At 36.2% G+C, this 72,089-nt stretch overlaps 1 long non-coding RNA gene across 1 annotated transcript; it reads right to left on the bottom strand.

Moving 5' to 3' along the window:
- Positions 1-40,269: 40,269 nt before the first annotated feature.
- Positions 40,270-51,465, bottom strand: LOC110343461. The gene is made up of 4 exons (XR_002385741.1): positions 51,419-51,465; positions 45,852-45,942; positions 40,684-40,809; positions 40,270-40,569 (listed from the first exon to the last, which is right to left on the bottom strand). It is a non-coding gene; the product is annotated as an uncharacterized LOC110343461 (long non-coding RNA).
- Positions 51,466-72,089: the final 20,624 nt, after the last annotated feature.

Raw genomic sequence — 72,089 nt, 5'->3', positions numbered from 1 at the left:
GATAAACATATTCAGAGAATTTTGCAAAGTGCATTTACACACAACTTTCTTTGAAAAAATCTTAGAATTCTTACTGTTTTTTCTGGATATATTAATAGTGTTTAAGTTAATCATTTAAATCCATGAAATTGTTAAAGTTCAGGGGTAGGAACTGGAAACTTAGTCTGATTTTCATTCAGCGATATGTCCACTAAGAGTTATTACTTACTACATTTATATACTTATTTGAATAAAACTATTTTATTTCCTTGCAAGCCTTATTCCAATTGTTTAAGTTTTGAGTCAAATTACACGTGACAGCAATATTGAGTATATTTTGTAATAATATTTTCCAATTAAAATCACTTCATGACTATAGTATGTAACTATATAATGTATAATAATATCAATATAATAAAATTATAATGTATATCCACAAAGTATAATACATATTCTAAGTAAACTAAATATGTTATACTAGAGTGATTACATGCAGCATAAATGGGAGTACAATTACATTTTAATTCAATTAGAAGATCTACAGAGTAACCTTGAATATTACAAGATAGCTGTATTTATTTTCAGACCCTAATACGACACAAGCACAAGAGATACTCAGAGGAATAGGACTTCCATGTTAATTAGCATTGTTCAAAGGTTTTCAACCTTTTAAAGATTTTTGCTTGAATTATTGACAATAACCATAACTGTGTAGTAGTGAGACATCCGAAGGAGGGAAAGGGCAGATCTAATGTAAATACTTTTCTTATTTCATGCAACATTTCAAACTTAACTACTCACTATTTGATATTAACATTTTTCACCATAAAGTTAAACGTTATATTTGGAAGAAATTTCTTCCTCCAAGTTAAACATGAATTTAATGATCTTTCTACTGCTTTACTAGGCATTTATAAAAGTGACAAAATGGCCAGGTATGCTGTGCTCTGTGGGTTTCACCATTATGGCCTTAATCCCTTGACTCATTACAACTCCTCCCTCTCTGTCACTGGATTACAGGAAGTGACTTCAGTGTTTAGCTCTGGGTGTAAGCCATTGCTTCCATCAGTTACTGGATGAAGTTTCTAGAATGGCATATAAGGTAATGTTCAATTTCATTATCAGGGAGGTGCAATTAAGATAATCTCTACACTATTCCTTAGTTTGCCAGTTGGTGATATCCTTGTAGATCTCTGGGAATCCCACTAGTGTTAGCTTTCTCCTCAACCCTATAATGACTCCCTATACTATCGAATCTCTCATCCTGGTCTCCTTCAATGTTCCCCAGACTCAACCTTACTGCTCGCCCATATCTTCCTCTCTTTTCCTCTTCTCCCTGCAAATGTCAAGATTCCATTGTCTTTTTCTGCTGAGTAGTATTCCGTTGTGTAAATGTACCACATTTTCTCTATCCACTTGTCAGTTGAGGGGCATCTAGATTGCTTACAGGATCTGGCTATTACAAAACATGCTGCTATGAACAGACTTCCTTGTTGTGTAAATGGACATTTATCGGGTATATGCCTAAGAGTGGAATTGCTGGGTCTTGTGGTAGGCTGATTGCCATTTTCCTGAGGAATCTCCAAACTGATTTCCAAAGTGCTGTACAAGTTTTCACTCCCACCGGCAATGGTGTAGTATTCCCCTTTCTCCACATCCTATCCAGCAAAAGCTGTCATTGGTGTTTTTGATTTTAGCCATTCTGATGGGAGTGAGATGGTATCTCAGAGTTGTTTTCATTTGCATTTCTATTATGGCTACAGGTGTTGAGCACTTTCTCAAGTGTCTCTCAGCCATTTTAGACTCCTCTATTGAAAATTCTCTAATTAATTCTGTATCCTACTTTTTAATTGGATCCTTTGGTGTTTTGGAGACTTGCTTCTTGACTTCTTTGTAAATTTTGGATACCAGCCCTCTTTCAGATGTGGAGTCAGTGAATATCTTTTCCCATTCTGTGGGCTGCCTTTTTGTCTTGGTGACTCTATACTTTGCCTTACAAAATCTTCACTGCTTCAGGAGGTCCCATTTATTAATTGTTGGTCTCAGTTCTCTGCTACTGGTGTTATGTTCAGTAAGCGCTCTCCTGTACCAATACGTTCAAGAGTACTTCCCACTTTCTCTTGTAAGAGGTTCAGTGTGTCTGGATTTATGTTGAGGTCTTAAGTTATTTGCATGGCGATAGACATGGATCTATCTGTAGTCTTCTACATGCCAATATCCAGTTATAATATATGCTATTTTCAATGTTCAATAGGTACACGTGTCAACAGTTATATAGAAAAAAATTATGTGCAATTAATGGTATCCTCATCGGTTCATGTGATTTAGAATATCATTGCACAGGGATACACATGCATGTCTTGGTGTGTACATTTTTATACTTGTAGGTGTTTAACAATGTCTTAACACCTATAAGCATAAAAATGTACACACATGGAATATTATTTCACATATTACTATTTTCCAAGTAATTTATAATATCATGCTATACCTCTGTTTACACTATTAATGTGTACATAGTAGTTGAGAATGTAGTCATACAAAATCTAGACCATGTCATGTTCTGCCTATTTACTAAATTACAGAAAGAAGAGCTTATCATCATTTCATATCATTGTCCTTCTAACCTAAAATGGTAAACATATATCATAATTTATTAAACAACTTTACAAAAATTAACAATTTTAGTAGATTATATATGTTTATATTAAGACTGAAACAATATCCTAATCATATTCTTTGATTAATGAATGTGTCTAAATTCATAAATCTACAGGCAAATTACCTCAAGTCTCCATTCCTCCATTTTGTCATTAAAACAAAGACTATTAACAGTTATGCATGTCAAAGATTATGAACTATAATTAGTGTATAGTGCTATATTGTCATTATTATGGGCAAACATATTGTGTTCACAAATATTCACAACTAGCTTGACCCTGATTCTTCAGACATAATGAGATTCGACGGAATCTATTGAATCTAAAGAATCTCTGAAGTATCTATTGTTCTTTTCTGACTGAGTCATGTGATTTTATCAGGGCTCTCTTATTCCAAGCATAAAAATGAAATTGGATGTTGGTTCATTCCTTCTTCAGTTCATACTGGTGAAATGTGTGCTGTACTTGCCATTGGCTTAAAACAATGAAACATTTTTTTTCTCCTGATAGAAATATAAATGAAATTCTTAACTGGTTTAATTAATATAAACACACAGTCAGATATAGAGGAGAAACTAAGAGATCAGAGAGAAAAAGGAGCAAGTCACAGCAAGCCACAGCCACACCATACCTCCTTAGTGTCTCAGATAACAAGGGAGAAACAAGTTCTTGTTTCTGCCCCCTTATATCCTCTCTCCAACTAGCCATCTCCTTACTGTGTGTCTGTACAGACGTCTAATGTTAGTTAGTGGAAAGCTCCATTCTCTGACCTTTAGATAGTCTTTATATGTACAAACAAGATATTACCACAAAGAAATAAACTACAAAAACTATTACAACTGTTTATAAATAAGGATTTTTATGAAACAATCTATAAATAGGTTTCAAGTGCTAATAATTTCCTTCTACTAAACAATGAGTATCTTCAAATAAATATAAACTGATAACTGTACCTAGTTATAAAGTTGCTTTTTAAAATGTTTCCAGAGAGGAGTGATAGGCTATCAATCTCATGATCCAACTTGCTTTCAAAATAATATAATTTATGTTTCATGGATTTAGCATATTAATATGAATTATGCTCATATTAATAGGAATTTGGTGTGTGAGATGTCAGCTCTGTGTTGAAAAAATATTTGCATAAATAACACATTTTATCCACTGCAAAACACCTGCTTTACCTAATACAACTATTTTGTTTTGCCTTGTTCATCTTCTTTTTTCCCCCAGAAGATCAAACTATTGAACTGAGGTAGTTGGCATACTAGAGTTAAGGTCAGAAGAAAGTGGATTGCTTATTTTCAGAGGCTTTCTACAGTCTTTGTGAGATAAGGGAATAATGTCAAATAAAACTTCACAGTCCCATTTTACTTTCTTTATCTTCTCAGTAGAAAACCCTCTGTCAGCCTTTGATCCTGCTGCACTAACATTTCCAGTAATTCATCTGTCCCAGAATGAACTGTTCTACAGCATTTATGTAATTGGAAACCAGGTGGTTGAACTTCAAGAGACCAACAAAAAAAATGTTTAAAAGGTATTTCCAGTACTATTACTTGCTAAATTACTCTCCCTTCCCTCAATGTTTGAAGTATTTTGCACATAAACTATGCACAGGATTGCCTAATTAAAATGGAGAAGAAAAAAGTTTCCCTACAACTTACTTGTAAGTAAAAGCATATTTTTCTAATGACCCTGCAGCTTTATTTCTCTAGTGCTTTTCCTTGCAAAGCATGTGCTATATTCAATACTCTTTTCACCCATAGGTCTACAGAACACCACTAAGAGTAACTAGATCGTAGCTATTTGTAGAGAAACAGTCCAGTGAAAATCAGGTCAGGAAAGCTGTTTTTATTGGATGTATATCTACCCATAGAAAAGCACAAAAATGTGAGGCTTGCTCTCCTCAAAATACAATACAACTTCTAAATGTTATGTCTATATTTTATACACAAAAATATAATGCATTTTTAGTTTTTCACATTTATGGTAGATGACATTACATTTAAAAGGGAAATATTGCAGTGGCAAAGCTTGACTGTAAAAATGTGTATGGTACAGATATGTCATATTAAATTCTTTCTGTCACAACATTATTTCTATTTTAATTTATATTATCCAATCCATATTTTTGCTTCATTTTTTGGAAGTCTGGTTGGGATTTAAAGGCAGTTTTGAAAATGGTGTTGCTTTGGTATAAACAAATACCAAGCATGACTGATAAACTTTGTTGCTATATTCATATTTTTTTCTGAAGGTCTTTTAAATTTTTCAATTAGCTTGTAAACATTTAATATGCCACTGTGCAGTTAAATACATTGGTGGAAATTATAGGGCATAGAGAACAACCATTTTAGAATGGAAAAAATGTTTGAGTATGTTTTGTCATTTACACAAAGAGACATTATTTTTCTGATCTTTGTCTTAGTCAGAGCATAATAAATTGAACTTTGAGAATTCTTTTTTTAATTTTATTTGTATGGAAGTTTTGCCTGTATGTCTCTCTGCATACATGTGTGTTTACAGTAGTCAACAAAGCGAGAGAGGGGCATTGAATACATTGGCACTTTAGCTATAGACCATTGTTAACAACTTTGTGGTTTCTCGTAATTGAATCAAAGTGCTCCAGAAGAACAGCCAATGCCTTAACTAGTGTACAATCTCTCCATCCTCGTACATAAGCTTTCTATAATGAAAAAAGAAACACTTAAAAAATAAAGTTAGTTCTATTTAGTCCCTAGATATGTGTTGAACCTATTTTATAATAAATCATGAATCCAGACATTCTATGACTATTTAAACAGTTGATTAGGTTTAATATAATACACTAACAATTTGCTGAATTAATATAAAATGTGGGGCCTTATTAAATTGTTGGCTTTTCTCTAGAAAAGCTACTTCAACATAGGAGTTATTCATCTGAAATATCAAGAAAATGACATAAGCATCATGAGAGTATGAAGTATATCTAAAGATATACATACCTTAAACTTCTTAAGATTTATATATGTGGCATTTTTATACAGGATGTGCATATTCAAAAGAATATACTAATAGCATATTGAGATAGTACTCAGACTTCCTAATCCTGGGTCAAAGATGTATTGAAAATATTCCTTAAAAGATAGTCATGAAATGTCTTTGGAAATTTCAGCAAAAGGAATGCTATCAATTCTTCTTTAAAATGTATTTGTATGGGAGTAGAGGGCACATTGGGGAGTTAATGATGAACAACAAAGACTGAAGAGCTAATGTGACAGGAAAAGATGATATTATGATAGTAAGAAGGTAAATGTTGTAGAATATTATTTTATGGTATGTTACTTTTGTCAATGCTCTGGCACATTTCTTTAATTATGCTAAGATATGTTTGGTTAAATAGAATTCATCTGAAGTCAGGAGGCTGGGTCAGCAACTTGTTGACAGGAATTCATAGGGAGGAGCCTGGTGGAGGTTTTATTGAAATTAATTGTATTTTAATTAAAAACCATCATATTTTGTATACCAATCCCAGCTCCCTCTCCCTCCTGTCCTCCCATTCCCCCCACCAACCTCCAATCCCGCCCCCCATCCACTCCTCAGGGAGGGTGAGGCCTCCTATGATGGATCATCAGAGACTGTCACATCATTTGGGGCCAGAGCGAGGCCCTCCTCTGTTTATCTAGATTAAGAGAGTATATCTAGACTAAGAGAGTGTCCCTCCATATGGAATGGGCTCCCGAAGCCCATTCATGCACTAGGAATAAATATTAGTTCCACTGCCAGAGGCCCCATAGACTGCCCAGGGCCCTGAACTGACACCCGCATCCAGGGCCTATGCTGGTTCTCCAGCTGTCATATTGGGTCTGTAGGCTCCCACTTGCTCAGGTCAGCTGTTTCTCTGAGTTTCCCCAGCATGGCTGGAGAGATGATTCAGCCATTAAAGGCTAGGCTCATAACTGAAAATTTAAAAGGGTTTATAAGGAGGGTAAAGAAGGAGCAGCACACTTCTTGGGAGACTCAAATTGGTGAGATACTTCCTTTTTAGCCTCTCTGGGAACCAGGGTTCTACCTTAACCTTTGAATCTTGAGATACTCAGTGGGACAGATATTTAAATAAGTTTCATTAGTAGATTTGAAAGAGTTGGTGCTTGATGAAACAGAATTCCCTCAGGCTTCAGCTCTTCTGGCATAGCCCTGCTGGTAGTCTTGAAGTGACAGTTGCTGAAAAGGATAGCAGTAGCTTAAAAGGTAGCCATAATTAAAAAATAAAAATTAAATGTAAATGATAAGTTGATACAAAATCTACTATAGTTATAATGTAACCCACCATAACACATTATCACTGACATAATATTTTATACTATATACATTTCTAACTTAAATATGGCTTGACTCAACCTGGACACATGAGACAGGGCCTGGGCCCTGCCCTGGATGAAATGACAGACTTTGGACATCCCCCATGGATGGCCTCACCCTCCTTGGGGACCAGAGTGGGGATTTCATGGGGCACTGGGAGAAGAGATAAGGAAGAAGGAGCTGGGATTGACATGTGAAGTAAGCTTGTTTCTAATTTAAATTTAAAAAATTGGCTTGAGTAGAAGCCATTAAAATTTGGTGTGATGAAAGCTGTATAATTCACAAATTTGGATCAGCATGGTCACCTAATGTTTTATCAATGTGTTGTATCCAACTTTGTTACCAGGCACATATTTTCTTACAAAAAAATATATTGTAGTCACCTTTATCAAATCTGACCTTCCTTACTTTGTTCTTTCCTTCCTTTGTTCCTTCCATCCTTCGTTCCTTCCTTCCTTCCTTTCCTTCTTCCTTCCTCATCACTCTTCATTCTTTTGCTCTTTCTCCTTCTTTGTTGTCCTTCATCTCTTTCAGAATCAATCAGGGCAGCCACACTGGAAACACATCTTAACACAGTGGACAGAGTAGTATACATCTTAACAGAGTAGAACAGAATGAATGAGATGGAACACAATAACTCAAAAAACCCTTAACTAGTACAAAACCACACTAGTTATTACCACTGCTTTTGAATTAGACTTGCAAGCATAAATATGAACACATTTTGGCATACATAGCACAGCAACATAAACATGTATTACATAAATAGGAATATCATGCTATATATGTCTTTGTTATGCATTTCCTAGTGTGTTTGCAGTACCTGCTAAGAAAATCACACCACAGTAACCATGCAAATCTTCAGTCAACCACATTTTCTATTCTTTTTCAAGACAGTTTTTTACAATGTAGTTAAGAAGTGAAAAACTCATTAAACAGCCCAGAACTCATTCTTCTCCTCCTGCCTCAACCAACCAAGTCTTGGGATTACAAACCACTATGGCTGATTTTCATTCCCACATGTAGTGAGGTAGAATTCCTTGGAAGAGGAAGAGACTGTTCCTTAGGTAGAAAAATTAAATTGCAAATGAACCTGGATCATATTTTCCTTGAAAATAAACACATAAGCATGGCAAAGGTCTTAGAATCCAGCTAATCAAGTTTTACCTTTCTACACACTGGGCTTCAACAGTGACTCATATGGGGTTGGATTCAACCTTTTATAAGATACAACTCCATTTTTCAATTATGTATTATGTGAGTTACTGAATACTTTATTAAAGAACAGAGAAAATGAAAACTCTTGTACATAACTCCCAAAAACAGGAGGAATTCAAACTATAACAGAATTTCTGAGAGGCCCAAAAGTGAATGTCACATGGCATTTACATATGCCTACCTACCATTGAGAGCCCTGCAGTTTGATCCAGCAGTACTAGGTAACATGGAGAAGGAGTCCCCTTGCAACACAATAGTTGCCTTGAATTGGCTCAGGAGTGAAAGACAACTATTAAGATTTCTTTATGTACAGTAAACAAATTTCTTATTAGTTAAGTGTAGAATGTATCTTCCCAGGATGTAGCAATATGAACTGAATCACATGAGTTATTTAGAGTTACCTTCCCCTGAATGAAAAGTGTAGATCAACTAATAGGAGTGCTTTGGTGTTAGATAGTTTTTACTCTTTTTTAAATTAAAATCCTGTTACTAGTTCTGTATGTGTGTTTATATACATATGTGTGTGTGGATACTAAGTATTATATATGTAATTTGTATGCATAATTATATATAAATATATGCCTGCCATGTTGCTTTGTACAAAACTATATGTCATTCCTAGTCAATCGATTATAAATTTACTTTCATTTTGCTAAGATTCCATACCCAAATGGGGTAAGGTACATAATTAAGAGAATTTTATTCACTTGCTAGGAAGTTCACTGAACCTTGCAAATTTTAAATTTAAAAACACCATATTCTGCTTTATAAATTTCTCAAGTTATTTCCTTAGTTTTAAATATATCTTTCCATAGATAACACCCACACTCTCAGCAAGTGTGTGAATGCATGTGTGTGTCTATGCCTGCAGCAGTTTCAAGTTTAACCTTGAATCATTGGTGTCAAAGTGGAAATATATGACACCCTACTCTATATTTAGCAATAATCTAATATTGTGACAAGTTTATTTCGTTTGACAAAATACCTGTGCTACATGTCCTTTCTGTAATTGGAATGAATCTACAGCAGGGATCGTTTTTCATTCCCTGTGAGGAAGCAGTCCCAGGTGTTTGATGTCCTACACGATCAGTCACAGCTCCTGTGTCTGTGAACATCAGAAGCTTATATGATAGACAAGGGAGGCAGAAAACTTTTCATTAATTTGAGTGACCATACTAACACACTCAACACAGACTGTTGAGTACATGAATGGTAGAAAATCATAGAAAGCATCTATTGATACATTCCAGGAGATTTCATCAGTTTCACATTCTGATGCTCTCTCATGGCGATGTTTTGTAGAGAGGGGCTAGAGATGTTTGTTAAAATTTACACCGTGAAAATCAGACAAGGTTCAGTGTAGTTTCAAAACTTGGTGTTTGTCATATGAGCTGCTGTTAAATTAAATTTTAAATTAAATTTTATGATAAATATACCAAAACATATTTTATTAAATATCTTAAAATAACAAAAAGGTCATCATATATTCTGGACTAATTACCCTGTATTACTATCTGTCAAAAATTTTAAAGGCATAAATATATTAGGAATATATGTTGTTTGTTTTGAGAAAATAAATTTAAGTCAATTTTTAGTCATTATTAAGGGGTTTTAATTATGACTGGCCTGCAATCTGGAAGAAAACAAACTTGACTTTTAAGTGTTCTAAGCAATTTATCAAAATTCAAATGGACACTATAGGAACCTCATGGAGTTATTACTTGACAAAGAAAAATAGATATTCTTCCTAATTGACTAATAGATTGAAATGATTTCTATAATGTTTGAAATATAATCTACTAAGTTTCAAGTTCGTAGATCATTGTTATTAAAGCTTATAAGGTTCCATATAATCAAACAGGGTCTTCATAAATCATTGGTTAAAATTATTCAAATGACACTTCTGAAACTTTATTCATGCACTTCCCTTAATTAATCCATTAAAATGATTAAAAATAGAGTAGCATGTGGTTTTGTGAATTTAAATTGGAACACAATTATGTCCACACATAGAGGTGTATCTACTAAAACTCAAAGTCAAGGAATGTTTTTTCATGTGTCCCTTTCAATTGGTTTACAAAATAACTACATAATAAACTTTGGAATGTTTTGTAATAATGATTATTTCTATTGAGATAATGCAGGGTAATGAAAAACATACTCTTCATATCTAATCATTACAATATTATAAATATAACATTTGTTTGTATGTTTAATAACTTATAATACCAGGCAATTTCCAGAGGAATGATAAGTCAACAGTATAGAAAACAGTACCTGTGTTTGTTGATCAATGCTCAAATATTAGTAGAAATAATACACTACCAAAAGGCATTGCACTTAGTAAGAGTCCTCAATCCTATTATTATCAGGCAGATAATGTCAGGTGTTTTTAGCCTTAATGTTTATTGCACAGGAACATCGTTCTTAAAGATTTATTGATTTAGTATTAATTTATATATATAAATGTAAATTAACAATCAAATTAATGCACACATATGTGTGTGAGATGTTAAAAAACACACTTATAACTTCTTTATCTCATCTTGTCTAATCTTTATTTTAAAATCATTAATTGGTTAGCTAGAGACCTAGAGAAGATTTCAACTACCAGGATTAAGTGAATTAACACAGTGAATGTTAGTTAATATAACAAAGTCACTGTGTTACATCACAGAAATACATACATAAAACATGCTACCAACATTCACATATCCAATATGTCTCTTACAAGTTTTTCTCCTCTTTCTCATTATTTTCTGAATGATAGATGCATATCATTCAGAAATACTTTTTCTTTTTAAGTATTGATGAAGGTCTGAAATTTATTTTTCCAATTAGAAATTTTAAATATCCAGTGTATAATGCTATATCTTTGTTGTTTACTTAATAATGTTATATTAATTTTAAAATAACATTCAAGAAATTGTAATGAAGTTGACAAGATTCAAAAATATTTAAGGCAGATATTCTTTTGTTTTTATGAGTGGGTGTGTAGTCATGGAAATGAAAGAACTCAGAGTCTTGAATGAGCACAAGGCAAGTATTCTGTACTGAGTACTAAGTGACATCCCCTACTATCTATCTATCTATCTATCTATCTATCTATCTATCTATCTATCTATCTATCTATCCATCCATCTACTTTATTTTTTGAAACAATCTCTATATTTTATATACCAATCTCAGTTACCCCTTCCTCCCCTCCTCCAAATTTCCCCACCACATCCCCCATCCAGTCCTCAGAGAGGATGAGGCCTCCTATAGGGTGTCATCAGTGTCTGTCATATCACACTGAGGCAGGACCAAGACCTTTCCCCTTGTATCTTTGCTGAGCAACGTATCCTTGCATAGGGAATTGGGCATCAAAAAGCCAGTTCATTTACCAGGAAAAATCTTAGTCCTGCTGCTAGTGACCACATAAACTGCCCGGTAGGAACAATAGACCTTGGTGAGAGGCTCACTTCCCCATCAGCCTGGGAGCAGGCAGCTGTAAGACAATGTTTACTAAAAATACGGTGCCTGGAGCAATAAGTTCCTGATAAGGGCTCACCCACAGGAACACTCTGACCTTGACCTTTTCCAAAGACTAACCACCTTTTCCTGACCTACCCACAGCTGCTTCTCGTGTCAGGGCATATAATAACCAGCCAGAGTAAGACTGAAGTGAAGCCTTCTTGAGGAGCCTTCAGAAAAGAGTTCTTGAAGTTTTCTTTGCACCACCTACTGGTCTCTGTGTTATAAATCCTGACACCTTCAGCACATTCTCGGACAAAGTTTGCACAGCGGGCGTGGCACTGCCCAAGCTACAGAACTGTCACCTACATTCAGAGGGCCTACCTTGGTCCTTTACAGGTTCTCCAACTGTCAGTCTGGAGTCAGTGAACTCCCACACATCAAATGACGAAATGGAAGTTCTGAATACTTACAAAACTTCATCCATTTTCTAGTAAATCTCGATCAAATTCTTTGATAAAAGTATAGACAGAATATTATCAATCTTGACAGACATAAGAAATTATTGTCTGAAAGCAACTCAATGTTCAGCAATATTTCATGGAAACAGGTGGTGGTTAATTTGAATGGCATGCGATTTTCAGTGTCTTTTGAATGCTGGCAAAAGCAAACAGCTTGTCTCTTATCATCCTTAGTTATTCAACAAAATTAATTGCATTTCTGCATGACAGACTGTTGCATTCTCTCTGTTTATCTAAACATGAATTTGCCTTAGAATTAATTTGACTTTGAGAATGCTTTTGACACTTGAACCATGATTTTTTAGAAACATACTAGTACTTTGCTGTATCAGTCTCTGGGAAATAATGACAGCCATAATAGATAATTGAAGGGCTTAGGACCTCCTACAGTGGGTTTCTATATTTGTGTTAGTAGAAGAGGGTTTCTGATTTTTATACTGCCACAAATCTACAGTGAGAGAACAGGGAAGAAGGTTTGTAGAATAAAAGATAAATAATCCAAACTTCAAATGAGATTTCTTTACGTGTTTGATGAACACATGTTTAATTATATCATACCATTTGCCTTATTCTACTCCTTTGCATATATATGTGTAGAGTGATGTTAGTAGATATTATTATGCATATTTGAAATTAAAATTCATGGATTATTATGATAAATTAGTTATCTGAGTGATCACAATAATGAATGTGCCTTTTTAAATCTTATAGTCAAAAATTCATAAAATTACATGAAGTTACTACAAAATAATTGGTCAAGTCAGCATTTAACCCAAAAATATGCTGAGCTGGCAAACTAATCCAAAAGAAGAGTGCTTAAATGCAAAAGCTGAGCTCTAGAAAATATTCAATAGGTTTATGCATCAGGTGAGGATTGCAGAATTTCACACTTTTAATAGTATTTGGGTTTAATTTTCTCCAATTTCAGTTACTAGAAGCTCCAAATATTCAAAAAATTTTAAGATTCATGTAAAAGGTAAGTCTTTTCCACCTGTATTTACAGAATACTAAGAATCTCTGTATTTCTTCCAAAGTTTATATTTACATTGTTTTCAAAAATATCATTTTAAAAGGAACTCATAGAGAAGAAATTTGATGATAATTTTTTTCAGTTAATGGTATTTCATCCCCTTTAATACTGCAAAATGAAAACTTCACCTTAACATGTGTGTAGAAAAATTGTCTGTGAACTTTATTCCCTTAGAACACTTGGTGATTAATTGGTTAAGAACGCTTTGTTGCACCAGATAGAATACAAAATGCATTTGCAGTGCTGCATGCATTATATTTTGTAAGCAATTTACGTTTAAAGTGATAATAGTAATGACACCTTTAAAAATCACCGAGTGGGTGATATGCCATGGAATGTGTGCTAAGCACACTGCATGCTGTATGCCATTTAATTCTCTCTACTACCTTCGATGAAGTTGAAGTGTTTAGTAGTTAAGGAATTTAATGGAACCTTCTCAGCTAGAGATGGCTTAGTTGAAATGTGAAGATTTCTCTAAACTTGAAACATGTTTTTAGTTCTTTGATTGCCAGCTAGCATTGAATTCTAAATATTTGCAAAAAAAACAAATGTATCAAAATGTATTGAGGTAGCATTAAAAGAATGGGCATGATTCCAATCATGCATTGAAGAGATATTATTGCATGTCGTTTGCACAAGTTATTTATAAATGTGTAATTCTAGAAACTATAAGTTAACTTAAAATTAGGTGTTACACATTTTGTCACATAAATTTCAAATTGTGTGCATTTTTCAAGCATCATTAAATTCAGAAAATTCAAAACACAACTGCTCTGAGATTTCTTTTTACTCTAGCCAGAAAGTAAAATGTCAAGAAAATAGTTGTCATCAAATGATGGTGATAATACAGGATAAAGGGAATTCTAATTTAGTTCTTATGGGAAAAAAAACAGGTTCAATCATTCTAGAAAGCAGTAGGTGAGTTTTCAAAGTGCCAAATCTTTGGTATATGATATGTATGCCCAAACGACTTGATCTCATACTCCACAGGTACTTGTTCAATCATGGCCATTGATACTTGTTCACAATATCTAGAAATTGGAAATAATCTAAATGTATTTCAACTGAGGACTATATAATGAAAATGTAGTACACAAAAAAATGAGATTCTATTCTGGCACACATAGGTAAATATGCAATTTTTAGGTAAAGGTGAGGAATTAAAAAATACAAAACACCAAAGGATCCAATTAAAAGGTGGGGTACAGAACTAAACAGATAATTCTCAATACAGGAGGCTAAAATGGCCAAGAGATACTTAAGAAAGTGTTCAACATCCTTAGCCATCAGGGAAATGCAAATCAAAACAATGGATTTTAGACATGGATCAGGAGAGTACCAGTCTGCACTTCCAATGACAGAGAGTCTGGGAAACAGGAAAGAACATAAAAGATATGCATGGTACCCAAGAGAAGAGAAATGAGGCAAGATCCTCTGAACAGATAGGGAACATGGCAAGAGGTGGGGGGAGGGGGGAGCTGGGAAATAGAGAGGGGGAGAAGAGAAAGAGAGAGTAGGTCATGTGGGAACAGGAAGGTTGAAAGAGAGGTAGGATGGGGGGGAGAGGGAATCATAGGTTAGAAGACAGATCAGGAACCATTGTGACTTCTAGTGATCTAAAGGGATGACATCATTTGGCAAGCTAAGCAATAGTGTAGAGACCACCCCGAATGCCCATTCCTGATAGTGAACTTGATGTCTATAACCATCCTAGAGCCTTCATCCTGTGACTGATGGAAGCAGAGGCAAACACCCACAGTTAAACACTGAACAGAACCCAAGGAACCCAGCGACAGAGAGAGAGGAGCAATTAGCAAATTGGCAAAGAATGGGCTGGCAAAACCACCAGAGACAGCTGATCCGAACAGGAGAGAGCTCTTGGACCCCAGACCGACAGCTGAGAGGGAGGACAGCATGGGACTGATCCAGACCCCTTTAATGTGAGAGTCAGTGAGGAGGCCTGGGCAACCAATGGGGTCCTGAGCAATGGATCAGTGTTTATCCCTCGAATACTAACAGGCATCCTGTGTCCATAACACAAAGAGGGATGCTCTCTCAGCCTGGACTCTTAGGGGAGTGCCTGGACCCTACCTTGAGAGAAATGACAGACTCTAGATATCCCCTATGTGGAAGGAATTGGCAATAGGGTGGGAGGATGGGAGGGATGGTGGTGGGGTGCGGGAGGATGGGAGGGAGAGAGAACTGGGGTTGACATGTAAAACAAGCTATTTAAAATTAAAATAATATATATATATATGTTTATATATATATATAAAGAATGTGTTTTGTGTTTGTTGTATTGACACCCATGTGTTTTTCTTATATTCAGTTATCAATCAAATTCTTTTTTTTTTCTTTTTTTTTTGTTTTATGAGACAGGGTTTCTCTGTATTGTTTTGGAGGCTGTCGGTCCAACCTGGCCTCGAACTCACAGAGACCTGCCTGCCTCTGCCTCCCGAGTGCTGGGATTAAAGCCATGCGCCACCACTGCCCGGCTTATCAATCAAATTCTTATCAGAGTTTAAGCACTGCTAAATATTCATTATCAGATTTATAATATAGGAAATTAAGAGTGTGACTTCCTCTTTAATCCCAGGCAGAGGCAGGCGGATCTCTGTGACTTCGAGGCCGGGCGGGACCGACAGCCTCCAAAACAATACAGAGAAACCCTGTCTCGTAAAAAAAAAAAAAAAAAAGAGAGTGACTTCCTTTAAAGGACTTCACCACCTATTTTATAATGTGCTTTCAGTTGTGCAGGGATAGATATAGAATGTTAGATGGAACTATAGCCTATTATTATCTTGATTTTGAAAGTAAGTTGATTATGGAGCTGTGGATACATGCTAAATGACAGGATAAACTTATGTTGGTATTTATTAAATATTAAATTGACTAAATTTGTTATTCTACAATTCCCAGCTTACACACACACACACACACACACACACACACACACACTTGTAAATCTGGGTTCCAAATATTAGGGGGAAAATGTGATATTTCCTTTTCTGAATCTGGCTTATTTCCATTAATATAATGATTTTCAAGATCATCTGGTGAGGGAAGTATTCTGTATACATATGTTTATCTTATTGGTTTTTGAATAAAGCACTGTTTGGCCAATAGGAAAGCAAGATAGGTGGGACTAGGGGTCCAGGAGGATTCTGGGAACGTAGTAAAGGGAAGTCATACCATGTGATCTAGGCAGAAAGTGACATAGCAGGGCAGAATCAGTATATAAGCAAGGACAATCAGGAAATCAGTCTCTTCTCTACAGAGATGTTGAACAGATGTGATATAGACTCCAAGGGAATAAAAGGCCTGGACTTTTTCATTGGTAAAATAAGGCCACGAGGAAATGGATTAGCAGTTATGGGTTAAGAGTAAGAAGCCCAAGTTGCCAGCGAACAGCGTATAACTAACATAACATCTGTGTGTTTCTTTGGGGTAGAGAAGGGCAGTGAGACTTAGTAGGGCCAGAGAAAAATTCAAGTTACAATCATCCATTTTCTTGTAAATGTCACTGTTTCATTTTTCTTTATGCCCAAATAAAATTTCACTGTGCGTGTGTAACATGTTTTCTTTAACCTATTAACCTGTAACTGTTCATCAGGGCTAGTTCCACTTTTTAGTTGTTGTGAATATTATGGCAATAAAAACAACGTGCAAAAAAAATATAGTGAAACATAATACTCAAACTTAGCAATATAAATCATGTATATTCTCTCTCATTTGTTGTTGGATCAAATTTTTAGAGGTTATTTATTACCTGATATGTCTGGAAAAAACAATACAGTAGAATGGGTCCAAGACAAGACGGGGAGGAGGACAATGGGAGATTAGGACAAAGGTCCTATGATGGAAGGTATTTAAAAAAAATAATGCTTCTTTAACATAGGAGGATGAGAGAGGATGTTACGAAGGAAGAAGAAAATGGAGAAATAACATAACAGTGTTTGAAAAAGTGTACGGAAGCATTCTTATGAGCTTACATTAAATGTTGTATAGTAAGAAATCAACTCATAATAAATGATGCAAAGGATGTGGGGAAAGGAGGACAACTATTCACTGTATGGGGGAATGCAAACTAGTCCATACATGAAATCAATGTGGACGATCACCACAAAGATAGAATCAAATCTACCATGTGTCCTGTCTTCAGTACTCAATGGCATATTTCCAACAGACTCTACAACTCCATTATTATATTACATTAAATAACATATATCATATTATATATTATATCCATCATTGCACTATTCAAAACACTTAGGAAATGTAAACAATACAAATATTCTTCAACTATGAAATGGGTAATGAAAATGTGGTACATACCACAAGGAACACCATTCAACCGTAAAGAAAAAGGAAATAATGAGAAATTTGCAGGAAAATGAATGTCTATGATTTTGAGTGACTTAACCTAGATCCACTAAGACAAGGGTCAGATGTTCCTTCTCATTTGAAGGTTCTATCTCCAAATATTTAGATGTGATTATATAACCCGGTGCAACTAGAGGAACCAGGAAATTAAAAAGGGATTGTTTGGGGAGGGATGAGGAGAAAAAATTGGAGAGGGTAAAAGCATTATATAAGTAACCTTAATGGTGACATAGGACATAGGTGGGGGCAGAATGCTTTGACTAGGGAGGGACAAGGAGATTAATAGAGAATAAGGCAGGGAAAAGGTAAAATAACACACACACACACACACACACATACACACACACTTACTAAGTTATGCTGCTGGGATTGATAACCCTCCGCACTCTAGCCCAGAGCCATAGCTGTCTTAGAAAATCTTTTCAAGTTGTTGCTCAGGTGGTCCAAGAGATTTCCTAGACATATAGGATATTGGCATTGCCTTTGGTTCCCTATGAGAACCTTAAGGTAATGAACTGTTGCTGAAGACACCAGGTCGAACTAAGTCAGAAACCTCCTACCTGAGAAGTAGTTCTCATAGTATCAGAAAGTAGTATATAAGCTGCAAAGAGAAATCCTACCCAGGTATGCAAACACACAGCTGCATCAAGGCTATTGCTCTCCATTGATGTAATACTGGCATGCATATCTTGGGTATATCCAACAAATATCATTGATGTAATACTGGCATGCATATCTTGGGTGTATCCAATAAATATCTAAGTGGAAATAAGGAATGGTAAATAGGAGAGAATTCATGTCCACTACTATAATTCTAGCCCGCCTACCAGTGGTTGAAAATAGATCCTAGAACAGAAGCTTGCTGTGCCATTTTTTCCACTAACATAGATTCTTGTAACTATATTCTAAATCATTATGCCCTCAGACAAGTGTAGCTCTTACTCATCATCAAAGACTCTAATTTTGCAGCATAGATCAATGCTGACAGGGACAAATGTCTAAAATTCAGATATTAACTAAAAGCTGGCTGACTACCACCACTTTTGCATCTGTTATACAGAATCTGGGAACATCACAAAGGAGTGGGGAGAAAGTATACAACCCAGAAGACGAGGAAATTTGTATGAAGACAGTATTTTATATATGACAGACAAGAAAGCTCAACAACATATTTGGCTAAGTAATTCCTGCACAATGACCCCAGAAGCAGACATCCCAACATAGAAAGGAAGAAATCCACAAGCAATCACACACATATATTAAGAGCTACAGGTACTTCTCTCCCACCAATGAGAACAGGAAACCAGTGGATCCAGGGAGACCAGGGGAACAGCTGTTCCAGTGGGACCAGGTACAACAGGCCCTGCATCCAGGCCTGTGCTGCTGGGCCTGGGGATCTCCTGGAAACTGCACAGAGCTTCCAATCTTCATGGGAGCCAAGCACCCCAGATTCCAGGTCTTCTCTGCCACCAACGAGACCAGTAAACCAGTGGATACAGGGAGACCAGGGGACCAGCTGTTCCGGCAGGACCAGGTACAATAGGCCCTGTATCTGGGCCTGTGTTCCAGTGCCTGGGGATCACTTGGGAACTGCACAGAGTTTCCAATCCTGGCAGGAACCAAACACCCCAGACTGCAGGTCTTCTCTCCCACCAAGGAGACCAGAAAACCAGCAGATCCAGCAAAGGGACCAGGGGACCAGTTGGGAGGCAAAGCACCCCAAATTCCTGGTATTCTTCTCCACCCACAGAACCAGAATGAGGATAAGGAAGAGAACAACTACTAGATTATTGGACTTGCTAGCCCCCACAAAAAAGGGAACTCAGGTCCCCTAACCAACAGACCAGTAAGGGGCTCTTTCTGCACCCACTAGAAGAAGAGATAGGAAAGAGACAATACAAAACCTCATTCAGCAACAAAAAACCAAATATGACACCTCCAGATTCTAGAGACTCCACACTCCAATGCAAATGAAGCAGAAGAGAATGACCTTAAAACAACTATCATGAAAATGATAGAGGCCCTAAAAGAGGATATAGCAAAATCCCTCAAGGAAATGGAAGAAAAAAACAAACCAAAAAAATACAAGAAATAGAAGAAAAAACAAACCAAAAAATGCAAGAAATGGAAGAAAAAAAACAAAAAAGGCAGGAAACGGAAGAACAAAAAGTAAAAAATGCAAGAAATGGAAGAAAAAGCAAACCAAAAATGCAAGAAATGGAAGAAAAAACAAACCAAAAAAGACAGGAAATGGAAGAAAAAACAAAGCAAAAAATGCAAGAAATGGAAGAAAAAGCAAACCAAAAAATGCAAGAAATGGAAGAAAGAACAAACCAAAAAATTCATAAAAGGCAACAAATGGATGAAAACATAAAAAGAAAATTACAAGAAACAATGCAAACACTGCAAGAGTTGAAAACTGAAATAGAGATAATAAAAAAAAACACAATCTGAAGAAAGGCTGGGAAGTTAACTACAACCAGAAAAACATAGGCATTAGAGAATCCCTCTCTTCCAACAGCCAAAAGAACAAAGGGGTGAAATTCCACACATAATTCCACCACCAAAAAACATTCCAAATCAAAGAAGAATGAGCAATCAATGGTCATTAATATCCCTCAATATTAATGGCCTTAACTCACCCATAAAAAGACACAGGCTAGCAGAATGGATTCGAAGACAGAACACATCCTTCTGCTGCATACAAGATACACACCTCACCCTCAAAGACAGACATTACCTGAGAGTTAAAGGCTGGGAAAATTTTTTCCTATCAAATGGACGCAAGAAACAAGCAGGAGTAGAAAACCTAATATCTAAAATCAATCAAAAGAGATGAAGGAGTTCATTACATACTCATCACAGGTGAAATCCACCAAGATGAAGTGTCTATCCTGAACATCTATGCCCCAAATACAAAGGCATCCACATTTGTAAAAGAAACATTACTAAAACTTAAATCACATATAAAGCCCCACACATTTATAGTGGGAGATTTCAACAAACCACTCTCACCAATAGACAGGAATACCAGACAGAAAGTCAACAAAGAAGCAAAGTGTCTAATAGAAGTAAACTCCCTCAGGAGGAGTAGAAGCCAGGAAATAATCAAATTGAGGGCTGGAATCAATAAAGTAGAAAGCAGGAAAACAATACAAAGAATCAATGCAATGAAGTATTGGTTCTTTGAGAAAATCAACAAGATAGACAAACCTTTGTCCAAACTTACCAAACAGCAGAGAGGGAACTTGCAAATTACCAAAATCAGAAATGAAAAGGGGGACTTAACAACGGACCTTGAGGAAATGTAGAGAATCATCAGGTCATACTTTGAAAACCTATACTCCACAAAATTTGAATATTTAAAGGAAATGGATGACTTCATGAATAGCTATCACTTGCCAAAATTAAATCAAGAACAGATAAGCAATTTAAATAGACCTATAACCCCTATGGAAATAGAAGCAGTCATCAAAAGTCTCCCAACCAAAAAAAGCCCAGGTCCAGATGGCGTCAGTACAGAATTCTACCAGAAATGCAAAGAACAGCTTATAGCAATTCTTCTCAAAGTATTCCATGCAATAGAAGCTGAAGGATCTTTGCCAAACTCTTTCTACGAGGCTTCAATTACCTTGATCCCCAAGACACACAAAGACACAACTAAGAAAGAAAATTTCAGAACAATATCCCTCATGAACACTGATGCAAAAATACTCAATAAAATACTGGCAAATCGGATCCAAGAACACATCAAAACAATCATTCACCATGATCAAGTAGTTTTCATCCCAGGGATGCAGGGATGCTTCATCATATGAAAATCCATCAATGTAATCCACTATATAAACAAGCTGAAAAACAAAAATCACATGATCATCTCACTAGAAGCTGAAAAAGCCTTTGATAAAATCCAACATGCCTTCATAATAAAGGTCTTGGAGTAATCAGGGATAACAGGAACATACTTAAACATAATAAAAGCTACATACAGTAAACCAACAGCCAACATCAAACTAAATGGACAGAAACTCAACGCAATTCCTCTAAAATCAGGAACAAGACAAGGATGTCCACTCTCTCCATACATTTTCAACATTGTACTTAAAGTTCTAGCCAGAGCCATACAACAGCAAAAGGAGGTCAAGGGGATACAAATTGGGAAGGAAGAGGTCAAATTTTCAATATTTGCAGGTGATATGATAGTTTACATAAATGACCCAAAGATCTCTACCAGGGAACTCTTACAGTTGATTAACACCTTCAGCAAAGTGGCAGGCTACAAGATCAACTCAAGAAAATCAGTAGCCCTACTATATACAGATTATAAAAGGGCAGAGAAAGAAATCAGAGAAACATCACCGTTTACAATTGCCACAAACAACATAAAATATCTTGGGGTAATGCTAACCAAACAAGTGAAAGACCTGTATCGCAAGAACTGTGAATCTTTAAAGAAAGAAATTAGAGAAGCCCTCAGAAAATGGAAAGATCTCCCATGCTCTTGGATAGGTAGGATCAATGTAGTAAAAATGGCAATCCTGCCAAAAGCAATCTACAGATTCAATGCAATCCCCATTAAAATCCCAGCACAACTCTTCACAGACCTTGAAAGAACAATAATCAATTTTGTATGGAAAAACAAAAGACCCAGGATAGCCAAAACAACCCTTTTCAACAAGGCAACGTCCAGAGGCATCACCATCCCTGACTTCAAGCTCTATTATAGAGCTATAGTCCTGAAAACAGCTTGGTATTGGCACAAAAATAGAAAGGTAGACCAATGGAATCGAATTGAAAACATTGGTATTAACCCACACACGTATGAACATCTGATATTTGTCAAAGCTAAAAATATACAATGGAATAAAGAAAGCATCTTCAATAAATGGTGCTGGCATAACTGGATGCTGACATGTAGAAGAATGCGGATCAATCCATGTTTATTGCCATGCACAAAACTTAAGTCCAAATCGATCAAAGACCTCAACATAAATCCAGTCACACTGAACCTCTTAGAAGAGAAAGTGGGAGGTACCCTTGAATGAATTGGTACAGGAGACAGCTTCCTGAACATAACACCAGTAGCACAGACAGTTAGGTTAACAATTAATACATGGGACCTCCTGAAACTGAGAAGCTTCTGTAAGGCAAAGGACACAGTAAGCAAGACAAAAAGGCAGCCCGCAGAATGGGAAAAAATATTCACTAAGCCCACATCTGACAGAGGGCTGATTTCCAAAATTTACAAAAACTCAAGAAGCAAGTCTCCAAAACACAAAAGATCCAATTAAAAAATGGGCTGAAGAACTTAATAGAGAATTTACAATAGAGGAGTCTAAAACGGCTGAGAGGCACTTGAGAAAGTGGTCAACATCCTTAGCCATCCGGGAAATGCAAATCAAAACAACTCTGAGATACCATCTCACTCCTGTCAGAATGGCTAAAATCAAAAATACCAAAGACAATTTATGCTAGAGAGGATGTGGTAAAAGGGGAACACTCCTCCATTGCTAGTGCGAGTGCCAACTTGTTCAGCCACTTTGGAAATCAGTATGGAGATTCCACAGAAAAATGGGAATAAACCTACCACAAGACCCAGCAACTCTACTCTTAGGCATATATCCAAAATATCCCCATTCATACAACAAGGATGTCTGTCTGTTCCTCTATGTTCATAGCAGCATTATTTGTACTAGCCAGAACTTGGAAGCAACCTAGATGTCCCTCAACCAAAGAGTAGATAGAGAAAATGTGGTACATTTGCAAAATGGAGTACTATTCAGCAGAAAAAAACACTGGAATCCTGAGATTTGCAGGCAAATGGATGACACTAGAAGAAACCATCCTGAGTGAGGTAAGGCAGTCACAAAAAGAGAAACATGGCATGTCCTCTCCCATATATGGATTTTAGACATAGATCTGGGGAGTGCCAGCCTACAATGCCATGGCCAGAGAGTCTGGGAAACAGAACCTTCATTCAGTGGTTCATGGAAGAAGAGGCAGACTCCCACGGCTAAGCACTGAGCTGAACTCAAGAAAGCCAGTAACCGAGAGGGAGGCTGGATGACCGAAGGGATTAAGACTGGGCTGGTTTAACCCCCAGAAACAGCTGACCTGACAAGGGTTAACTTTTGAACCCTAGGCTGATTCCTGGGAATCCAGCATGGGACTGATCAAGACCCCCTGAATGGGGCTGTCAGTGATGAAGCCTAGGTAATCTATTGAGCCTTGGGCAGTAGATCAGTATTTATCCTGGGTATACAAATGGACTTTGGACTCCCATCCAACAATGTGAGATGCACTCTCACCCTGAATTCTTGGGGAAGGGACTAGGCCCTGCCCTGGATGAAATAATAGACTATGGACACCCCCAAGGAGGGCCTCACCCTCCCTGGGGAAATGAGAGGATATTGGTGGTGGGCTGGGGGAGGGCACGGGAGGAGCGGAGGGAAACCGAGAGGGACCTGAAACTGACTTGTGAAGCAACCTTGTTTCTAATCTAAATTCAAACTTAAAAATAAAAAAATAATAAAAATTATTTTAAAAAAGGAAAACATAAAGCCAACAATGATGCCATTCCATGATGATGACTGTGTAGAAGGAACTATAACCTGTTAAGGCAAACTTCACTAATTTTTTAAAGGATTCTTCTTTATATCTATATGTGCGTGTGACTGTGTTGTATTATGTGCATCTGTGCAGTGCCTTTGGTGGTCAGAAGGCAGTTCAGATGCCCTGGAGCTAGAGTTACAGGTGATTATCCAGCTGGATGATTGTGAGGCACAAACTCGAGTGCTAGGAACCAATTCCAGTAGTAAAATCTCTCAACTGTTGAAGTATCTCTTCAGTTGATTATTAGCATACAAAGAAACAAGTTTAATTATGACATTTTCAAATCGGTGTTCTTTTTTTAATTGATTTTTATTTAAATTAAAGACAATATTATTTTACATACCAATCCCAGTTCCCTTTCCTCCCAACCTCCCATTTCCTGCAAGGACCCAACATCCCACTCAGTATTTCACTCTTCAGGGAGGTGTGAGGCCTCCCAATGGGTCATCATCAAAATAAAAACAAAAGAGCTATAGGTAATTGATGGCTGTTTAAAACAGAGAAAAATTGGCTTCTTAAAGATGTGCCTTTTATAAGTTATTTAAACCCAAGTGGTCAAATATTTACACATATGTATGAGAGTAATACATAGACTGACCATGTTTTATGTACATTTATACAGATGGAGATACATATATGAAAAGAAGTTACAGGAGATTATGGGACTGTGGTAGTGGAGACCAGAAGAGTACTGAAGAAGTAACAATAATTAGATAGAATAAAAAACTCTTCAGATTGAATTTGGCATCACTTTGAGTATGAAGGATATCAAGGATTATTCTTTGACATGATCTTAGTAATAGAAATCATCACATTTATTTATTTTTAATAATTTGTTTTGTATTAAAATTATTCTCATTGGTTAGAAATTCTACTTAAATAATTTATTCCTGAGAAACTGGATAGTTCAATTTATCTGAAATATTATTAAAGGAAAAACTTTTACATATTAGAAAATGGTGGTTTATCATAACATTATAATTGAACATAAATATTTTATTTGAGAGAAATTTGAATTTTTTTCTAGAATTAAAATAACACAAACTTGTATCCTCAAAACTTGAATTTACTGAAGGGTTTCTAAATGTCTAGATAAAAGCTAACAGTTTTAAGCAATTTTGTTAAGTTTGGTTTATGATACTAAGGGAGATGACATTCAATAAGAAAAGTAAAAGTAATTTTTATTTCATATTTGATTGTTGTGAATAATTCAATCTAATCCTAGGAGAAGCTCACAATTAATTTTCTGTTCATCATATCACAAATGTTGTTATAAATATAGAAGCCAGAGAGGGCGCAAAAGCTGTTCTGCAAATGTAGGAAAGGTTCATTCAGAAATACAAATTATCTTCTCTGTAATAATCACATATCCCTTACACAGGAGGTGTGTTGTGTATCACAATATGAAGTGAGTTTTGAGAATGATGACAGGTCCTGCTCCATCACAGAGAAACCCACAGAGATGGAGATTAGGTCAGTCATCAGTGCCAGGGTGAGCTACCCAGGAAGAAATTATATTTTTCAAGATAACTAGATACAAGCAGGCAAATTATACATTGAGATGGTGAATTCAATTTAATTTTTAATTATCAATTGTCAGGAAATGGACTGAGATTTGTTATATCGTTTTTCTTACCTTCAGGATAGAATTCAAATTTTAGTCATACATAGATCCTAAGAGAATTTATGCCATTTAAAAACAAGTCATACATTACTTAATTATTTATAAATTCAGAGTGTATTTAAGGTCTTGAAAATGTTGTTTGCTAAAAGAAAGTCATAAACTGTAATCATATGCTCAGAGTAGGTACCCTCTGGTTTCAGAAAGGTCCTCTCTAGTCAAATTCTGCAAGGCTGTGCTTATCTATTGATAGATCACTCCTTATCACTATCTATGACATTTAAACAATCCTCCAGTATGTTCTATGGCTAACAAGGGACTAATACAATTGTTCATTCTTTCATGACTCATTTCAACTAATCGTAAATGTTATTGAAAACCTTACCTGATTTATTATCCATTGACCAAGGCTGACCACATTTAAGTCCATACATTCATTTAAAAATATTTCCTATGTGGTGTTGCTAGAGATATTAAAGTAATCAATGTGTATGGGCTGCTCTTAAAAGAATGATAATATAAAGTTATCAAACCAATTTTATATTCTTGTCATGAGTCTTATTTTGGAAAGTAAGTCAGACACAGTTATAAAGATGTGGATGGTGGTAGATTGAATCTTAATTCTTTAATGAACTTGATCGAATCTCATTTCCACCATGTAAACAGCAGGACCATTTAAACACTTCCCGCTTCAACATTAAAAAATGTTTCAAGCCAGATGGTGGTAGCACATGCCTTTAATCCAAGCACTTGGGAGGCAGACAGGCATCTCTGTGTGTCTGAGGCCATCTTGGTCTCCAAAGTGAGTTCCAAGAGAGTCAGGACAGTTACACAGTGAACATAAGCAAACAGGTATATATGTAGTATCCATGCACAAAATAAAGTTTTGCTTATCATGTGACTTTTTCTAAGGCTAGGTATACAGTGAATTCCCTGCAGACCGAACCCTGATTTATAATAAAAATACAACTACTCTTGCATCAAGCTTGGTGAAACAATGAGTGTTTTGGGATTACTTATAGAACAAGAGTAACTCAAAGGCAAGCATAGTAGTCAAAAGGCTACTTTTAGCAGGTGTGATAACTTACAATAGTGGCCTACCTGGAGTTCACTGCCTACCAAGGAGACAGCTCCCTCTGAACCTTTCATTGCCTTTGCCTATAAAGTGTTTTCTTGTTGGGGAGGAACAATGAATTTTGTATTTTTCAAGCTTTATTATTTTAATTATGCTGTTTTATTTTTTGTGATAAAATTGCAACAAGCCCCCTTTTATGTCTTCCTTCCAAAGTCTTCTGTATACCTTCTTGATCTGCCATTCATGAACTGATTTTTTTCTTTAATCATTTTTAAAGATCATGTGTGTGTGTGTTGCCTAATCTGCATAATGTTACTTATGTGTATGCATATTCAGGACTGATCATTTAGTGTTGAAGAACTAATCATTGTGTTTTGCTCTTAGGAAGACTATTTTTGCCATACTTATCATTTAGGTGTTTATAGCTCTTAGTGTAGAGTTGAGGTATCTTAAACTTCACCCTGTCCCCTGCCAACCCGAAGCCACATTAGCACCTCTTTATATGTCATCCTTGATGAGGTTCAAATGTGGGTGAGCACTCAATTCCATTAGACTTGTAAATCTTTTGAACCTCCATCCTCCCTCCATATGGGAATGCCATAATCCAAAGAAAGAGTTATACTGCATAGTATATTTTATTATAGTTATAGACTTTGGGAATAACTTGATCATTCTTCACTTTAGATCATTTTAAATGTACAGAAATAGTCAGAACGCACTTAACTAAGTATGTGGTAGCACTTAATAAGGAACTTTGAAAATATCATGCATTTCAAATGAAAACAAATTTTCCTTGATCCTGCTAATTTAAAAATAATAACAAAATTATGTGAGATTTCACTTATAAAAAAGTCTGAACATTTTTAATTCACAAAAAATTAGAATTTGTCAAACTTCTACATTTCCTTTCACATTTTATTAGTTAGTATATTTAGTATTACATTTATAGAGAAATAACAATATAAAACTATATGTGCATATATTATTTTTTCAACAATCATCCTATGAAGACATTTTAGAAACATTTCAAAGCTGTAAATATGTTATTGTAAAAAGAGAAAAAGGATAAATAATAACTAATAGATGTGGATCCAATTGTAAAGTTATTTAAAACTATAATCATCTTTATATTGTATAATTGAGTTAGTATAAGTGTGTTTTTAACTAGGTAGTCAGATAATTTGTATTTTAAACTACTTATAATATCAAGATTAGTAACACAATAAAATTAGTATTAAACTGGTGCTAATTTACACAATTGGTACATAGAAATATTTCTATATATATAAATTTTCTTAGATTCATAGACCAAATATTACTACTAATCTAGGAAATGACACTACGGAATATTTTAGCTTATAAATTACAAATGGAAGATTATTTTTTACATACTTAAATTTCTCAGCCCACCACATGCAAATGAATGCTATATGTTGTTCTATGTGTACTCATTGTGCAATTGATTTGTATTAAGTAATGTCATGTTATTCATGGAGAAACTGAAGAGGAAACAGTGTAGAATGCTGAGATATCACTTTTAGGGGTGAAGTAATAAAAGACAAGAAGCAGAGTCTATTGAAGTCAATGGACCTTTGTTATTAGAAAAGCAAAACAAAAAATATAGGAGGTGATATTGTTAGTATTTCACAGAAATGACAGGGTTCAGGAAGCATGATATTGTGATGTGCATTTAGACACAATCACAGAGGGCAACATGAGAAAGAGGGTCCTCAAGAACAAAAACATGATGAGGAGTGTTTTCTATTAATTTTTATATTTAAATTAAAAATCATCCCAATCCCAGTTTCCTCTCCCTCCTGTCCTCCCATTCCCCACACCATCTCCCTATCCCACACCTCATCAACACCTCATGGAAGGTGAGACCTCCCATGGAGGATCATCAGAGTCTGTCACATCATTTGGGGCAGGACTGATGCCCTACCCCCTGTATCTAGGCTGAGAGAGTATCCCTTCATAGGGAATGGACTCCAAAAGTTCATTCATGCACTAGGGATAAATGCTGTTTCCACTTCCAGTAACTCCACAGACTGCCCAAGTCCCCCAACTCACACACATGTTCACGGGGTCTGGTTCTGTCTTAGCCAGGTACCCTAACTGTCAGTATGAAGTCTCTGAACACCCACTTGCTTAGGCAAGCTTTTTCTGTGGGTTTCTACAGCATGGTCTTCACCCTTTTGTTAATCACTCCTTCCACTCTACAACTGGATTCCAGGAGTACAGCTCAGTGCTTAGCTGTGAATTTTCTGCTTCTACTTCCATCAGCTACTAGATGACGGTTCTATGATGGCATTTAAGGTAGTTATAAATCTCATCATAGGGGAAGAGCATTTAAGGTAGTCTCTTCATTATTGCTTAAATTCTTACCTGGAGTCATCCTTGTGGATTCCTGGAAATTTCCCTAGTGCCAGGTTTCTTATTGTGCCCATAATAGCTTGTCTATCAAGGTGTTCTTTCCTTGCACTCCTTCTCTGTTATTCTGCCAACTTGACCTACCTGATCCCTCATGTGCTTCTCACCTGCTCTTCTCCCCTCTGCTTTCTCCTACCACCCTCTCCTCCCCACCATGCTCTCAATTCACTAAGGAGATCTTGTTCATTTCCCCTTCTCAGGGGTCCATGTATGTCTCCTTGTTTCCTAGGTTATCTGGGGTTGTGGATTGTAGGCTGGTTATCCCTTGCTCTATATATAATATCCACTTACAAGTGAGGGCATACCATGTTTTTTCTTTCTGTGTCTGGGCTACTCAGTCAGAACGGTTTCTTCCAGTTCCATCCATTTGCCTGCGGATTTCAAGATGTCATTGTTTTTTTTTAATCTCTGAATACAACTCCATGTGTAAATGTATCACATTTTCTTTATCTATTCTTCAGATGAGGGACATCTAGATTGCTTTCAGGTTCTGGCTATTAAAAATAATCCTGATATGAAGATAATTGAACAGATGTCCTTGTGGTATGAATGTGCATGCCTAAGAGTGTAATTTCTAGGTCTTGAGGTAGACTGGTTAAAATTTTCCTGATTTCCAAAGTGGATGTACAAGTTTGCACTTCCACTATCAATGATGGAGGGTTTCTCTTTCTCCATATCTTCTCCAGCATAAGCTGTCATTGTTGTTTTTTTATCTTTGCCATTCTGGCAGATGTAAGATGGTATCTCAGAGTTGTTTTAAAAGGAGCTTTGATTGTTTGGTTGGTATAAAGGCAATACATATTAAGTTGTAAAGTTTGGAAAAAATATTCATATATTATCTTGAAATGAACAGGAAAAAGTGCAGTTATGCAAGAATCTTAAGCTGGAGATTATGAGAGTTTTACTTTGTCACATATTTTGTTTTAATGAGTAGAAGATGGTGCATTATCATTATAATGATAGAATGTTACAAAACAAATAGACAGTATAAAATAAAGCAGAGAAAACTAACAAAGCAGTCTTCAAGAAGGCACAAATGTAAATATTAGGTTTTTCATGAAGAGAATAAGTTTCCATGAATTAAGAAAGGCAATTAGGAGGTCAGGCACTTTCAGAAGAAAATGTGCTGAGAATGAGACCATGAGAATCTTACTCCTTAAGTGGGGTGTCTTCATCAAATCGTTCCCCTCAGGGATCAGCGAAGAAGAGACCCAAAGATTTTTAGGAGTCAGTGGGAGTGGAAAAATAGCAGGGAAACAATGTCTTCCAGGAACAACAGGACTGACATATGCATGACTCACAGAGACTATGGCTGCAAGCCAGGGTATGTACACATCCAAAACAAGTGTGGTACCAACATTGAGTGGGAACACTGGAAAAGGGTCAGTCCCCCACCCACTCACGAATTTTCCTCCAATGGAGTCTCTCTGAGTATTCAAATTACATATAAGAACAGGTCCCATGACCAGAAGTAGATGGCCAAAAAAGAACAGAGTCAGTGGTATTTTTGGAGACATTTTGTCTCATAATCCTTTATTTGGGCATTTTTTCCTTTATTGGTCTTTTGTTTGTATGTTATTTTTTATGATTTAGTATTTTGATAGGTTTCATGTGGTTACGGGTGAATATGATTCAGTATACTTTTCATTTTTTATGGTTACTATTCTAGTTCTTTTTTTTTTTTTTTGTTTACCTGCTTCTTGTCTGAAGAAAGAGGGAAGGAACTTATGGAGTTGAAAGTGAAAGTATCTTAGAACAGATGAAGCAGGGAAAAGATCAGAATATCCTGTATAAAAATCTTTTAAAAAAAGAATGAGGCAATTTAAAAAAAGAGCAAGAAGAAAGGAAGGAGAAAGCGACTTGTCTACTTAATTTCGTTGAGTCTGTTTAATGCTAATTGTGTGTGTGTGTGTGTGTGTGTGTGTGTGATTTATTTGTGTGTGTGCCTTCTGCTTGTAGATTTCATGCAAGTTCTTGACTATTGCTCTAGTGCTGTGTCTGCCTGCCTTCAGTGATGCTCATCAAGATGATCCCCTTGGACTGATCCTCTGAAACCATAAAAGCTACCAATAAACTATTTCTTTTATAAGTTGCTTGGCCATGGTATTTCTTCGCAGCAATAAACAGCAACTAAGGAAACAGTGTGACTAATGAATGAACCTGAGATTTTTACCTCTAAATAACTATTAGGCAAAGGGAATGGGGGTATGTGCCACCGTAAATAATGTTTTTCTTTAAGGATTTATAATCCACTATTTTAAAGTATGTATGTGCATGTATGTATTTGTGTTTAGGGAGAAGACATGTGCACATGATTGCAGAGGGCAATGTCATGGGATTTCCTGCAACTAGAGTTAATATCCTGTTGGGAATCATGAGTCTAGTCATTTCCATAGTCCACGGCTGAGATTTTTTTGCACTGTTCTGAGCATCAGCTTCAGGTGTTCAGACTTGTAGAACTAGCCCTTTACTGACTTTATCAGAAATGCTCTTGAAAAAAAATTAAATAAGGAGTTGATAAAAATTGAAAACAGCTAACAAACACAATATAAGTGTCTTAAGTAGCAAGGCAGTTTAAAAAATACATGAAAACTAGAATCTACTTTAAAATGATTATCAGGGACTCCACTTTGAATTAGGTGATTGTGCATTTCTACCAAAAGTGGTCACTTCTGTGTTGTGTAGTTTTATAAATGCCAAAACAATCTGGCACTGGTTGAAAGATGCAGGAAGAAAAAGAAAGATGAGTTGACAAATTAAAATCTAGAATTAAAGAAGCATATATGTACTAAATAGGTCTAAGCATGTGCAACAGGCAGGAATTCAGTGGTTCTTGTGGATATACTGACATAGTACCTACATTTATGAATGGTCTTTGTTAAATATGTGGGGAAAGAGTCCTAGGTGATCGAAGTGTGGCTGCTCTACATGTAATATATTTTTTTTTTTGGTTTTTACAAGACAGGGTTTCTCTGTATTGTTTTGGAGGCTATCGGTCCAGCAGAGCTTCAAACTCACAGAGATCCTCCTGACTCTGCCTCCTGAGTGCTGGGATTAAAGGCGTGCACTACCACCGCCCGGCTACATGTAATATTTTATGGTCAAGATCCTGGTTAAGAAAATGTTCAGGTTCCTCTCACAGGAACATGGATATCTGCAGAATAAATTTAGAGACATGGTTTATTGATATACTTCAATGTAAAAAGGTAATTCCCTTTCAAATTCAGTGATTTGAAGAAAAGTTGGTTATTATATTCAGCTTTTTGTAATCTGTATCACATGACAACATACTTGCTTTCTTCCTGTATTTTTGTAATAGGATGATTTATTGCTTCAGATTATACATTATCAAATTATTTGTGTTGGGTGTGGTCCTGGATTCCTTTAATCCAGCACTAGTAAAGGAGAGGCAACTGTATAGCTGTGAGTTTGAGGCCAGCATATCTACATAGTGAGGTTTAGGACAGTCAGAGATATAAACTAGAGAGATCTTGTCTCAACACCATCATCTCCCCCAACCCATTCCACCTCCTAACCCCCACTTGGCTAATTCATATACCTCTTCCCTGAGTAGAATTAACTTTGACTTTGGAGCTGATCACCTGACTGCTGTTGCTAGTAGAATATTAATCTGTGATAACCAATACAGGGTTAAATAACCATGCACTTTTGGTTTCCCTTCTGACACTGATTTACTACAGAAAGATGCATACTCAGAAAAGCCTGTCATATAGGACCATGATAGAAACTGAAAAGGATAAGAGTCCCTCAGCTAGTTAGAGTCAATCCCATCTGTTTAGTCTGGTAGACTCAATTCTATCTCCAATTCCACAAAAAGAAAAGCCTGTAAACGTTTACCATTTAATTCTTATGCCCTCCCTCTCCTCTCCTGTCTTCTTCTGTCCTGTCCTGTGTTCTCTCCTCTCCTCTCCTCAGTAATCTTGGAACAGGCATATGCCCAAAATTCCTGGACCAGGGGTCTCATGATCCTTCGTAAGTCATCCAAATAGCACTCGTCTCTCCCATGTTAGCATATCAAGGCCTTTCCTGCATATATTCCAATCCTTCAAACATTGGCTTCTTCCATATATTCATCTTGATTTGCTCTATCCAGGTTTTATTCTACTGCAACACTCTGCTAAATACTGTCTTCCCAGGAAAAATTTGGGGATCTGAAGCTTGAAGAATAGTCTTTTAAAACTTCTTCAATTCTAGTCGGAGTATTGGCCCAGATAAGACTACAATACATCTCCCAATGCCCTCATTCTCTCTCCCCTATTGTATGCAAAGGTAATTTTGGGCTTTCTGGAATAAGAGTTGGCTGTGACCCTTGAATTATTAGAAGTCTAATTTGAAATATGGTTTAGTTTCTTTTAAATACTGAAGTTAGATTTTGAGGCTTTCCATTTTGTATAAAACTATGAGACAATGTTTCCTGTGTTAAAACTCAGATTATGGAAGTGATTAACAGTCATGTGCTACTTACAAAGTATTATTCACATATATGTTGTGTGTGTGTCATGGTTTGTTACATATACTGTATTTCTATGTTTAATCTAATGAATAATAATAAATGTTACATACATTTTCAACATTTCACATCCTGGGTTACATTACAGTTCATTTATCATAATATATTTTTAATTCTAATGCAATAAATTAACCCTTGAATGATAAAATATTTAGAAATAATTTCTGCTAGAAAAATATTAGAATCATTGATACTGATTTTTATCTTTCTTGTAGTAACACTGGTGTGATTTCTCATTTCCCAATTCTCAAATTCTTCAACATATCCTAAAACCTATCAAAAACTAGAAGCAACTAAGGAATGAGAAGAGTAATGGAAATAGTATTCCTCAGGGACGAGTACATCAATTGGTTATCCAATATCAAATGGGCAGCCCAGAAAATATACATACAAGTAATGCCATTTGACTCAGCAGGTTATATTTAGAAACATACATACATTCATACATACATACATACATACACACAGACACATACACACCTGCTACCACATGTATGTCTATAACAATAATTAGTGAAAACAGAGGTCATGCATTTGAAAGAGAATAATGAGAGCTACATGTAATTGTATAGAGGTAAGAGAGAAATTATCCAATTATAATCTCAAAAATAAAAGAAAAACAAGATTAGTATTCCTTTACTTCAGCTGCTAAATATATACTGAAAATGACCATTGGTATTCAATTGGTGGTGGAATTTGCCTTTAATCCCAGCACTTTGGAAGCAGAGGCATATGGATTTACTTGAGTATGAGGCTAGTCTGGACTCCAACAAGATTTCTGAAACAGCAAGGGCCACACAGAAAATACATGTCTTGAAAAAGTATTTTTAAAAAGTACAGTTTCACTTTTACTGTGAATATGAAAAAAATGCCAGCTGTTTTTATAAGAATACCCATTGGAGAATTAAAACAAATGATGATTTTATGCCATTTAGAGGATAATCAGGATCAAGTACAACATGGCTCAAAAAGGAGAAACTGAAATTTCAGGAAGCAATTAATCTAAGGGAAACATTATGTGCATTTAATTGATGACAATGAGAATCCATAGCTTAGAGAGTGAATGTTGGAGTTTCAGCTCCCTGTTCAAAAGATGGCTCTGCCTTTAACCTGAAGAGTTATCTACAACTACTCTGTGCCTCGGTTTCCTCACTGTGAAATACTGGTGGTAGTATGATCCTCAATAATTTATCAAATAAAATTACATAGAAATCATAATATCTGAAGTGAAAGATAAAAGTTTCATAAAACTCGTATCTTTTTAAAGAAAATTAATATAATTAAATAACCAAGAAACTCCTGGACATTTATCAATGAAATACATAGAGCTTCTAGTTGAATTAAAATTTTCTTTTTATATCTAACCTCCATGGAAGAAGTCCGTGTACACATGGGGTGTGTATTGCCAACAAAATATGAACTGTTATCAATCTAGGAGGAAGATTACATTAGCCAAATATGTCAAAATGAGTAAGAATATTTGTGTGCAACTCATACTTTGGTGTTCAGCATCTCTATGATTGATTCTATGGTCCATGCAACTGAACAAAGCAGAAGTATGCGAGTCGCTTTGGGATTTTGGTCTCCTACAGAATATTGGTCAATTAATTATCTAAAATACCTACATCGATATACTTTAAAATGCAGAATTGCCTAAATTCTCTTTGTCCCACTTCCATCTTTTATAATTACAGATTTTGTTTTTCTCATTGGAACTTTAACAATGTTATCCTGGAGTTAATCTATGTTCCTAGTTTTAGGTTTTGTAGCCAAATCTCTGTCATGATAGATTTCACATCACAAAAGACCATCTAATGACAACTAACTGATTATTAAATAATTAAATGCCCACTATCACTAAGTAATATTTTGAGAAAAAGGAAACAAGATTTTTTCCTATGATTTATTTTGTAACTTAATTTTAACTTCTGAAATTATTCTGATATTGGCAATGATGTCCAATGTTCACATTAAACTTCCCTGGACATCTTTCTCTTCTGTTACTACAGCCTTAACTAAGAGTATCCTTAAGGAGAATGTCTCTCTAATGCATCTTTTCTCATAGTAATCTCTTACCACGTTTCTTGTGCTCAGTATATGTTCTATATTACCTAAAGCATGTGTTTGTTTGATTTTAATTCACAATTGACCAAGTTATTCCTTTGTATAAGAATTAATGGTGATCAGGATAGTCACTTCCACTAACAGAGAGTCTGCGAAACAGGAAAGAACCTAAGAGAGACATGCATGGTACCCCAGAGAAGAGGAATGAGGCAAGATCTTCTGAACAGATTGGGAACATGGTGAGGGGTGGCAGGGGAGTGGGATCTGGGAAGAAGAAGAGAAGGAGAAGAGGAAGAGAGAGTAGGTCATGGGGGAACAGGAAGGTTGAGTAGGAGGTAGAATAGGGGGAAGAGGGAATCATAGGTTAGAAGACAGATCTGGTACCAGTGAGACCTCTAGTGATCTAAAGGGATGACACCAACTGGCAAGCTAAACAACAGTGGAGAGACCACCTTGAATGCTGATTCCTGATAATGAACTTAATGTCTATAACCATTCTGGAGCCTTCATCCAGTGACTGATGGAAGCAGAGGCAAACACCCACAGTTAAAACTGAACTGAACCCATAGAACCCAGTTACAGAGAGAATTGGCAAAGAATGGGCTGGCAAAACCAGCAGAGACAGCTGATCTGAACAGGGGAGAGCTCTTGGACCCCAGACCGACAGCTGGGAGGCCAGCACAAGACTGATCCAGACCCCCTGAATGTGAAAGTCAGTGAGGAAGCCTGGGCAACCTATGGGGCCCTGGGCAGTGGATCAGAGTTTATCTCTGGCATACAAACGGACTCGTGTGTCCATAACACAAAGAGGGAATCTCTCTCAGCCTGGACTCTTAGGGGAGTGCCTGGACCCTGCCCTAAGTGAAATGACAGACTCTAGATATCCCCTATGTGGAAGGAAGTGGCAATAGTGTAGGAGGCTGAGGGGGGATGGTGGGGAGTGCGGGAGGAGGAGAGGGAGAGGGAACTGGGATTGACATGTGAATCAAGCTATTTAAAATTAAAATAATAGGCTGGAGAGATGGCTCAGAGGTTAAGAGCACTGATTGGTCTTCCAGAGTTCCTGAGTTCAATTCCCAGCAACCACATGGTGGATTACAGCCATCTACAATTCAATTTGATGCCCTCTTCTGGCAGAACACTGTGTATGTAATAAATCTTTAAAAATATTAAAATAATAAAAAAAGAAAAAACAAGAATTAATGGTAACTGTTTTCCTGCACTATGAGAATTTTTACATATGGTTCATCATTACCTATACCTTGATACCTGTTACTTGTTGGATTTTATCTCTCAATGATTCTTTACCATAATATTTTTTTAAATTTATCAGTAAATCAGTGATCCTTGAAGCCTTGGAATTTTCTCCTGTCTCTTAACTGCTTGGATATGTCAGATCCCATTTCCTTGTAGAAGCATCTCCTAAAACAATGATAATGAAAAATAATGAGCATTAACCCATGAACATTTGCATGGCTGCTTTTATATACACACACATACATATGTGTGTGTGTATATACCTGCATATATATATATATATATATGTATATAGTTGATTGCTTATACTAACTCTACATAATACAAGGACAATATGGCATAGAGGAGCAAATCATTGTAGCAAATATATAGTTTCTTGCCAAAATAACTAATACAAAATGAAGCTTAATTTGGGAGCAGGAAAACTAGCTCCAGAGTTTTTCTTCCATATGGGCATTTGCTAACAAGTCTTTTCCTTCAGTGTGTGAGTATAACTTGTAATAGCCTCTGCAATGTGTGAAAGGACAAGCTGGGAAACTTTCTCAATAGCAAAGAAGTTCAAAATAGGCAGGAAAATGAGCCTTCCTTGACTAACCCAGGCCTCTCTTATGTTCTTCGGTTTTGCATCTTGCTCCTGATGCCAACTCTTATATAGAAAAATGAAAGAGGACAAAGCCAGAAACCAAAATTAGGTTTCTATAAAATTGGAAGGCAGAAGCTCTCAGACACTGCACTGGAACAATGACAGTAGAGCCCTCACAGCTGGAGGTAATGAGGGTCACATTCAAGTACCAGCTACTTATTCACAAAAAAAGTTCATGATAAATCAGATTGTGAAACTGGAACTCGTTATCACTCCCCTAAATGAAATGAAAGTGCAGCTAAGTGTACAAAGGTAGCTATATTCTATGCTACATTATAATGGGGTAATAATTGACACACCAGGACCATACCTGAGATTTTTGCAATGCAGAATGTCATATAATGGGATTTTAAGAATTAACTTCTTATCACAAAACTCCACCAGAATTCCTGGTCTCAGGAAAAGGCATGGGTTTCCAGAGAAAAATGTATTGTCTTTCCATAGTTATGATCAAAGCGAATAGCCATCCGAGATTTCTCTCTACTTTGAATGCAGGGTCTGTGCTCTAGACCTACATTTAACACAAGCCTAATGTCTTTTAGTGATTTACAGTTAAAAACTCTTACCAATTTTTGCATTATTGATATTATCAATTAATATAAATTGGTACAAATATATTGTCAATATTTTCTTTCAATAATATATATTTGAGTTTTTAACCTAAAGGATACAAGTTATGCAAAATATGCCAAAAGTTATTTTAAAATTCTGTCATTCAAAACACTAGGTACTTATCAATTTTAACAAAGAAATTAAAAAGCTACAGGTCTGAAATGCTAATAATAGTAACAAAAGAATTCAAAATCTTTTTCAAATAGATTGTTTTAGGAATAGACCAGAGACAATTTACAAAAGAAACAACTAAAGCATTATTTATGTTGATGTCCATTCAATGTAAATCATTTACCCTGTCATGAATTATTATAATTAAATTTGATCACTGTCAGTAAACGTGTGCATTTAATACATTTTCATATAACTATAGTCTCTGTGTGCTACTGTGAATTATAATCATAAATTTGTTGTACATTTATTAGTAACAGCACATTATTAGTAACATTTAGGAGAAACATGGATTGTCCCCTGGCACAATCATAGATAGGCCTGTCTAATGATGAAGTTTGGGTGTGAGATGAAAGCTATAGGGCATTAAATTTGGTATATATGTTCATAAAATACAGGAATGAGTGCATTCAATAATTTGTAGAATACATATGGGATAAATAAATAAATAAATAATAAAAAATGGCTTACTACAAATTGCTTTTATGTTCTAACAATTATGATAAATACACAAATGTAGGAAACAAACTGTCATTAGAATAACTCAAAACATTCCCAATAATTTAAGACATGTCCTTCTAATATGTATACATTTATAAAACTCTAAATTTCTACTAATATATATTAACCAAGTATAAATAGACTTACACATATTTCTTTATTACATTACTTGTTAAATAATTGAATGTTTCTTAGTCACACATCAGCCTAACCTTATGAGTCATTGTTGAAAATTGGATTCAATTAAGTAACCAATGTACTTGTTATCCATTCAAGAAAACAGAGAACAATATTAATGATAGAGTGTGGCTCTGTTATTCACAGTATGTATCATAATCTTGGTCCTCAGCTGTTACTTCCCTGACACTTAAGACAGGGACAGAAACCACTGTAGAGAAAAAAGACAGTAAAGATGATGATGGTGAGGATGATGATAAATGTTGGTCCGTTAGAATTGGTCAAAGTAAGACAAAACAAACACAAAAAAAAAAAAAACAGAGAAAAAGCACAGGAAATAAAGTCAGATGCAAAGATGCACACTTTTATACACACATAGTCTGGTTTTCTTTTATCTTATTTTATTATTTTCCAGACACCCGTCTGAGAGTGAGAACAAAAGCCTGTTTATTTGGCTTGAAGGGGAGGTGAGGAAGAACTGAGAGGAATTGGGGGAAGGGAAATCATAATGAGAATAGATTGTATTATTGCAAGATTTGAGAAACTATTCAGAAAAGACTCACATACACAATTTAGAATTAGAATTAACCAAATTTATTTAGACCTATAGTAAGGCCACAATCTCTTGCTCAAATCAACAGACATACCATGCCTTATAAAGGTAAAACCCATAAGAGCTGTTCTGTTCTGTTCTGCCAAGGTTAGATGGCCAAGGTGGCTTCAATAGTCTTTGGATGTATGCATAACCAAGTTACAGAACCCGAATCATCAGTTAGTCATATCTGTTGTAATTTAAGAAAAGCCAATCTGGAGAGAAAGATGGCATGGGACAGGATTCAACTGAGGGGTTTTTAATGGGAAAAGGGATCATAAAAAGGGGAAAGGGAAGAGAGTGAGACTAGCCTCTGGAGACAGGAACAGCTGGAGGAGAGATGAAAGATGAAAGAAGGGGAAACAGAGGAAAGAAGAGGGTGAGAGAGGAAAGAGGAGAAGACAAAGACAGAGAGGGAGACTGCAGGAAACATACAGAGAGAGGGAGAGAAAGAGAGAGGAGGAGTAGAGGTGGGCAGGACCTTTTTAATGGGAACATAGTGAATATGCACAGGTGGTTCTCTTATTGGCAGGAACTGAGAGTGTATGCTGTCAGAATCCAAAGGATAGGAGAGTACAGATCCATGATATTAACAATATCACACAGATGGTCACAGCTGTACATTTCTGGTGGGAGGGGGTCTCAAGCAGTCAGGGTTGCAGAGCTTAATTTCACGAACTCGAATCAGTGACAAACAGCTATTAGGTACAAAGAGAGACATCCAGAACAAAATAGAGTTTCTTTAGTTATTACAGTATGAAATAATTGTATTTTAAATTAATATAAGTATGTATGTATGTATTTATATTTACATTTAGATTATAGCAGCCCCCAACACTAGCAGCCATTCTCTGGGAATATTTTGTCAAATCAGCCAGGAAAGCAGAACAATTTGTTGTCTTGCTCATCCTTCATCAGAGTCGTTTGCCTCCTGAAACCTGGGAGAATGAATACCCACAGCCAGACAAAGTTTACAGTCTTAAAGACATTTGAATACTAAGCCCTGAACCAGATGTCTGCATCAAATCTCTCCCCTGAGATCTCAACCCTGTGGAAGCCTAGGTAGAAAGAGTACAAGAGCCAAAAGTGATAGGGGACACCATGAAAACAAGGCCACCTGAAACAATTCTGCAAAGCTTGCATGAATGTAGAGACTGGCATGGCATCTACAGGGCCTCCATGGGTCAGTACCAGTTTGAGTCCTGGAGCTGAGGGATGTGGACACATGTCCCCTAATCCAGAAGCTACCTCTGATTGAAAACCCCAGGCAAATAAAAATATATTTATCTCCTAAGTATTCTTGATGGGAAAAAAGCTTCTCTTTTGAGTAGTATGCGTGTCCAGCAGCAGATGACCTACAGAAAACCAACTCAAGATTATTTTTGACCTTTCCTTTTTTCATAATGTTATATCAGGTTCTACTTTTCTTTATTTTTTATTCTCTTTTATTTTATTCATGTATTTATTTTTAATTTTTAAAAAAATTATTTGTTTCTCATATAGTATATCCTAACTGCAGTTCCTCTCCCCTCAACTCCTCCCACTCTCCCCACAAACTTCCATCTCCACAGATACCTTCAGAAAAGAGCAGGCCTCCCAGGGATATCAACAAAATGTTGCAAAACTAGCTCAAATGAGACTACGTGCTTACCTTCATATCATAGCCGGATGAGCCGACCCAGAAGAAAGAAATAAGACCCAAGAGCAGGCAAGAGTCAGACAGACCTCTCCTCCCACTGCTAGCTGTCCCACAAGAACCTTGAGCTGCAAAGCAACAAACTATATGCAAAGGACCTAACACAGACTCACACATGCTCTCTAGTTTACACTTCAGTTTCAGAGCAACCCTATCAGCCCTGCGTAGTTGACTCTATGGGCTGTGATCATTTGTCCTTTTCCTATGTATAGTAGAGTGCAGTATAGTATAGTACAATGTGGTATAGTATAGAACACATTATCCTGTTTGTTTCCTAATGAAACGAAGATTGAATTCAGATGGGGAGGGAGGTGGGGAGGAACTGGGAGGAGTAGAGGGAGGCAAAAACATAATCAGTCCATAATACTAAAGGGAAAAAGCTATGTTAATGACAGGAAAATATGTATCCATTTTAAATTAATTATATGGTTGTAGTAGAAAATGGTCAAACACCCAGCGTAGTGAAGAATTTCCAATGTAGTGATGTGATGCCTGCCTGGTGGATCAGCAATTTAATGTCATTCTTACATACGTGTCAAGATGAAGACTACCCTGAACTACTTGAGACAATGTTAGAAACAACAACAACACCAAGAATCATTGTGACACAAAATAGAGATACCACACTCTTGTGGTATCCAGATTTGCTTACATGCCTAATGGTTTCTATCTTTATCTCAGGAGAGACATCAAACTTTGTTATGTTCTACTGAATCTTGTTCAACACAGTAATATCTGTGACTCATACTAATGAGAGTGGCTTCCTTTTAAATCAGCCCATGCCTGTTTATACCATGAAAAATCAAGAAAAGTTCCAGTTATGCTTAATGGACAACAATAAAAGCTGAACTGGACATCTCATGTGCTCAGATTGGTGACTACCCCAATTGTCCTGTGAGACCTTTCATCCAATAACTGATGAAAATAGATACAGGCACCCATAGCCAAACATTAAAACATTAGAGTAAACTGAAGAGAGGAAAAATTGTACCAGCCAGTGGTTGTTAAGACCATCACACACACACACACACACACACACACACACACACACACACACACACACACACGCAAAATCATACAAATAAACAAAACAGAAATATCAACCCAGGCTCATAGAAACTCCAAGTATGAATTGACAAACATGGAACCAATCTAGGTCCTCTACACATATGTAACAGTGGTTTACTTTGGTCTGTATGTGAGACCTGTAAAAATGGGAACAGAGAATGTCCTAAAGCTTTGGCTGGATCGTGGAAACCTATTCCTCATACTGGACTAATTTACTCAGCTTTAGTGCAAGGGGAAGTGCTTCATCCTACTGTAACTTTGAATGTTATTCTTTGCTGATGGCCATGGGAGATCTGCACCTTTCTGAATGGAAACAGAACAGGAGGAAGAGAGGTGAAGTGTGGGAATGGGAGGAGAGGAAAGAAAAGAAGAGAAAACGGTGGTTGGGGTGTGAAATAAATTAAGTTAAAAAATTCCATTGAAAATATTTGTAGGACTCCTTTACTATTTGCTCTCAAAATTTTCTTGGACCCAATGTTTAAAAACTCTTTATTTCAAGATTATTACATTTTAAGCAAGGGACACAGTCAACAAGACAAAAAGGCAGTCCACAGAATGGGAAAAGATATTCACTAACCCCACATCTGACAGAGGGCTAATCTCCAAAATTTACAAAGAACTCAAGAAGCAAGTCTCCAAAACACCAAAGGATCCAATTAAAAGGTGGGGTACAGAACTAAATAGAGAATTCTCAAAAGAGGAGGCTAAAATGGCAAAGACACTTAAGAAAGTGCTCAACATTGTTAGCCATCAGGGAAATGCAAATCAAAACAACTCTGATATACCATCTTACTCCTGTCAGAATGGCTAAAATCAAAAACACCGAAGACAATTTATGTGGAGAGAGAGGAGCACTCCTCCACTGCTGGTGGGAGTGCCAACTCTGTACACCCACTTTGGAAATCAGTATGGAGATTCCTCAGGAAAATGGGAATCAGTCTACCACAAGACCCACTCTTAGGCATATATCCAAAAGAGGAAAATTCATACAACAAGGGCATCTGCTCCACTATGTTCATAGCAGCATTATTTGTAATAGCCAGAATCTGGAAGCAACCTAGATGCCCCTCAACTGAAGAGTAGATAGAGAAAATGTGGTACACTTGCACAACAAACTACTATTCAGCAGAAAAAAAAACAATGGAATCTTGAAATTCGCAGGTAAATGGATGGCACTGGAAGAAACCATCCTGAGTGAGGTAACCCAGTCACAAAAAAATACATGGTATGTATTCACTCATATATGGATTTTAGACATGGATCAGGATAGTGCCATAGTGCCAGTCTGCACTACCACTGACAGAGAGTCTGGGAAACAGGAAATTACCTAAGAGATATGCATGCTACCCAAGAGAAGAGGAATGAGGCAAGATCCTCTGAACAGATGGGGAACACGGCAAGGGGTGGGGGGCCCTGGGAAATAGAGAGGGGGAGAAGTGGAAGAGATAGTAGGTCATGGTGGAACAGGAAGGTTGACTGGGGGGATAGATTAGAGAAAAGAGGGAATCACAGGTTAGAAGACAGATCAGGCACCAGTGTGACCTCTAGTGATCTAAAGGGATGACACCAGTTGGCAAGCTAAGCAAGAGTGGAGAGACCACCTTGAATGCCCATTCTTGATAATGAACTTGATGTCTATAACCATCCGGGAGCCTTCATGCACTGACTGAAGGAAGCAGAGGCAAACACCCACAGTTAAACACTAAACTGAACCCAAGGAACCCAGTGACAGAGAGAGGAGCAATGAGCAAATTGGCAAAGAATGTGCTGGCAAAACCAGCAGTAACAATATTATGAAATAAGTATGCAGCAAAAGAACTTATTTCCATTTAAACACATACACACCCCCACCTACCACCCGCCCCCCACACACAATGGGGCAATATGTACAAATACATTTAACTATATACAAAGGGGCAAAACATTGCAATTAAATAAGTTTAAGATCATTTGCTCAACATGGTAGTTATAGTCAATAATTAATAACTACGTTTTATTTTGTTTAGCTTTGGCTGTTTGAATAATAGTGTCTATGTGAAGGCTTTTCTACCTGGAAATCATTATGTAGGCCAGGCTTGCCTCACACTCTTGATAATCACCTCAAAGCTGAGATTGCGATCATTTACTACTCTGCTATGGCCAACAGAGTGTATTGCTCACTTAAAAATAAACAAAAAAGATAAATGAGGTAATAGCTAATATAGCAAAATAATTAATAAACCTGATGAAATTATGCCATATGTCATACATATTCCTCGAGGTCACAGAGTTCCTCATTAATGTATATAAGCATGCTTCCTTAAATAAATATCAGTAAACTTATTATCTGGTCATTTTTATTTTTCCACTCATTATCACATATGTTTTTGCGAAGCACATCCTCATATTGTGTAAGAGTAAAACAAAAAAGGAGAAGGAAAAAAAATAACCCTTGTTTATTTATCTGCTGTCACAAACCAAGGTTTACTTTGTAGTACTGTATTACTTCATGTTATTGCCAAAATAGATCTGTGTAAGTGAATTAAAGTCCATCATTTCATAATTACCGTTCTCCATAGTTGCCAGCTGGTTTCATAGTTTCACTTCAAATAAATATGGCATGGTATTTGTGACCATTCATTTGAAACATACACCAAATAAACTGCTGGCAACACTATAAAAAGATACTGCTCTGTAAATATCTCAATAGCTTCACAATTCCACACTTAATAAATGTTGCCACTGAAAAGTCTTTGAATGAAGGGCTCAGGAGTCCATTCATATGGAAATGTTAGTTTTACAATAAAAGTGAAAAGTGGAATATTTTTAGAAACACAGGAAACCATTAGCTATAGAAAGAACATGAACCTTTACCTTTACAAGTAAAAGTTAATCACCTTGGTTGTATAAAATTGCAGGGACTATTTAGCAACTTCAGAGTCATTTCTGGTTTTTTCCCCCCTGTGGGTGACTTTTCACAAATTTTTTAATTTAAAAAAAGGAAAACAAGTTCATCTGAGTTGACTTATTTTTGTAGGTAAAACACTGTAAAAATTTTCAATATGCTACATTTTATTTGATTCTTGGCTGTAAATATTGGTCATTTGATAGTGGCCTAACTGGATTGAAAGCTCAACCTTCTATGTGTTGTTGGTATTAACAATATTGAGAATAAAAGTATTAGTATCTGAAGCAAGCCTAAATTACAATCATCAGGTTACATAAGGAAAATCTCACCTCCACAGATGCTTATCTTAAGGAAAGCACAATCCTCATCATGTGTGTTTTCAGGGATTTCTGCTGTTGATGCTTTCTCAGTTTCTGGAGCCTTTTGGACAGGAGTAAAGGGATGTCATTGTCACACATGCTTCTCTCAATAGGTGGCACCAGTCATTGGGTTTTCAGTTTATATTTATTAAAGCCTAAAGTCATTCACTGTTATGACAAAGTTAAAATAAGTTCGATACAGAGTTAGTAACAGCATAACATAATTATATACTTTTTTTAAAGTAGGGTACATTTTTATATACAAGCAAAAACTTTTTTTGAGTTAAACCTTCCTTGCCTCTTCTACGCTGCAGTTAAAGAGATGTCGTGGTTTTCACACAGCAGTCAAATAGTTTGCTTCTATTCCTATGCAGGGAATTTAGTCTCTGCTTCATATACATGACAAGACATTGTTTACAATAAAGTTGAACATGATGGGGCAGCCTGATTTCAAAGGTCTGGTGAGGCGAAGATAGAGGGCTCAGAAACCCAAGGCTATGCAGCCAATTAAGGCCATCTTGGAATATTGTACTCATTATGTCAAAAATTTAAATTAGAAGAAGAAAATATCTCTCTCAATTTTTAATGTCAGTGTTTGAAATTACTACCCACTTATTGATCAGGAAATCACACAGAAAGGTTAGCAACCTCTAACATAAAGATAATAGTTCCACGTTTGTATTTCTCATTAAATTGAGTGCTATAATATTAAAGAAATAAAATATGATTAACATTTTTAGCTTCATATTGTTGCATTCTAATTTAGAATTTCACAAACTCACTTCAAAAAACATTATTTTGATTTTAATGAATTCTTACATGAACATTAGTATCATAGCAGCAAGGCAGATTAAGATTATTGGTGTACACAAATTTCTGGAGTTTTGCGTTCATGTAGTACTAAAAACTGACCTAAAAATACTTATCACATCTATTTAAAAATGTTTCCTGAAAATAAACATACAATCAATCCTTACAATGTCAGTCTTAAAAGTTGTGTTAACAGCCTTAAAAATGTAATAATTAATTAAATTAAGATTCTGGAATTTTATTGTCTTTTTAAATTTATTTATTTAATGTAGAAACATTCTTCTTTTACATGTCAATCACAGTTCTGTCTCCCTCCCAACCTCCCATGCCCCCTACTGACCCTAGATTAGACACCCCATCCACTCACCAAGGAGGATGAAGTATTTTTTTATATGCTTCATTTTCCGGTATCATCACAAGTCTATTATGTGGTTCTATTTTCCTACTTTATGAAGTAAAAAGCAGAAATAAATGTAGACTATAGATTTCATCCAATATTTCTTAATTATTAAGTGCCATGGTGCAGAATTTAAAAATGGATTTTAATGGTTTGGGAATTACTTTTACTTCTCTCCACTACTGAGATTTCAATGTTTTGTTTTTCTAATTTTGGTTTGCTTTTAACTGGACTCTCTCATATAAAGGTGGGGAAAGTGTGCTTATTTTCATAATTTTATTTTATTCTTTGGGAGATACACTAATTTTTCACTTTGATATAACAGAATCTTGATTTATACCCACTCATTGACTTGGTTTAGAAAATATTATCCCTTCTGAAAGAAATATAACTTACTCTCAATAACTTTATCATTGTGCTAAAACATCAAAGCATCATATTTGAAGAGGAATTTTGGCACTTTCATGCTAAAATTAAATTATTGTTGTAATAGTTTTCAGAGTTATTTAAGCCAGATCTCTTGAACATTTCCCTCTCCAATCCCTGTTTTCTCAGATATTTCTGCATGATCCCTGAAATATAAGCAATGAAAATTAAGTCTTGACTGGAGATTTGGGACTAGAGTATGTAGAGTATGCTCAATATTTCTCAGAGTATTTGCTATATTCATTATATTTTCTATTACTTTTAGAATGACAGAAGTTTAATATTTAAACAACTAGCACTATTTACATGTGTCGAGGTTGATAATATATTCAGCAATCTTATTCCTTATTAAATACTGACACAATCTCACAACAGGAAAGTCTTCTTTACTGGTAAACCCTCTAATAACCAGGTTCTCTGCATAATCAATGTGTAACTTGTTATTGTGTATGTTCATATCTATTTCTTAGTCTCAGATTTGTAGGGAGAAGGGATACAGTGACCCCCAGATAGCAATGTAATTGGCAGAAGCAGTGACCAGTATCTCAACACATCCAAAGCCTCAGAAAAAAAGAGAAGACATACATTGTGATTAAGTTTGAACCACAAATTACTGAGTTCTTTCTTAAGTCCTGCCTTTTCTGTGTTCTGTCTGTACTACTGATGACTGTAGGACAGGCTTCATTCACATTAAATCACAGATAAGTGATAGTGACACAATGACATGACAATAGCTCAGTGACATCACCTGTGTCTTACATCAGCTATGTGTAGATCATTTCCCAGGCAACTTGTGTTGGTTTCCTTTTGTTATTTCCACTACAGTTATGACACAGGATCTTGGTATATCCACTTGCATCAGCCTGTGCTCACTGACATCTAGATTTCACTGTTGCTTACTTATTTCTTAGGAAGCTGTTGTAATAAGTAGGCTCAGAGCCCAGCGGTGCTGGGCATCCTCTCTGCAATCACAAGGAAATGAAGAACATGGGGGAAGGATCTAGAGGCAAGAACCTTTAGATGTGTCCCATAGCAGACACTTCATAATGTGTATCACATGAATGTTCAAACACAAAGACAAAGTGTGGATACACATTCAAAGATACTGGCAACAGCCAACATGCTGAGCTGAAGTTTCTCAGCTGCCACAGATTCCAACCTTACTCTCTAGAAGAGATGCTAAATTTCCTCTTGTCTGCTTAGCTTTAGGTCATCGTATGTGGACTCACTTAGGTTATCACCTTTGAGCTGAAAATAACAAGAGATATCTATTTTTACAGACACCTAAAACTTAATGCATTAACCCAAGAACTTCCCTACCCCCATCTACAATCATTTTTCTTATCTTGGGCACATTGTATGCCCAGCCATTCAACATGAAAATTATAGCTAGGATCACATTGCTGAGGCCCTACTTCCTACTAGCAGTATCTCCGTTTTATTCTTCTTACTATACACCCAGTAAAACTGATTGCTTCTGTCCATCCCCATGGCCATCTCCAGAGTTAAATGTTTCTCTCAGTTCTCTGGGAATTTTGTACAATGTATTTTTATAATCTGTACTCTCTTCCCCAAATCACTCAAAATGGAGGCTGTTTGCCAAGCCACCAACTTTCTGTCCTCATTTTTAAAAGTTCTTCAAGTCCAATTTGTGCTGTCACATATTCTTGGGTGTTTGCCCATCCCTTGGTTCTTTCTCTACTAAAAAGGGGCTACACTCTTACAGAGAACTTGTTCTTCCTTTCCTTGCAACTATTAATTGCAAATATCTCCAAAACTAGGGAAAGAACTTTATGCCTGCATCTCTTCCTCCATGCACCATTTTTTTGGATTGGGTGCCTGAAATATTTCACATCTGCTGTAAGAAATATGTAACATCTCTTTAATGAGATCAAAGCACAATTCTTTTGTAGTTATTCACTTCTTCCAGATCCTTGAATCTTTCTAGCTCTCTCTTCTACAATGATATATAAGTCCTTGTGAAAGGGGTGGTGTGATATTGATGTCCCTACTAGGGCTGACAATTTAAGTGAAGGGAAATAGAACACAGTGTTATAAGGGGTTTAAGAAAAACAATGGATGAGGAAGAATTAAACATGGTCAAAAGGTGAAGATAAATAACAGTAAAAGCCTTCTGAAGCAGTCATAAGAAAATCTATTGTAAATGTTTCCTAAAATACACATAAATAAAAGTAGTTTAAAAAGGGGTGATAATGCCCCTTGTAGGTATCACAGGCTAACACAAGTCCAGTGCTAGGAATTGGTTACTGCTGGTGTTTGTATTTAAGGTCACATAGACCCCACATATTTATAGCCTTTTCCAGATGCTCTTCATTCCCTTAATATGTGTTGGTAAAATTTAATCTTGAAGACACCACATGACTGCATGTCAAAACATAAAGGAATTGAGGTGGTACAGACATATATGCTTCATCTCTATTGGCTAGATTTCATAGTGCTGGAAGAGCTATGGATTCTACCTGAAGAAAAAATTAACCAGCAGTTTACCCACCTGGAAATTGTGAGATCTACAATAACAAATGGTCTATAAAGACACACCCACTGATGAAAAAGTATCTGATTAGATTTAAAGCCCATTACATTAGATGAAACCCAAACCTGTCACTAGTGTCAGAGTCAACTACTTGTATCTTAACAGGATATAGGCTCCAAGGAAGATCCCACCACAATTATTTTGCTCAATGGAAAGGGTATTAAACATATTCCAAATGAATTATTGCTATACTTACAGATTAGTGCATCTCTCAACTCTCATCAGACTAACTTATTTTTATAGTAGATAACTAACAGTTGGTCAACGTGCAGAGAATGAGATATTTTTGTTCTATAAACATTAGTGGAACTGACCCTTCACATAAGTACATATTACAAAGTGGCAGAAGCATCACTGTAGTCACATAAGAAATTGTAGGAAATATGTTTAGTTCAAAGTCAACTTTTTAATATCTAACATTTTATCACACTACAATCTAAAGATATAATGATGCGATACTTGAACACCAAGGAATGATGTTAAGAAAATATTGAAAACCTTTGTCTTTCAATATTAAATCCTCATGCAGAAAGAGCAGAAAGCATTTAGTACGCAGTAAAAACACTGCAACTCATAATATGCAGTCAGCTTGAGTCTGAGCAGAGGTATTTCAGACATTTGATTCTGACATTTTCTGATAGCATCTATAGTACAAAGTGTGAATTCTTTGAGTTAAGAACCAACACTGCAGGGAGAGTTATGAGATGTTGCATGGAACAGCAGGAAAAAAATCTCACTAATTAATTTAATTGTGAATTAGCTTTTCATACTATGAAACACCCTAATTTTATGACTATATTTCATAAGTACCGACATTTATGTATTCTAGACATTGTAGGATCCTATACACAATTTACAAAGCTTGATATGTGCAATGTGTTTGTTTTCCTTGTGCTTCAATATGTGTCATCCCTGTTTTATCCAGTGCTTACACACAGGCCAACACACCACAGTGCGCACTATACATTAAAAGCAAGATATTTGTATGATATACCCTGAAGGAGTGTATTTGGGGGCTTATGGATTTGAAATTATTTGTGTTACAGAACAACAAAATACACTAAAATTCTGAGGATGGCATTTTTCAACATAGCAATAGATTTTTAAACTGTAGTTATTTGATTGGATGAAAAGCTAAATATTGTATTTTATACAACATATTTGCTTGTCATGAGTCAGTAAATTCAGATATTTTAATTTTTTTTCAAATATATTCTAAGGAATCAGTATAATAATTTTACTGAGTGTTATCCTCTTTTCTCTTTCTGTAAGCTTCAATGGACGCTGTAACGATAAGCGACATACAATTACTGAAAGTAAAGCTAAGTATTTAATGTAGAAATTACTCACAAGATACCAAACCCAGAGGAGCCAAGCAGTTTTCAGCTGCCGAACCGGAAGCCGAACTCCAGGAAAAGAGACCGAGACTTCCTGTGTGCTGTCGTTTATACCTTCCCCCGTAACGCCCCCTAGCCATGCCCAAAAGTGGGCCTGGCTAGTGACGTAGTTCGGCCTACGTACGTATACGTCTTTACGTCCAGCCGTATATGTCTTTAGTCCTGCCTAAAGTGGGTGTGGTTAGCGGTGTGGTAATCCGCCCTTTTATTACCTCATCTGTATGCGCCTCTAGTAAGTCACATGTTTAATGGCGGCATGCAGACTTCCTCCGACAATTCCCCTTTTAGTCTAAAAAAAGGACAACTAACTTGTGTCCATGAATAAAATGTATCAAACATCTATTCTATCTAAACCTAAATTTATCTGAAAGAAACACCCAAATATGAACATCTCCTTCCAATCCCAACTCTAAAATAATTGAAAACTAACACTAACAGGTGTAAACTATCTTATAATATCAATAGTAGGGAGAGGGGGCGTGGAATTCCCAAACTACTTCCTGCTGAGATGGGACGATGATAATCTCATGGGGACCTGTGAAAAGAAAATGTTAGTATAACAAAATCTCCATAGATCAGACAGTCTCTGTATGTCAGGAGATGCTTGATTGAAGTTCCTGACTGGGGTTCTAGTGTTGATTGAAGCTCTCATTTGAAGCTCTGGCCAGATTGTAGAAGATGTGCTGTTTTAGTTTCTCGATCCGGAGTTGTGTAGAGTGATGTAATTTCAAGCCAGTTTCAGGATACTGCTTGTCAGGTGGAGTCAATGATGTGGGGCAGTTCAGATGCCTCCAGTCGAATCAGGTGAAGTCAAGGAAGTGGATCCTCATTCTCTTTTGGAAGCAGTTGAAGATTGCTGTCAGGAAATCCCTTGTTCTCTGGAAAACTCAAACATTAATGTTAACAAAGAAATATTTTAACTTTCATATGTATGCATACAGAAGAGGTGACAATAGGGAAGATGGAAAACCTGGAGGAAATTGGACTGTTCAGAAAAAGAAATCCACAGATAACAGTCCCTCATTTTATTTCTTCTGTCTTATATCAATGGCTCTTTGATATAATACAGAAATTCTGAATCGTATTTAAATAATATGCTTGAGTTTAGAGTAGGAGAGCCAATCCAACTCCAAAGCCAGCTTCAGTTAAATGAATGGGGACTGAGGTATGTGAAGAAATAAAGGTAAAAGGGTACTATGAAAAAACAATATAGAGTGATTTAGACTTTGATACCACACAGTGAGTTACTGTTTGTTTGATGGTCCCCAGGGTAGCTATTCATTCTTCCACAGGAATCCATATGTCCAGTATTCTTTGCTGAGTTTACCTGTGAATACAAAAAACAAAACACTTCTCTTTCCTTTTAGGAAGTCACTTTACCCATGGTGGACTATGAATTTGTAGATGGGCTGTTATCTTCCTCCTCCTGAGATGTTTTCTGTTCTGATCGGTTTTTAATTAATTTTGATGGAACCCAAACCTTTTCTTCTCCTGTGGAAACAAAAGCATAACCCCTTCCCCAATGTAACACATATCCTGGTTTCCAGACTGAGGTCAAAACAACCTTAAAATACACTGGTTGGTTCAGTTCAGAAGTATTCTCTGTAGTCCAGTGTCTTTCTGCTGCAGTTTGTCCTTTTTCATCAGCATTAAGAAAATTCAACGTTAGTAAAGCATTGTGTAACCTGTGTTTAGGTGTCTTTGTTTTCCCTGACTGTTTATGAAGCATGTCTTTTGAGGTTCGATTAGATCGTTCAATTATTGCTTGTCCTGTGGGATTGTAAGGTATACCAGTTACATGTTTTATATTATAATATTTGAAGAATTGTTCCAATTTACTGGAGACATATGCTGGAGCATTGTCAGTTTTTATTGTTTTAGGTATACCCATAACAGCCATCACCTCTAAGAGGTGTGTAATAACAGAGTCAGCTTTTTCAGAGCTGAGGGCAGTAGCCCATTAGAAGCCTGAGAACGTGTCTATAGTATGGTGTACATATTTCAAACTGCCAAATTCTGGGAAGTGAAATACATCCATTTGCAAAAGTTCATTTCTGTGAACACCTTTAGGATTACAACCTGCTGCTAATGGAGTTTGATTGTACAATGAGCAACTGGGACAACTTCTTACTATTTCTTCGGCTTGTTGCCAGGTGATAGAAAAATCCTTCTTTAAACCTTTGCTGTTAACATGGTGTTTCTTATGAAATTCTGAAGCTTCCAACACATTACCTACTAATAAACGATCAATTTCATCATTGCCTTGTGCCAGAGGACCTGGCAGACCTGTATGGGATCTGATGTGTGTTATATATATAGGATGAGTCCTGTTTCTGATGATTTCCTGCAATTGTAAAAACAATGAGGTTAATTCTGTATTATCAGGAACAAATTCTGCAGTCTCAATGTGCAAGACAACTCTTTCTGCAGAGAATCTGTGACTATATTGAGAGGCTCTGAAAAGTCTTTAAGTACCATGAGAATGGCATATAACTCTACCTTTTGTACGGAATTGTAAGGGCTTTGAACTACTTTACTTATATTTCCTGATTTATACCCTGCCTTACCTGATTTGTTTGCATCCGTGTAGAAGGTAAGAACTCCAGAAATAGGTGTTTGCCTCACGATACGTGGAAGAATCCAAATTGTTTTCTTTATGAATTTGATTCTCTCTGTTTTGGGATAGTTATTACTAATACTTCCCAAAAAGTCACTGCAAGCTATTTGCCAATGCTCATTATCCTTCCATAAGGAGGAAATTTCCTCATTTGTTAAAGGTACAATAATTTCAGCTGGGTCTTTCTCAGTCAGTTGACGAAGCCTTAATTTACCTTTTAATATCAAATCAGAGATCTTTTCTATATATGTTTTCAATTTTTTATTCTGTTTATGTGGGAGAAATACCCATTCTAGAATGATGTCTTCCCTCTGCATTAATATTCCTGAGGGGTATTCTCTAGATGGTAAAATAACCAAAATACAGTCCAGATTTGGATCCACACGGTCCACATGTGCTTCTAATATTCTCTTTTCTACCCATTCTAATTCTTTTTCAGCCTCAGCTGATAGTACTCGTGGGCTGTTTAGGACTTTATCTCGTTTTAAAGCCATTTTCAGGTGTTTTAAATCATGCTTCTACACTGATAATTGTTTGTAATTGAGAGATTTCTCCTAATAGTTTTTGAAGATCATTCAGAGTCCGGTAACGATCTCTTCTGATCTGTACTTTCTGTGGTCTAATTTTCTGAACATCTATTTTATAACCTAAATAGTTAATAGAATCTCCTCTTTGTATTTTTTTCTGGGGCAATTTGTTATTACCAGCGAGGCAAAATTTCCTTTACTGCCTCAAACATCTTTTCCAAAGTATCCTTATTTGAATCAGACAATAATATGTCATCCATATAATGATATATTAATGAATGTGGAAATTTTTTATGAATTATTTCTAGAGGTTTATTCACAAAATATTGACACAAAGTTGGACTGCTTAACATACCTTTAGGTAGTACCTTCCACTGGAATCTCTGTACCGGACGGGAATTATTATAGGTAGGTACCGTGAAGGCGAACTTTTCTCTGTCGTTTTCTTGTAACGGTATGGTGAAGAAACAATCTTTTAAGTCTATAACTATAATTGGCCAATCCTTAGGAATTAGAGAAGGTAACGGCATCCCAGGTTGTAGAGACCCCATAGGCTGAATTACCTTGTTGATGGCTCTAAGATCAGTAACCATTCTCCACTTACCAGACTTCTTCTTGACAACAAAAACAGGCGAATTCCATGCACTAGTTGATTCCTCAATATATCCAGCATCTAGCTGTTCCCAAACTAACTCTTCCAAAGCCTCTAACTTATCAGATATCATAGGCCATTGACCCACCCAGACGGGTTCATCTGTCAGCCATTTTAATGGTAGAGCTTTTGGTTGCTCTGTAGGTTTGTCACTAGCATCTTGCTTCTGTACAGCCTGTACATTTTGCATCTGTTTTCTGTACAGCCTTACTATATTCTTTCTACCACTAAGGGCTTGTCTATAATTCCTAGCTGATACAGGAGGAATGTTAATCTGCGTATTCCATTGCTGGAGTAGATCACGACCCCAGAGGTTTATAGCAATATCTGCAACATATGGCTTTAACCTTCCTCTCTGTCCTTCTGGCCCAATAAAGTCAATCCATTTAACGCTCTGTTTAACTTCAGATAGTGTTCCAATCCCTAAGAATTGAACATTAACCTCTTTTAAAGCCCAGTTGGTTGGCCAGGACTGCTGATTAATGATAGTGACATCACTTCCGGTGTCCAGGAATCCGTAAATCACCCTATTATTTACCTTAACTGGTAGCTTGGGTCTATGATATTGTATAGAAGTTTGCCAAAATATATGTTTTGTATCTCCTCCTGATGTAATTGATTCACCCTCTGGAGCTAATGTATTATCCAGTGGCATATTGTTTACAATGGGCAGTGGATCTTCTAATTGTCCTGGGAGAGACTGTCCTCCACTGTCACTGGGAATGACCGGATAATCTTCATTTTTGGGGCTCCATTGAGCCCCTGAACCCCGTTTCCCGGCTTTAAAGATCTACCTTGTCTGTCTATTGTGGAAAAGCATTCATCAGTCCAATGGCGCCCCCTTCCCACACCTCCTGCATAGACCAGGAGGCTTAGGCCTTCTGTTTGATGCATTCCTGGTAAAAGCATTATTTCTAGGAATGCGTTGTCTACAGTTCCTACTAAGATGTCCTATTCTACCACAGTTAAAGCATGTTGCATCTTTATGCCTATTAAAATTCTTGGAGATTGCCTTCCCTACCCAGGCCTCTATATCATCACAGGTAGGGTATTTGGCATCCTGGTGCCTCCTCAAGCCTGTAGAAATAGCTTCACCTACCCAAGCTCCTGTATCCTGACTTTTACATTCCAGGTTCGCTGTATGTAGGACCCATTCCTCCAATGGTGCTGATCTTATTTTTAATGGCCAAATTACCTGCCTGCATTGAGGATTTGCGTTCTCATACGCCAAAGATTCTATAAGGAGATGCCTGGATTCTGGATTTGCTACCTGTACTTCTACTGCTCTGGATAATCTCTCTAAAAATTCAGTGAACCTTTCCCTTGGGTCCTGTAATACCTTGGTGTAGGGTTGCATTATCTCTCCTGTTTCACAAACCTTATCCAAGGCATTTAAAGCAGCTGTATGGCACAAAGACAACATGTGCTCGTCATATGCAGATTGAACCTACGTGTCAGCATAAGGACCCTCCCCAAGAATCTTGTCTTGAGGTACTTCATGACCGTTCTGTAATTCCTGAATCTCTATAGCTTTTGCTTCTTGCCTCCATAAAGCTCTCCATTGAATTTGACAAGAATTTTCAAGCACTGCAGAGGCTAATTGGGCCCAGTCTTTTGGGGTTACTTTATTTACAGTAGCCCATGAGGTTAGGAGCTCTCTGACAAAGGGAGAATGAAGACCATACAAGACAATGGCCTCCTTAATATTCTTTAGATCCTTCATCTGTATAGGCTCCCAGTGATAAGCAATGGGACCATTTGATTGTTTTTTCGTTGCTGGTTTTTCTGTTACAGATACTGGAAATACCATAGGGGAACGCATAGCAACCTTAGGGAAATCATTCCGGCATTTGAGAAGCTTTGGGAAACTCCTGTCCTGACCTGTTGCCTGTATTTCTGATTCTGAAGAATCAGATTGAGCGTCTTCTAAATCCTGCAGTCTATTCATCATTGTTTCTCTGAGCTGTTGAAGTTCTTGCGACAAATAATTTTCTAAGGACGTCATGGAATCTTTCATTTTTTTACATTAATCATTTACATGTGATTCCAAATTTCTAATATTCTCATCCTTAGAAAGTACCTCAATAGCATGTAAACTGCTTCCACAAATGATATTCTATCAGTTAGTTTATCATTGCTCTCCGACATGGAACGATTCTTTTCTGTTAGCATTTCAATTTTATGTTCCAGTCTTTGTAATTTGCTAGTGAAATAATCAAACATGGAACCGTGTTTTTCGTTAAATGTTTCAACATTATGTTCCAATTTTTCAATTATATCTGTGGATCACATTTTTCCTGATAGTAATTCAATTTTGTGTTCCGTCTCTTTAAGCCTGTTCGTCAGACCTACATTATCATTTTTAATATCCTGAATATTTTCTACCAACCCTTTCTTACTCTCCTGCAATGAATTTTGCATTTCCTGAATCCTTTGTATTAAGATTTCAACACTATCCTGCGATGACTATATGACCTGTATAAGTTTGGTCCTATTTTTGAGCCATTTCATTAACAAAATTATATTGATTATGAAACTAATAATCACCATCGTGGGTAGGAAGTACATTTCAGGTAGGTCCTCAACCCTTTCTAAAATCCCATCCATACAAAAAACAAGAAAATTCTTAACATCCTGCATCATAATGTTAGCTGTTGACATTGTATAAAGTAGTAATTACTCATAAGATACCAAACCCAGAGGAGCCAAGCAGTTTTCAGCTGCCGAACCGGAAGCCGAACTCCAGGAAAAGAGAAGGAGACTTCCTGTGCTGTCTTTTATACCTTCCCCCGTAACGCCCCCTAGCCATGCCCAAAAGTGGGCCTGGCTAGTGACGTAGTTCTGCCTACGTACGTATACGTCTTTACGTCCAGCCGTATATGTCTTTAGTCCTGCCTAAAGTGGGTGTGGTTAGCGGTGTGGTAATCCGCCCTTTTATTGCCTCATCTGTATGCGCCTCTAGTAAGTCACATGTTTAATGGCGGCATGCAGACTTCCTCCTACACTTTCTAATATAAATCATTATGTGAGAATATTTAAATCTATATGATATCAATGATTTTACATTTGTTACTTGGTATTGATATCTCCTATTATATTTTTTCCAGATAATATGGTATTACAATTACTAAAAAGGTGTATATGTTGCAGCTTTATAAATAGACATACTGACATAATTACTAGTATCATTTAAGATTCATTTAAATTACTAATTAATATTTTCATTAGTGAATAACCAAAGTTAAATATGTATTTTCAAATGATTTGGAGTTTGGTGAGGGTATCATTCTTTTTATTTTATTTTATTTTATTTTTTTTTGTTTTTTACGAGATAGTGTTTCTCTGTATTGTTTTCAAGGCTGTTGGTCCAGCCCAGACTCGAACTCACAGAGATCCTCCTACCTTTGCCTCCCGAGTGCTGGGATTAAAGGCGTGCGCCACCACTGCTCGGCTGAGGGTATCATTCTTTTAATTAGAGTTCATGTCACAAACCCTCTTTTCCAATTGTCTTGTCTCAGACATCTCATTTTGTAGTAACTTTTCTTTCCTCTTACAAAAGCACAATTATGCATGTTTATTGTTCTCCTAATTTAAATATAGCTTCTCTTAAAAGATGTAATACTTATCCAGTGAACCTGTCTTGCTGCTCTTAACAGCAATATTATTCCTATGATCCACTTGGACTTCATCTCCTTCGCAGACCAGAAGTGGGCACAAATTCACAACACATCTTCAATCTCCAGCAAACTGGATGCTTACCTAAAAGCTGAATACGCATAGAAAAATTTTAATTCCCTGTTCCATGCTTTCTTTTTTGTTTTAGCTTGGTGTATACTAAAAAACAGACATTGTTACTTCATCTTATTGTGTTTGTTTTGTCAAGTTGTCAAGTTTGATTTTTGTCAATTAGAATTCTATTCTTTTCTAATGATAGGTTGAAAAAGATTAGATCTTGAGGGATGAGGTTGTGGGGAGGAACTTGGAGGACTAGAGTGAGGTGAAACTATAATCAGGATATATTATATGACAAATAATCTATTTTCTAAAAAAATAAAAGTGATTACCCCCAATATAAATGCCAAAGAAGACATAATACAATTGTCCTTTCATTGGACTGAAAGACAACAATGGCTGAGTAAAGTGACAGGTGAAGAAAGCCACACAGTGTATATTTGCAATCCCAGGGACTGTGGTATTTGGAAACAATGTTGGATTTTTCACAAAACCTTTAAAGTATGAAGTCCTTTTGTGTGGATGAGGTATAAGTCACATATCATGTAACACAATGCCCAGTACTAATAGGAAATTAAATCTTTAGCATATTATTTCTTACACCAATACATTACCAATCATTTGATCTCAAGTAACATGTTACTAATAAGGAGACTTAAAAGGAGTATGACAGCTCTTCACAGGAATTTTCGGCAGCACATGCAAACTTTTTAAGGGGCTGTACATTAGTTCCTCTCTTTCTAATTTTCTGTACCTAATGCCAACTTTTATAGGTCATATTCGAACATTCTAAATACATGCAAAAGTCTTAATGCATTCACTTAAAAAGACATGGTACTTCTACATTATTATGTACACAATCCTTCAATAATCATTTAAAAATTAAATATCATCTGCAATGGTTGTAAAATAAATGCATATTCATTTTAGTCTTATAACATAAAATCAAGTCACAGAACACAGATAAAATGGAATCTCACTGCTAGAGTATAAGAATAAAGATGTTGTAACTCTACACTTGTAAAAACAGAAACTGCAGCGATTTGCAAAACTGCATACTTAAAGGAATTCCAAACAAGTATTTTAAGGCACTTAAGATTTTTGAAACTCCCCATAGCTATTTGCCTCACATTCATGTAAGCAGAGAGTATATTCAAATGCAGAAATGGTATTCCTAAAAATGATATCACACACCTGATATACTAATGATGTAAAAAGACAGTTCTTCTCTTAGCTAACATTAGGACTAGACATTCTTTGTTGAGAGGCACCAGAAGGTTTACAAAATGCACTAATCAGGAGTGCTGTGCTGTTAAATTCATCATGACTATAACATTGGGTGGTGAACTCCAGGATATAATAAATATTCAATTATAAACTTGTTTTTAGCAAAACTTTTGGTAAAGTCAAGGGAGAGAGGGAAAAACGAATCATATAGAAAGTCGTAAGATTTGCTGTGTGTCATCTTTGTAAGAACAAGAGAATTCCAAGGCACATTCAGTTTACAATGGCACTGATAAACATGGAGAGATGAAGAGTCACTCAGACCTCTCTATCAAAAGGCCTCTCTGTCTATCTGGTGAATCAGCGTGGCCATGGGAAGGACTCTGTCTATCTGGTGAATCAGCATGGCCACGGAAAGGACTCTGTCTATTTGGTGAGTCAGAGTGGCCACCGTTCATCCTATAGCTGCCCTAATGGTTACTCTGTGCCCACAGTCAAACTTTTTTTCCAGAAGGACCACAAATTGTGAGGAAGAAAGGCAAATATATTTAAAAGAAATTCAGTAAAAGGCACAATACAGGATTCCCACCAAAACTCCTTGAGGCTATATCAGGCCTGGGTTATAGTACTGCATCAATTTATGGATATTATCCTTAATAATGCCTTTTATCTCAAACTCTCTCTCCCAGGCTTTCCTTCTAGAGAACATAACTCTGGACAGTTGGTAACATCCATGGGTGCTTGTAAAGTTTTCACCCATGCCTAGAATGTTGCTACCACAAGCCTTCACTCAACCTGAGATCTTCTGCTCTACCTCTGCACTTACAATGTGTTTCTTTTGTATTTTTATCTAATTAAGGTATTGTAGGTGGTGGTTATTTGATACAAATGTAAATATTTTTATAAAACCTGAACCTGAAGACAAACCAAAAGGAAAATAGAAAAATAACTAGAAATCAAGTATTATATTTTACTCAACTTTGATATGCATAAACATTAAAACTTTATGTACGGAGCCGAGATGTGTGGCCGCTATTCCAAAATGGTGCTGGGCCCCTGCAGGGTTGGAGTAAACAACTCCATATAAGGCCTTAACTAGAATCGCCAACCCGAGCATGCTCAGTGTCCTCAGGTCACTAGACCAATCAAGGAGCCTGGAGTGTCTGCCGAGTGAGCTGGGCCAATAAGGCACTTGCATGTCGCCTTAGTCCCTATATAAGCAGCTGCAGTTCCCTGCTCGCTCTCTCTTGCTTCCTGCTCTCCCTTCAACCAAGAGGCTACAATAAAATGTGATTTGGGAAGAATCCTCATCTGGTGGTTGTCTTTCCTGCTGGTCAGGGAGCGCGCCACAACTTTAGCTATCTTTTATATGTCACTTATTTCCTTTACATTTTTATTTAAAATATACTTATATCGCTACCCTTTCCTTTCCTCTAGACAGGTTTTTCTATGTGCCCTCCACCTGACCCCTCCTCATAGTCTCTTTTCCTTTATTATTATTTTTATATATATTTGGAAAAATATACAACTATCATCTACTAAGACCATTTTTTTTAGTTTGTGTGTACATATTTTCAAGACTGACTACTTTTTTATTGTAAAACGAATCAGTCAGGTGACTCATCCTTGGGAGAGGTTAACTCTCTCTGTCAGCAATCCTCCACAGTCCATAGTTGTTTATCTAGGGGTAAAAGCATGAGATTTTTTTCTAGATTTAGTCTTAACATGTGAGTCTTGACAGTGCCTTCCTTGATATGAGGGAAGCCCTTTCTTTGAAGAATAAAAGCATGTCAACATTTTTCCTAGTACATTTCTCTGCTATGTCAGTGCATATGAATGTGTATATTTGTGTGTGTAAATGGGTGCACATGTGTATGTCCATGTGTCCTGGTGCTGCCCATGGTCATGTGGGTTCTTTCACTTACCTGGAAGTTGCCAAGCAGCCTAGGATGCTGGGAGGAGAAGCATGTAGTGTGCTTTCGCCTCTACCTCCTCAACACTGGCAAGACAAGCCACACTACCCTACTGGAAAGTTTAGATGAATTTTGGTGATGAACGGAAAGTCGTTATACTTGCAAGACAAGTGTCGTAATAACTGTTCTATTTATCTATACACTGAAAGATTATTAGCTGAAATGTTTGCTTGTTTTACATTATGGCCTTGGGGTTGCATAAATATTTGGATGAATGTTCTTATCTGTTCTTTCAAGTATAGTGAAGGTGCATATGTTATCATACACAAGTTACACACAGGTTATCTAAGTCTACTAGATCATCATGAACATATGCAACAAATGAGATTATATCAGACAAATGTCTCCTATTGCCTAATCACTAAATATTTTTCAAGTGTATAATGCATGCTAAAGAGTTTTGTTATTGTATTTTGACAATATTAATTGTTTAGTATATATATTTCAAAAAGTACTTTGAAATGTGACTAGATCTTGTAACTTCAATTCAGCTTCTTTGTCTAAATAGCAAAGGATCCTGATTTACCTAATGAGCAGTAAAAAAAGCACAGAAAAATTAACTTATATTAAATCTTTCATTCCCTTTGAAATGCAATTTTAGCCAAGAATAATTTCTGTTATATTTCTCTGTAGTATTAAATATATTGTAATACTTCCTTGCATGTATGGGGCAACTCTATAATCATTGCCAAGGCTTAATAAAGCACTTTAGGGCAATGATTCTATCTGGCTTTACAGGACACGTATGCTTTTGGCAATGCTATCTTTGCAGTGCAGACACAGGCTTTTTCAATCTCAGTGGCAAAGTGTGTGAGAGGAGAGACTGGATAAAAAGGTAATATCCTCCCTAACTTAATCAGTCTTCCATGCTGAGCAGTTAAGCTTGTAACTGCTATTCAGAAAGATGTTCATTAAGGTTTCTGAAGCGTCCTTCACCTTGCAGGAGACAGGCCAGTTTATCGGAGTGCTTAAATGAACAGACAGGATGTTCTTTGCAATACCTTTTAACGGAAGCTCCACATACGTCCTTTACACCAGTCAGGAGCTATATTCTCAAAGTGAAATATGCTTTCAATGTATCAAGCTCAGGGTCAATTGCAAATCTTGCTTGTACATATTATGGATGTGCACAGCATTTCAGAAGTATCTTTTTAAAAATTTATTAACTTTATTTTTGAAGAATTTATATTAATTACACATGTCTTGGGGCTGCAGTGTGAAATATTTCACTACACATTTACCTTCTATAGAACACAACAGTGATTATTTTATTTAAATGTTGATTATTAGCTGCTGAAGCTATCCAGTAGTAGACATAAACCTGTTTTCCTGCCGCATTTGTTTGAAGAAAATATCAGGAGAAATTTTATAAAGCCAATTGCTCCTCACGTCTGTAGGAGAACACAGCTTGTAATATGAAAATCTGAAGCGTGGAGTTGAAACTGCACTAAATAGAAAGCACTGAGTCTTCCATTACAGCTGCTTGAAGCACAGAAGGTTGGCGTCTCTGTTTCATTCTGCAACTGTCTCTTTTATTTTGGGGCACCTGTTCACCTCACCCCTTAGGCATGTTAATCACTAAAGAAGAATCTGACCCATCTCAGCCTGTCTCAAGGCTGGAGACATAGAGATAAATCATTGCTCTAAAACTAAAGTCACCTTGGATTCTATTAACAGCTAAAACTCATAAGACAGATAACCTTCCTGGACAGACAAGGGATGTTATCTATCTTGGTAAGTAACCCTTGTCCTGAGATACAAGTTGATCTCTTTACCAGTGACAGTGATCTTTTCTATCCACCTTACAAAAGAACAGAGACAATGTTCAACCAGGACACACTTAAACCCTGGATTGTTTAAGTACACATGAGTTTTACAGCTCTTCCTAAATTCTTAAAACAATTTCAAGTTACAACTAGTGCTAGTAGCTCAAAAGTGGACTTGGGGTCACCGTATCCTTTCATACATTAATTTCTTCAGTATTCAATATAGTCACACTATAAAACAACATCTCTGCTATGGGCATTATTTCTCTGTTTATTAGGTATATAGGGAAAAGTTGTCCTAGCTTAGCATTTTATCCTTAAAATTTCAGTTACCCTATTTCTGAAGGTAAGTGAATGTTATTTATATATGCATAAGAGTAGTGGTTAATGTAATTGAAAACCTGGCAAATGAAAAGCATTCAAATATAAATTAAGAAACTTGTTGTATTATATTGCATGAATAAAGTAAAATGAAATGGCATTATTACAGTTACCCTTCAATAGAGAATCCATGCTTCTGTCTTTCATTAGCTTTGTTGAATCATGAAATATTCCAGGTACTTCTTTATTGCATTTTATTGTGTATACTCTTTGTTCTAGACATGTGCAGTTTTAAAATAATGGCATACAATAATTATGAATGGATTCATTCAACTCTGTCTTAAATTCATCTTATGAGTCATTACTCTCCACATTTGCCAGATCCTTATAATTATCTATTCCATTCAATGAATAGTCACTTATCATGTTAAAAACATAAGCACTGATATTTTTGAGTGTATATTTAAGCTAAGTTATGGAAATCTAGTTGATATAATATAATTTATATTGTATAATATGATAAAATTTATTTAACTTGTTTGTTCATATTCCTGTCAATATCTTTTGACCATCTGTAATCCTTTCTCACCTTTCTGTCTTAACAAAGCTATTAATTACATTAATTTGCATAAACAATACTAAAGTACTTCTAATGCTTTAAAAATAATAAAAAGAAAGTTCTGGAAAAATCAAACAAAAATGAAAAATAATTTCTCTAGTATCATTCTCTGTATATAAGACCTTAGTTTTGCATTCTTAGTGCAACCATAAAGATAATTATTTATAATCACATTTGCAAACTGTATTTTTGGTTAAAAAATGATTTTATAAACATAGTATAGGGAATTATACCAATGCCATTTTTCTTCTGTGCTACTCTAAAAGCATAAAAAATTTTAGAATATCAAAGAGCAATATTTCTTTTGAATAAATAAACTTTATTTAAACTTTAAAAATAGCTTTAGATATATGTGGAAATCTATGGAAAGATGGAATGAATGTCGGTATTTTTAAATAGATTCACTAGGTATAATAAGACTATGATTTCTTTTTCTGTCCTACATTTGATTTCTCTTACCAAAGAGATATTTTTTAATACCAATGTTAGGTGACAATTTTGACTCTCACTCTCACTCCTCATTCTAGTTGTTCCCCCCCCCTCTTGAGGCTCCATACCCTTCTATCTCTCATTCGATAAAATAAGTGAATATAAAATAAATCAAAACTAATTATATTGGGATATGACAAAATAAAAAAAGAATCAAAGATAAAGCCAAATTTATGTTATATAACATTTCCTGGAGAGATGCAATGTAATTGAACAAAGTGCAAAACCACAGTAGTTCCAACCAATGAGTCTTATGGGTCTACTTACAGAAATATGAGTGAATGTTTACATACAGGAGCAGAAATGACCAAAGACATCTGGATCACAAACTCCACTCAACCAGAGGTGACAGCTCACAAACCTAGAAATCTGGGACATATTGCCCAGGTTGTAGGCCACTCAAGTTTTGGAGACTGTCCTTTCCAGGCACCACTGTTGGTCTAAACCTCATCCAGTCTACTCAGCAGGTTTCTGGTTCTTTTAGACAGCTGGACTGACCAGAGTATCTTGTTTGCAACTTGGATCTGCTGAGTATAAGGGGAACTCTGAGCTCTTATATCTTACTCTGGAAGGGAGGACCTTAATGAATCTTGTCAGTTTCAGGGATTTCTTGAAGCCATTTTGTAGTTGTTTAGCTTCCTGCAGGATGAAATATTTTTTTATTAATATTTTTTTTTATTTTCCATTTTAAATTTAGATAAGAAACAAGGTTGCTTCACAAGTTAGTACGAGTGCGTCCCTCCCGAAGCTGCGCTCGGTCGAAGAGGACGACCTTCCCCGAATAGAGGAGGACCGGTCTTCGGTCAAGGGTATACGAGTAGCTGCGCTCCCCTGCTAGAACCTCCAAACAAGCTCTCAAGGTCAGGATGAAATATTTTAATGTAGGAGAAAACTGTTACACAGCAGATACAAAGAGAGATACATTCATTCCCACATTCATGAATCGCCCTCAAGAAATAAAAAACCCGAAATCATAATATCACTGCAAAGGTTCTATAATACAGAAAAAACAAACCACAATAAAAGCCACCCTGACTAAATATTATGAAATAAAGAACTTCGATGATACCTTTGAGTTTGTTTTGTGCTAGACATGTCCTGCTGGCCGTGCAGTCTACCCTTAAGAAATGTTCCTTTCCCAAATGAGATTCCCTTGGAGAAAACTAAATTTTCATGTACAAGTAGCTCTCATTTGGAGACAGCTTTCAGTTTAGGGTGGTTTGTGTGTGTGTGTGTGTGTGTGTGTGTGTGTGTGTGAGTGTGTGTGTGTGTGTTTGTGTGTTTCTCCACTATGCTCTAGAATATGAACAACTGTTACAGATTCACTCAGGATGTGTGCATGATACCTCAGTCTCTGGAAGTTAATGTGAGCTTTTATCATGTAATTTAGAGGGTCTTGTTTTCTTGGTTTCCTTCATCATTTCTGTTTCTAGAAGTCTTTGGTCAACTCTTCTGTAGAGATCCCTGAGGCCTACGTAGGGATTTGGTGGAGACATCCATTTTATGGCTGAGTGTTCCAAGGTCTCTTACTTTCTGCATAATGTCTGGCTGTGGGTATCTTCATGTCTTTTTGTCAGCTGAAGGAGGAAGCTTCTCTGATAACTGAACAAGATATGAAACATAGTTTTCTTTCTGTTTCTAAGTTACCTCATAAAGGATCCATTTACCTTCTTCCTTGTCTGGCTTGGATGACCAAAAGCATGACTTATTTATCTAATTCCATTGGAACAAAATTAAAATATTAATTTTACCTTCATTTCACCAGAATCCTCAGAGTTTTTTTTAACATTTTAATATCTAATCCAGAATATGATTATGCAGTTAATGTGGATTTGTAAAAGAGTGGTGAGCATTGTCTTCTAATCTGCTGTGTTTTATAATATCACTCTTTTTCCTGACCTGGATAATTCTGAATAATTTTGATATAATACAGAGTCCCTGTATTTGGGACTCAGATGTTTTTCTATTTAGATTTTAATATTCATTTTAAAAGTCCTACACTGAAAGCTCTCATTGAATTATATAAGCATGGAAATAATATCAACATGAATGTTAAAAATTATGGGAACAAGGAAGACATAACTAGAGGTTCCTGTATATCAGTTGTGATCTTTTGACATGATGCCACACACCTCACTTGGGTCCTCTGTAAGAGAAACAAACACTCAGAGCTGCTGAGACATCTCTCCAGTCTCTAAATTGATCATTTAAAATAAACGGAGTAAGTTAGTTTGAAGGTTTGTATTTATATACCTTTGCCAGAATAAATAAGGTTATGAGCAATAAATTGAAAAAATCGAAAATGACAGTGAATGCATATTAACTCTCTGTTTTTTAAAAAAAGGATAAATTCAAATTTGTTGGAATTATGCACACACTCTGTTTCTCATGTGATATCTAGTTTAGTGCATCTTAAATTACATATACTAGTTGGAAAAATATCTCTAACTTTAAATATTGTTCCCTTAAATGTTCAGGTTTTCTACCTCTGCTTCATTTTAATCATAATGCACTCACTTCCTATACTGCTGCAGAATACTACAAGCGACACAGAATTTTAATAAGGTATAGAAAGATTAATATTGCATTTTATTTGACACATTTATTACAGCTACTGCATTTGGATATACTTACATTTATTTTATGATATGGAGCCTTTGGAGAAAATTTTTAAGACAAATCAATCAAATATTCAGACACTTAGCTTATTATTTTTCTGAGTAAAAAACTATAATTAATTTCTTTCAGTTTGTGCTGCATCAGGTATGATTCTCACTGGGATTTTATCAGAATTTATGTCATCTTTGAAGATTACAGTTGTTGCTTAAGATGTTATTTATAATATTTGGTTAGTCATTTGCACATGCACTGTATACATATATATATACATATATATGATATTACTGAATCAAATTATATAAACATGAGTTATCTTCATAAAATGTTCTATGCACTTGATTCCTTATGGCAATTTAATGTGGTGGTACTTAACACCGCAGTAAGCTGCAAATGTTTGTTAACTCCCAATTATTTCATTGAAATAAGCAGATTTCTGACAGCCATCTGTTTTGTGTGTACTTATTTCTGTTAATAAATCCATTTGAAAGTGAAATAGTCATTAAATCAAGGAAGTAGGGAGAGCATCTCTAAAATGCTGGAGCTATATATAGATAGCGACACATCCTGTGAAACATTGGTTACAGAGGAATACAGTACATGTAGAGTTTCTGTGAAAACAAAATAGAAAGAACTTTGCATTGTTCATATACAAATACTGTTTTAAACCAAACCAATTACAAATATTTCTGTAGCTTCAAAAATGTACATAATTGACACTAATTAACCAAAAGTACAATTACTTTTTAACACATTTTTTATTTTGGTTCTGTGGATATCTTTAGTTTCTAGTTATATTTTCCTTCTCTAGCATTCTGCTGCATCTATACAATGTGAAATAGTGTATACATTAAAAATAATATGCTTTATTATTTTATGCTACACTTGATGGCACGGGTGCAAAGACATAGGATTTAAACAAACTTGCTCAAGTTAATGTGCGTATTTGTATCAGTCTGCTGATTTTCACATTGTGTCAGTGAAATTTGTGTGTATGACTTGTCTTTTATAGTAAATTGTAAAGTTTCTTATCATCCTGGATTTCATTCTCTTTGTTGGTGACTGCCTACAGCTCTAAGGTGATTTCCTACTGTTCTTCTCAAAGAGAATTGTTCATATCTTCTCTATTCTATATTTAAAGCTAGATAACCCAAAACCTACCTTCCAGACTCCATGGGAAATCTATACAGACATTTTCATGCCAGATGTTAACAAATAGAAGGATTTTTATCTTTCTTTTATTAGAAATTTTGAGATGTTCAGAATAACATCAAAAATTTTGTTTGGAAAAATATAGTTAATGAAATAAAAATGGCCTCCAGAAGTTTAAGGGGGAAAAGGAGTATAACATATACCAATCAGAATATATGAGTAAATTTCCAAACAGATATTTCTTAACAAAATAAAATTCCTACCAGTACCATATCAAGAGAATGAAACATCCACATCCTGTTCTTAAATATGCAGTTAAGGTAACAAGTATCTAATTTCTCTGATTCTTAAAATATGGTCCTTGAGTGAGAAGGATGGACTTAATACTCAGGAAGCTAATTAAACATACAAGTCGCAGAAGTCATGCTGGGTCTTAGAAGTCATTTTTACTATGCTTCTGTGAGAAACTCCAGAAACCTATTACTTTGCTGACCAAGATAAACTTGTTGGAACCATTCATTGTTCTGTGATTCATGAAATATATATGGGATGAATAAAAATTTATTCATATCTCTCTAGTATTCATCAACATACTTTTTCCTGAGAAATAAAAGAAAGGGATTTTAATTTTTCTGAATTTATATTTTGCACGAAAAACAAATACTGGTGAGAAGAAGAGTACAAAGAACAACCAGGAAGAATACTTCAATTGTAACATCTGCAAAATCCTGCAGGTGACATGTGGGTCAGTAATCTCACTTACATTTTTACATCAGTAGTAAAAAATATTCAGAACATGAAAAGAACAACTACATTTTTATGGGTTTTTTTTGAAGAACTTGTATTGACTAAGAAGTGAAATCTACCAAGGACCCATCAGTGAAAAAAAGACTATAGATGTGCTATGTACAAAAGATAAAATGGCATTAACCTTCTAGAATACATAAATAACTGTCCCTTGCTTCAGTAGGCATGATCCAACAGGACATGCAGAAATCGTATCTCTCATGTTGGATGTGAAGAAGTCAAACTTGGAGAAATAACATGTAACCAGTTCCTAGTAGGAACTGGCAAGAAGGAAGTGAGAATATATTATTTAGAGAACAGAATATTTCAGTTTAACTGTAAGACTAATCTTTTTATCTTCATTATAATATCTTCTAGCTACTATTGTTACTACCAATATATTATATATGTTTTTAACTATCATCACAAACAGTAAAAAAACAATATGAGTAATTTGGTTTTTTAATTACTTTAATTTTAAAAAGCTTGCTTCACCTGTCAATCCCAGTTCCCTCTCCCTCCCCTCCTCCCACACTCCCATATCATCACCCCCAGCCTCCCACCCTATCCCCACTTCCTTCCACATAGGGGATATACAGAGTGTCATTTCACTCAGGGCAGGGTCCAGACACTCCCCTAAGAGTCCAGGCTGAGAGAGCATCCCTATTTATGTTATGGACACATGAAGTCCGTTTGTATGCCAGGGATAAACACTAATCTACGGCCCAGGGCCCCATAGGTTGTTCAGGCCTCCTCACTGACTCTCCAGGGGGTCTGGATCAGTCCCATGCTGTCCTCCCAGCATGGAAGGGGTCTAAGTTGGTCTGGGGTCTAAGTGCTCCCTCTTGTTCAGATCAGCTGTCTTTGCTGGTTTTGCCAGCCCATTCTTTGCCAATTTGCTCATCGCTCCATTTTCTGTCACTGGGTTACATGGGTTCAGTTCAGTGTTTAATTATGGGTGTTTGTCTCTGCTTCCGTAAGTCACTGGATTAAGTTCTAGGATGGCATATAAGGTAGTTGTCAAGTTCATTATCAGGAATGGGCATTTAAGGTAGTCTCTCCCCTATTGCTTAGCTTGCCAGTTGGTGCCATCCCTTTAGATCACTAGCAGTCACAATGGTGCCTGATCTGTCTTCTAACATATGACTCCCTCTATTATGGTATTTCTCATACTGTTCTACCCCCCACTCAACCTTCCTGTTCCCCCACGACCTACTCTCTCCTCCTCTTCTGCCCCTCTCTTCTTCCCAGCTCCCACTCGCCCCTCACCTCCCACCGTTTTCCCAATCTGTTCAGGAGATCTTGCCTCATTCCTCTTCTCTGGTTCCCATGCATATCTCTTTTAGGTTCTTTCCTGTTTCCCAGACTCTCTGGCAGTAGAATTGTAGGCTGGTACTCCACTGATCCATGTCTAAAATCCATATATGAGTGAGTACATACAATGTTTGTCTTTTTGTGACTGGGTTACCTCACGCAGGTTGCCTGCGGATTTCAAGATTCCATTGTTTTTTTTTTTCTGCTGAATAGTAGTTCGTTGTGTAAATTACCACATTTTCTCTATCTACTCTTCAGTTGAGGGGCATCTAGGTTGCTTCCAGGTTCTGGTTATTACAAATTATGCTGCTATTAACATAGTAATTTGTTTTATCTTCCTATTTTCTATCAAAAGAATAAAATTTATTCCAGAAATATTATTTAAAAATGAAAAGAGTCTAAATGCTAAAACATTAATGAAAAGAGACTTTTGGTGAAAGAGTCTATGAAAGGTAACACTCACAGACAAAATAATTAAATGGATATGGCCACGAGGAATTAGTGAGCAGACAACACACATGAATACTGACAGCAATGAGTGGTAGAATGAACAGATAGTCTCTCTCCTGAAAGCTGAGAGTTTTGTATGGAAGAGGAATTAGGAAGGTTATAACAGCACAGGTGAGGGATGACCCCAAAGAATCAGTGTCTTTCAGATGTAAGAGGACAGATTCACATAGGTGCCCACAGAGACTTCAGCAGCATGCACAAAGTCTGATTTTTCTTTTGTCTCCCATGGAGATCTTCTCCATATGGCTTTCCCATCACTCACCACATTCAAGTGCATCTATAGGAACACTATGATGAACACAGAACTATCCTAAATATGCAGAGCT

This window comes from Mesocricetus auratus, unplaced genomic scaffold (assembly GCF_017639785.1).
Source record: "Mesocricetus auratus isolate SY011 unplaced genomic scaffold, BCM_Maur_2.0 Super-Scaffold_2245, whole genome shotgun sequence".
NCBI lineage: Eukaryota > Metazoa > Chordata > Mammalia > Rodentia > Cricetidae > Mesocricetus > Mesocricetus auratus.
This window is presented reverse-complemented; position numbering and strand designations above follow the sequence as displayed.